This window comes from Barbus barbus (assembly GCF_936440315.1).
Source record: "Barbus barbus genome assembly, chromosome: 28".
Taxonomy (NCBI): Eukaryota; Metazoa; Chordata; class Actinopteri; order Cypriniformes; family Cyprinidae; genus Barbus; species Barbus barbus.
The window spans coordinates 7,063,777-7,135,865 of NC_136756.1; the positions used below are offsets into that span (position 1 = coordinate 7,063,777).

Genomic DNA, 72,089 nt, shown 5'->3' on the forward strand with positions numbered 1-72,089 from the left:
CCACAGTTCTTCTGGGTTTAGTCTCTCTCAGTTTGTTCTGTTTCTTCATGTCATTCAGACAGACTGGATGATGATCAGATCAGATCTCTGTGTGTCAGACTCCTTGTGCAAACAAAAATCTCACTGCATTATTACAATTAATGGCAAAATTAATGTTTGGAAATGTAAACTGATATTTCCTACTGACACACTACAACAAAAGATAGAAATAACTGACTGAAAACCACTTTTAGCTGGTGAAAATACTACTATTCTAATAATTTTGGCCACCACTGTATCTTAAATACTTAATTTTCCCAAACCTGCTTCCCAAAGAGTTCACACGTCTTCTCAAATAATCACAGTCGCTCTCTTCAAATCCACCTGCTTCCTGGATTCAGATCAGTGTGTCCGGAGCAAACTGTGATCCAGTCCACCACAGCACACCTCCACAGACCCCCACGATCAGGACCACCAGAGCGGCTTTGAGCACGGCCCTGGGAGGACGGGTAAAGTCGCCGGGTCCCATCATGGCCAGCAGCGCGGTTGTGATGGTGAGCGTGAAGGTGATGGAAATGGCCGTGTTGATGGCCACAATCTGACCGAATTTGGCGAAAGGCACAATGACACAAAAAAAGAGCGGAATGGTTGAAATCACTGTCGTCACGGCACTGGAAACTATAGCAACGCCCACGTGATTGGCTGCTTCAAGGGTCCGTGTCTGCCGTTTGATGGAGGACTCCTGTAAGCCGAAGCAGAGGGAATGACACGCGTGAAAACTCATATTAACATTCGCCTCACATGAGAAAAAAAAACACTCTGACTTTGCCTTTTTTCTGCTTCGCTACTCTCACTTTGGTGGCTTGTTTTCAAATTCCTTGTCTGGTAGATCTACTAAATGAAAAAGTGTGAATTGCCTCTCATGTTTACAGTTCGTCTGTGGTGAGTTTTGACAACTCTGTCAGCGATTATATTCACAATAGCAGAGAGATATGCTCTGCATTCTGCTTCCTCTCCTCCAGCTTCATGAGGATCAGACTTGTTTATCTCATCGGTATGCTGATATTTCTCCTCGTCACTGGGTCTGTGCTCAGAAGCAGCAGGTTTTCTCCATAACGCTGCAGTCAGAGAGGATTACTGTTCATGTTTACACAGTTTCCTGTTTTAGTCATACTTTTTCTCTACTAATGAAAATATTATTTATAATTTAGTCGGTATTTAATTTTTTATAGTCATTCATTTGTCAAATTTTCTCAAGCTGAAAATATTTAGTTAATGAGTAAGTTGAAAGTATAAAATCAGACCAAATTCATAAATGTATCAATATTTAAAGCTACAGTCCATAACTTTTTTGGGGGTTAAAAATGATCCAAAATCAATATTTGAGCTAGGACATAATCAGCCAGTGTTCAAAACTATCACCTTACTTTAGCTTGATTCACAACGGTTAGGTTATAATAATGTTCCCTTTCGATACTTCACTCGTACTGCGTCGCTAGACGCTTATGGGGAAAAACATATTTTTCTCAGAGGACTGAAGACTTTTTTAATCACGCAGTGTGACTGCACGGCCATTGGTTCGTGCAGTAAATAAAAACGAACCAATGGCTCATCAGCGCCGCTGCACGAGCCTATGGCAGCAAAGCCCGCCAAAAGGGGCGGGGCCAGCTTCACCATAGGAAATCAGATCAATTCTCCTTCAGCGACGACTTCTTCCCTTCGCTGATCTCAGGACTAAAGATGCTCGCCGTTGACATGCCTCGCTGCAGATGAAGCTGCCTTTTCTTCTGCGCCTTCTCGCTGTTTCTAGCCCGCTCTCCGAACTGCTTTAGCGATTGACGCAGATGCCAGCTCGTTCCCTGCAGCCATCCGGCAAGCCTAAAAAAGCAAATTTCTCTAAAAGAGCTTGCAGCCTTGTTGCAAATGCCGCACCGTCATTGCGCGTCGTGCAGAATCGCTCTGCACGATGGTGACGGCCACTCAGAGTGCGTTTCCTACTTGAGTAAACCTCACGCGGAAGCCGCTCTGACCGAGATGGAATGTTCAAATTGCGTGAACATGAGTCTCGCCACTCTGTGCGCTCGGATCGCTTTCTTTTCAGAGAGCGAAGCCGCTACTCACACCCTCCCGTTTTCTTCCTCCCAGGGACCTGTGAGGAAAAAACAGCAGGGAAATGGGATTAAGCGCTCAGCAGCGAGTGAGCTCACACCGGCTCAGATCCCGTGTGCCTTGCCCCCGCCAAGCAGAGAGGATTCTCCTGTTCTCTTCGAGCACGCGAACCAACATCATTCGGCTGGTGGGAGTGACATGGTCTTGTTTGGTGCTGTCGAGGACGAGCTATTAGATGACAGCATGTCTCTAATAGCATCAGACGTGGAGGAGATGTCGTGCTCTAATGTTGACCCCACCCCTTCATCGTCTGCCGAGCCCACTCGTAGTCGTCTGGAAGAATGGCTCCTGCCGGGGTGTCGTTCGGCCCCTCGTCAGCGAGCCTCTCCATTTTTCCCGGAGGTCCATGACGGGCTGACAAAGTTGTGGCGCGATCCGTACTCGGCTCGCCTTTGCTTTAACTCTTCTTCTGCTCTCTCCTCAGTGGACGGCGCCAAAGAGAAGGGCTACGAGAGAATGCCCCCTCTGGACGAGGCAGTGGCTGCGCACCTTTGCCCGCCCTCCACTATTGAATGGAAAGTGAAGGTCGCTCACCCCTCCAAGCCCTGCAGGACGACTTCTGCCCTCGCTGAACGAGCGTATTCCTCCGCCGGCAGGCCGCCTCAGCGCTTCATTCCATGGCTGTGCTCCAGGTCTTTCAGGCCAAACTCCTCCAGACCATGGATAAGTCAGGACATGATGCCGCGGCTTTCAGGGAGCTGCGCAGCGCTACTGACCTGGCTCTTAGGGCCACTAAAGCCACAGCGCAGGCCATATGGAGGTCAATGACCAACCTAGTGGTGTTGGAGCGCCACTTATGGCTAAACCTCACAGAGATTAAGGAGGCAGGCAAGGTCCCTTTCCTCGACTCCCCAGTCTCCCTTACGGGGCTCTTTGGACCTGCTGTCGAGGGGTTTGTGGAGCGAATCACCGCGGCTCAAAAGTCTTCCCAGGTCATGCGACACTTTCTGACAAAGCAGTCCAGCTTTGCAACGGCCACTAGTCGCCCCAAGCCTGCTCCAGCACAGCAGCCAGCTGAACCTGCGCTGTCGCCCGCTCAGCCTGCTCAAAAGCCTGAGCCTCGACAGCGCTGCCGCTCTGCCAAGCGCTACCTGCGTCAAGGACCTATGGTGGTTCGAGCAGGGCATGACGATGGGTTTGGTTTACAGAAGAAAGGTCATCACGACATATGCCTCCAACACAGATTGGGGGGGCTCTGTGTGATGGCAGACCGACCTTCGGCTCCTGGACGAACGTGGAACGCCAGCTGCTTGCATCCTTGAAATGACGGCAGTATGTCGAGCTCTTCGGATCTTCCTGCCAGTCTTGAAGGGACACCACGTGCTAGTTCGTTCAGACAGCATGACGGTGGTGTCATATATAAATTGCCAGGGCGGGCTCACCTTGAAATGCCTTTTCGAGATAGTAAAGCAGCTCTTGGAATGGACACATCTCAACCTGCGTTCATGGAGAGCAGCTCATGTGCCTGGCGTACTGAACCAAGGAGCAGATATGCTCTCTCGGAAAACAACGTCCCCTCAGAGGAGTGGATGCTCCACCCACAGACGGTTCAGAAAATCTGGCAGATCTTTGGCAGGGTAGAGGTCGACCTCTTCGCCTCCAAAGACAACTCTCACTGCCAAACTTACTTTTCAAAGGACAAGGACACGTTGGCCCACGAATGGCCCAACCTCCTCCTGTATGCCTTTCCCCTGATCACTCTGATTCCTCAGGTAATCAGGAAAATCAGGGAGCACAAGCACAGAGTGCTCCTGGTGGCCCCACTCTGGAAGAACCATCATTGGATCTCAGAGCTATCTCAGCTGCTAATAGCAGCTCCATGGCCCATTCCCCTGAGGTGGGACCTCCTCTCTCAGGCGAACAGAATGATCTGGCACCCCCAGCCCGAGCTGTGGGCCCTGCATCTCTGCGCTCTCGACGGGAATCAATAGATCTCCCTGAGAATGTCCTAAATACCATCTCACAGGCTAGAGCCCCGTCTACGAGACGCCTCTACGCCCTTAAGTGGTCGGTTTTCTCCGCCTGGTGTAAGGCCCACGGCGAGGAATCAACAACATGTGACACATCAGTGATATTATCCTATTTACAGGATCTGTTGGATAAGGGCAGCTCCCCTTCCAGGCTCAAAGTCTATGTGGCAGCTATAGCAGCTTCTCATGCTCCTATAGCCGGACAGTCGGTGGGCTGGAACAACCTGGTTGTCCGTTTCCTGAAGGGTTCTAGGAGGCTTCATCCGCCCCAACCCCTCACAGTCCCTACATGGGACCTGCCCACGGTCCTGAGAGCCCTCAAAGGCGCCCCCTTTGAGCCACTACAATCTGCAAGCTTAAAATCACTGTCGCTCAAAACCGCTCTGCTGCTGGCGCTAGCATTGCTGAAGTGAGTAGGTGACTTGCAGGCCCTTTCGGTAAGCCCTGCCTGTCTTGAGTTTGGGCCTAACGACTCTAAGGTCGTCCTAAAACCAAGACATGGTTATGTCCCTAAGGTGCTCTACACTCCATTTAGAGCCCAAGTTATTACACTCTCTGCACTTCTCCCTTCTGAGGAGGACCAGGAGTTTAACCTTCTCTGCCCGGTCAGGGCATTGAGAACTTAAATTGAGCGTTCCGCGCCCTTTAGGCAATCAGAACAACTCTTTGTCTGCTTTGGCGGTTGCAGCAAAGGGTCTACGGTCACATAGCAGAGGATATCTCGATGGTTAGTTGACGCTATTGCACTAGCATACTCCTGCCTGGGCCTCCAGAGCCCCATTGGAGTGAGAGCCCATTCCACTAGAGGTGTGGCCTCTTCCTGGGCGTAGTCTTGTGGTGTGTCCATGGCAGACATTTGAGCGGTGGCCGGCTGAGCCTCGCCGTCCACATTTGCCAGGTTCTATAACTTGGATGTTTCGGCCTTACAGGCCCGGGTTCTATCTGTTTAAGTGGCACACGCCTATCTAAGCGGTCTATTTTCTTGCATTGCCTGATTCTTCAAGAAGGCTCTTGGCCCTATTTCTAGTGCTGAGGCTGTACTTATGACCGTTGGAACGATTATCTAGGCCGGACTGACCTCTATGATTTCAGCCCTCTTGCCTCCTGCAGGATTCTTCCTGCTCATAATTGGTCCCTTTGAGCCTTTATTGCTCAGGGCCAGTTTATATCAGTCATTCCTCTTCAGGGCATGGCGGGATTGTATTTGTTCCCCATAAGCATCTAGCGACGCAGTACGAGTGAATTATCGAAAGGGAACGTACTTTGTTACTTACGTAACCTCGGTTCCCTGAGATACGGGAACGAGTACTGCGTACTAGAGGCTGACATTTTTTCGGGAATCCCGCGGGTCATGGGAATCCAACAATGGGAAACAAAATCGCTACGAATCACGTGATTAGGACGGGACAGGAAAAAATGCCAGCGGGAGTGGGCGGAACCGGGAATAGTAATGATATACCCAACTTTATACTCAAATATATACAAATATACCGTTTATATAAATAAACTATAAACTGTATATTTTAATTCTGAACACAATTCTAGTTGCCCTGTCTCTTTATGTTCTCCTCCTGTTTGCTTTGGTGTGGCTGGTTAAGTGAATGACGCAGTGTGTGACGGACAGATTGTTAACGGCTGGTCTATGTGGTAACTGGTAATACACGGTAATGTCGGGCGGGACATCCAAACGCTCATCTATCATTCATCGACCTCAAATATGGCTTTTCATCTGAAAGATGTATGTAGTAGCAACTTTACATGGCCACTCAATATGATGTTAACCTAGAGAAATGTGTGCTATTGAAGTGTTTGTGTGGAGAGTGGAAGCTGAATAGCGCGCTCGCTGCAGGACAGGCGCCGCTGAGCTCACTTGCTCTTAAAATATCTGTATAATTTTTGGTCATACAGATAAAAGTAGCCTAATACATCTTTCGAATCTGTAAAGACTCTACGTTTATTTGCGTGCACTCAGAATAACAATGAAACGTTGCGCTTTAAAGCAAACAGGATGCGCTTTAGGTCTCTGTGAACTTGAGTGAGAAACTTTGAAACTCCTTCTTTGAAAAATATATCTATAGAGAGTGAAATGTCTACTTTCACTACTTTAAAAAAAAATTCCAAATAGAAAACGTGTGTGTTAGCATGGATGATTTACATGAAATGTAATGTGTGCATGAGCTGGCTTTCAGTTCAATATAATAACAAAAAACTACATTTTGGGTTTTTATTCAACTAAGGTGGGCACGCTGTGATCTGTACTATATTTTTACTGTAACTGACAGATTTCGGCAAAAAAAAAAAAACACGGGAGTGGGAGGGAATGGGAGTCATTCTTCCAGGAGTGGAACGGGACGGGATTTTCCCCCAGTTTTTTCGTGGGATTGGGACGGGACGAGATTTGTTTTTGTGGGAGTGGGACAGGAAAAGTTTGAAAATCCACTCCCATGTCACCCTCTACTGCGTACTGTGCCATGCCATTCTGCTGCACAACTCAGGTCGTCGCTTCAGTCGAATTGGCCTGATTTCCAATGGCGAAGCGCCCGCTTTTATAGCCAAATGGCCCCGCCCCTTCTGGCGGGCTCTGGCGGGCTTTACCGCCATAGGCTAGTGCAGCGCCGCTGACGAGCCATTGGTTCGTTCGAACCAATGGCCATGCAGTCACACTGCGTGATTGAAAAAGTATTCAGTCCCCGGAGAAAAAGTCGTTTTTCCCCATAAGCATCTAGCGATGCAGTACTCGTCCCCGTATCTCAGGGAACCGAGGTTACGTAAGTAACTGAGTACATTTTATAATTTGAGTGATACGGTTTTGAGGGAAATTCGAGCATGGCACTGCGTCATTACGTGACGTCTATAAACATAAAGAAGTTTTCCCGGCTACTGGGCTATTGCATGTGAGGATACTGCAGGTGGCGGATAGTTTAGCCTTTTCTCACAGCAGCTGTAATAATTAAATGTATCATTTTGATGGCGGATTGTAATCCAGAAAGGATTATGTGTTTATGAAACACATGTGAATGAAATTAAATTATATTCCAATTTTTTTTATTTTTTTTTGTTATCAACATTTTTTATTTTTATTTTTCATACATAACACAACATAAATTACATTCCAATTTTAAATGTGCTTCTGATTACTGATAGCCTGGGATTACACAAGATTTGTATTTAAAAAAAACAGTTTGAAGGGAGCATAGTTTGCTTTTTGGGTTAAAATAATTTCTTAATATGAAATTCGAAAGACATGACGATTAGATTAGATTGTACAGAAATTGAAATCTACACGATAATACACACTATACTCATTGTCACGCAATGCTGATGTTGTTGACATTAATAATTTGAGAATAAAGTATAACAATAATAAAAATTTAATGTGATATGAACTGATCGTTAGATTTAATCCCTATTGGTTGCGCGATTTATTGTAATGCTTTTTGGTCAGAAAAAAGTGGCACACTTGTTACTTGTTCAGATGGCAATATACGGTGAAAATTCTTATTTGGGTCATATACTCCAAGACGGAGGCTAGAATCTGTGATTCCTAAGTACAGTATCCACACAGTGCGGTGACTGACAGATTGAAACACATACTCCTCAAAACATTAGATTCATCGCGCTGCAGCCGTGCCGACACACAACCCCACCACAGAGCTGCAATTCCAGGTTTTCAAACAGAGATGGAGACAAAGAGGCAAAACTTACGAACTGCAGCTTTAACGGCAAATATGAAAATTGTTGTTGATATGAAAGACCTGGGGCCTCGTATATAAAATGTTGCGCAGAAACCATTCATAATTTGATTTTACGATCATCTCTCAAATATGAGTGCGTGTGATTCATAGAATGAATTTACGCACAGAAAACACACATACGTGCCTCTTTCAGATGTGAAATCTATGAATCGCAAATAATCTTGAACTTGCACCAACTGAATGGCTTCAGCTCTCTGCCTTGTAAACGACTCCTAATTTCATTAACATATTAAAGATCACCTGCCATTGTCCAAATCCTGTTTAGCTACAGCTCACGCAGCTCAAGTGTTTCAATCCACCACATTATTAACAATTGTTGGTTTATCGGCAACTATCATTTTTATAGATTTTTCTTTAAAACATTGTTAATGAACTGGGTGCATCCATGCCATATCAGAATGACAGTTATTCTGACTTACATAAGATAAATGTAAATATATATAAAATGAATTGATAATAATGAATAAAAATAAACTAAACATATAGTATGTAACTAACATAATATATTATAATATATAATATAAAATTAAACATAAAAATAAAATAATGACTATTACTTAAGTTTTGGTTTTGTCTATTATAGTTGTATCGATAATGTCTAATGTCCTGCTAACTAAGATAAATAAATGTAAATATAAATATAAATAAATATATAATGACAGAAATAATCTAATAAAAATATGTTATATATTAAATAATATATTGACATTTAATAAATATAAAAATATTATTAATGCATCAAGAACACCATTATAATTAATTATTAAACGCATCTTAAGTTAGTATCTAGCTGTGATATTCATGTTTCCTTCAACAGTTTTAATCAAAATCTTTTAACTACATGTACATTTAAACATTTAGCAGAAGTTTTATCCAATGGAAGCAATCAAAATCAACAAAGGAGCAATGATATGTCTCAGTTAGCTTAACGTTATGTTACGTAGCAAAGTTTTTATATATTTTTTATTATATAATAAATAAAAAGAAAACAGATGGAACAGAGAAATTATTACTGGCATGAATTGCATTCCTTACCTTGTCTTCATTATCATTATAATTTACAAAATAATAATAGAAATAAAATCCCTTCAATAACATCCATTGTTGATGGATTAACAGTGGAGTGTATGTTTTAAACACACACAGCTCACACACGTGAGCAACACTTAGAGCTATAGATCTAATGATTACAAATTATTCATTAATAATGTGTTATAATATACTGCATCAAGAATACCATTATTAAACAGGCCTTAAGTTAATATCTCATAACATATGTCCTTCAACGGTTTTAATTAAAATAATTTAATTACAGCCATGAATCGCATTATTTGAATGTATTATTAATGTGTTATAATACAATGCATCAGGAAAACCATTATAATCCATTATTTATACAGGGCTTCATTGCCATATGAACTTGAACTTGTTTTTGTTTTTTATTTAGGAGATGCTGTTTCATCCAGGGCAGTTTACAGTCGGCCGGTTTAAATGAGTTCCCTGCAGCGTCCCAGCGTTCCGTGTCTCGCTCTAGGGCACAATGCTGGAAGAAAACCCCAGCGGCTGAACAGCTTAAATGACGTCCCTACCTGGGATCCAACAAATCTTCAGTGTTACAAACCCAAAACTCAACCAATGAAGTAGGATGTGAACACATCATGAAAACAGTGAGGAACTATCTTTTCATTTCAACATCACGGGAGATTTCGACACTAATGGATAAATGTAAATCATACCGAACTGTGATCAGCCAGTCCTGAGGTGTCAGTGTCCCCCGCCAGTAAATATCCCTCCACTAGATGAAGGCAATAGTCCACCGAAGAGCCCACCAATATGGAGAGAGAGATGGCTTCAACTGCACCCATCTCCCATCCCAGCCAATACATCACCGCCACCACCAGACACACCATACCTGCCAACACACATCATGCCAAGAGTTCATGCTTTTTAAAAACACTCCAGTGTCCCGTTTCAGGGTCCTACTGTTTAAAAACGCTCAGTTTTTTCCATTATTATTATTCCTTCCCCTACTTGAATTCAAGCATCATTGCACATTTTTTAAATCTATTTCCTTGTTTAGTTGGACACGTAGGAGTGGGGATGATTTCCCCAGTCTCTTTTCATTTCGCATAATTTGTAAATTCGTTCAGTCTGAGTAATCACTTGTAGTGATAATGTTCCCGGTTGAAAGCGAGTTAAATTACGATCATGTCTGGCATATTGTATTAACATATAAATGAGATGGGAATAGAGGCAATGATTTTCACCGTCAGTACATATTACACGAGTCAATTAAATTCAACAGAATGGCTGAAGCAGGCATTTGATGGCACCGTCCAAACGGAGACACTGATGAAAATTAGTTGGCCGTAATAAATGGTGGTAAAATATTTCAAGGGGTTACATTAAATTACAGAGTCAGTCTCACATAAGCATATCCAGGTCACATTTAATGCAAAAATAAAATGACATTATAAACTTAAGAATCAACCATTTTAAGACAGTTTTACATTTTTTTCATTATGAGTAACTGCCCATTTGACCTCTAAATTTGTATTGCTGTAATGTATTTTTTTTCTGTAATTCTCATTATTCTCAATGCTGATTCTCACTAGACTGTCATATACTGTAATCAGCATTTATTTTGTATTATGTATACACTAGTACAGTTTTTATTAATATTTTGAATTAGTTTTTATTTTTTCTATTTAGCTTTAATTTATTTCTGTTTTGCTTTTAGTAATTTTAGTACTTAAATTAATTTATTTGCGAAGACAAGGTCTGTAATTTTAGTTTTTATTGTTTTGTAATGTTTGTAATTAGTGATGGCAAACGATTAATCGCGATTAATCACATCCAAAATAAAAGTTTTTGTTTACACAATATGTGCGTGTGCTGTGTATATTTATTTTGTATATATAAAGACGCACACATAAACTATATATTTTGAAAATACCTGTATTTACATTTATATTTATATTCATATAAAAATATATTTTAAAAAATTTCTTAAATATATACATAAATATGTTTGTATTTATATATACATAATAAATATACACTGTGACACACACATATAATATGTAAACAAAAATTAATCGTTTGACAGCATTATATTTAAAAAATAATACATTTTTGGCACCACAATAATGTTAATTTTGGGACAAAATAAATTATTTTAATTTAAAATAATATCACTATGCAAACAAATTTAAATGACTGTAAAAAAAATAGGCTTAATATTAATTGTGCATAATAACATTTTCTTTGCAGACTGGTTTTTTTGTTTGTTTTTTGTTCTTGTGATTTTTATGCTGAAATTAACAGCGGAGGTTCACAACAAAAAAAATTACACCAATAGTTAATATTGTGTACAGTCACTCAGTATTTGGACAGGAATGACATACCCAGAATGCTCAGCAGGATTGGCAGCAGCAGCAGCAGATGAGCAGTAAACACAGCTACTGATGCAATGCAAATGGCAAGTGACAGCAGCAGACTGTAGAGGGCGCTCTCTACACCTACAGTCACAGGGCAGTGCATAAAGAGCAGTTCAAAGACGTTAATGCAATATAAATAGAACATCTGACTGCAGATTCGTTATTGTCAGTTGTTGAGAGTGAAGTTAATGAGCACTCATGTTAATGATGTCTGCACCTCAGACTAATCGCTCTTAAATTGCTCATTTATTCAAGCAGGGCCATTTTTATCAAAGCTCCTTTCTGTCTTTGCCACGTTCTATTTTTGCTCTCTTGCCTATGATTTCCATGAAGATCTGTTTCCAGTGTTGGCAGGTCTGGAAGCCTCGTCTCAGAGCCGAGGATGCTGGGAGTGATGCGAGCTGCTTCTGCAGGAAGCTTTCCCATTGGAGGAAATCAGAGTGAGTCTGAAACGAAGACTTTCCCTTGTAGGTGGTCTGAAACACAGAGATGAAGAACCCTTATATAAAAATTAGGGCTGTCAAGCGAATAATTAATACATGATCAGTTAATTTAGCTGAGAACCATCACCAAAAAAATTATATTACGCAACGCCTGAAATAGTTACCTAGCTGGGGACTACTTTCAGGCGCTGTGTAATATCATTGCGTCCGCTGCGCCCATGGTACAGCAGCAAAGTTCCTTGATTATTACGCCAGAATGAGAGTATAGTTCCTAGCCATATCGGCCTAGAAAATCACAACTTTTAATTTTCCATCAGTCTTAGTACACGGTGTAACCACAGAAGAGTCAAGTTTTAAATAGGAAAAATATCGAGACTCTTTGGTCATTTTTGAGCGAGACGCTAACGGTCTAATCCGATTCAATGATCTATGCTAAGCTACGCTAAAAGTGCTACCGCCAAACCCGGAGATCGGCTGAATGGATTCGAAAACAGTAAAACTCAACTGTTTAACTCTTGGAGAGTTGTAAAATGAGCCTATTTTCAAAAAAAGAAAAGAAAAAGTGGAGTGTTACAATGCTACATAAGGGGATACAAGATCTATGTGTTGCGTTTGAACCAAGAAAACCTTCTCTAAATAAATATATGTGATCTACTATGGTTTAATATTTGTTTGGTGAAGCTATACCAAAACCTAAAATCTGCATGTGTATATACTGTTTACATGTATTACTATTGTTTAGTCAGTAACACTTTACAATAAGGTGCCAATTGTTAACATTATTTAATTTATTATTAATATATTATGAGGTTTTAAACTTTTAAACTTATTAATTGCCATAAATGTTTTGTTTTTTCATTTCATTTTTCATTTTTTTTTTTTTTATCTGAAATTTTTTTTTTTACGTTATATTTATGGGCTTTTATGCCTTTAATGTGAGAGGGCAGTGGTTTTGTTCAGAGCCATTTAGAAATTTTTTGTGTCTAAAACACAATATTAAAATCTTGTTTATTGTACTGTTCTACAAAATCAATATCATATTTGCAATTGTGCAGATATTTGGGGAAAAACAGCACTCTTGCTTGTGTGATATTGCTAAACACAAAGTCAAAAACTAATTTTTGTCATCATATTTTTAATTTTAGGGGCAAATATGTAACTGCATTCATAGGCTTAAACATGCAGTCTGTCGTCCTGCATCATGTTCATCAGCAACCATATGCAACGTAAGATGATGTACAGGCCAGTGCGGGTGCTTTAAATGCATTAATAATTTTAACATGTTTTTTTCAGAATTAATCGCAGCAAATTAATCCATTAAATTGACAGCCCTAATAAAAATGCTTAACAATCTTGTGTAAGAAGTAAAGTAATGAAGCTATTTTTGGTGCTGTCACACTCGCACAAAGGGTGAAAAAGCACCATAAATGTATTTAATATGACTCAAAGACACTTTTGTGCGAACCATTGAAATGCAGCAATGAACTCACTGATTCAAAAGCCATAGAGATCCAGTGCACTCTACCGCCCTGCATGCCCACTGCACCATGGGATAGCTGGCCAGGCAAGAGATTGGGCTCCGGAAGAGAGTGACACTCAGGATGGAGTAACGGCAGGATGGATGTGAGGCTGTTACCTGCAGGAGAGAAAAACATGACGTGACCGAATTTAAGCCAAGTCATATTTATATAACGCTTTATACAATACAGATAATTTCTAAGCAGCTTCACATTAAGAAAACAGTTTTAATGTTAAATCATCAGTTCATCAGTTGTATTCATCACAGGAGTGTTGATGTAAAGTTAGTGTCATTATCCAGCTCAATTCAGTTCAAATTTTCTTCTCAATCAATAATATAGCCTAATAATAGTTGCATTTAAAAGGGTTAAGCAAGCATTTCAGATTATTCCTCCTCACCTGATGGCAAACACTGAGCTCCACCAGGCTTTACCAGATTGGTATTGGCACTGATGGTTTTGCACAGCTTGCACAAGTGCCCGATCTCATTGAAAACATCAAAGTCTGGATCATAGATCACACTACCCTTTGAGGGAGAGGAACGTCAATAATCATTAAATTAATAATTCATAAAACAGCTTCAAAGGAAAACAATCAATATACAGTGTAAAGACTGAGACCACATCAATAGTCATGTGTTTTTTGAAAAAAACTGAAAAGATGGACGTAAAATTATTACCCTTTAAAGTCTGACATATGAAACAATAGTCTGAAAAATCTTTTCTTGAGCAGCACATTTGATTGTATGGCTCGTATAGTAAGATATAAGAGAATATGGAACTCATACTTAGAGGACAAAACACCTCAGATTTATTCAAAGTGTCAAAGTGAGCAAAAATGCAATTTGCTGCAGATGCTGATGTTTACATGGCAAATTAAATTCTGATACCTTGTAATATAAATCAGTGAGATCTTTATAACAGTGCAACAGACTAATTACATAAAATGCATATAAATTTCAGTTGTCACTCTATATCTCGCAATAATATGTGTTAGGAAGTTAATATTTAAGTGCTTAGTTTTATGATTAAAGCTCTGTAGTCCCAAACATGCAATGCAATACAGTGAGGATTGAAAGATTAACAAATAAACGTCCCACAAAAGCCTGATGATCATATTTGACACTCATGATTAACATGATTTAAAAATAAAACATTTACATTTATTTTATTAAACTCAGCAAGGATTTCATGGCAAAAAGACATGTAAACCACAAGCTAAAATGTATTTTACTTGCTAAGACGTGTAAACTATAAATCAAATGATAAAAGGCATGTAGTAGATCGTGTTCAACAGGCTTTTCAGCAAAGTTTTCAGCAAGTTTTCAGCAAAATGTGTGTATAAAATCATGCAGTAGGCTTTATAGGGTTGAGGTTCAAGGTCATGAGTTATAGACATGAGGAAATTAGTTTCTTTCAAAACACAATAAAATTATTCGCAGCAGTTTTATTTTTTTGGGGTGCCTGGCATTTTTTGTTGTTAATACTAGTGGGAGTTGTGGAAAAAGTTTCAAAGCCTGCAGGGCTTCATACTTTGAAAATCCACCAGAGACAGTTAACTATCCAGCTTTGTCTTGCTACTTTTAAAATGACTTGGGACAAATTAATTCTAATCTCTAACTATTTATGAATCACAGTATGCCAAATGGGATTTGATTCTATGATTCTCCCCCTAAAGGCATAATTGAAAAAAAAGAAAAAAAAATTGCTTTTAATTTAAATGCAAGTCAATGTCACTTCGAGAGTCAAAAAAACAACACGAAATTAATACCTGTGGCTCCTGACGATATACTGAGGTCTACATTATTTTCACTCAATATACCATAAGGAGCCACAGGTATTAATTTTGTGTTGCTTTTTTGACTCTCGAAGTGACAATAACAATTGGCTTGTTTTCATTTTGTGAACTGTCCTTTTAAGTTACAAGCCATTGTTGGATGTTGACTATGATTAATCCATTATCATGAAGAGACTTTATATTCATAATTCCCTTCTGCACGCAGTGGAAAGAGTTGTATTTTGTCTTACCAGGTCTCCAATAACATGGTTGTCTGAGTGCTGAGTGCGGTTGACGCCCAGTATGCCGAACACCACGAACACCATGGCTCCAGTGTCCACTAGAGGACGCACTGCTGGTTTCCCACACTGACCTCCACTGCAGGGGTTAAAGCCGGAGGTCCTGGAGATCTTAACTTGGGTAGGAGCTGATCAGATATACAAGATGTAGCTGACACTTACGAAATAATTAAACAATAACTGACAGAAAATTAACCATTTAGTGTTTAAATGAGAACAATTGCACATGGGTATGTTTCAGAAGCAACATGTTGTTGAATCGCTTTCGTTTTGGGATAGCCCAAACTAAATTTTGTGCTTTATATGTTATATGTATGTATATGGGAAAGCCGATTAGTCACCAGAAGAGACGGACGACAGCTCGCGTAAGTGTTTTGAATAACTTGGTCGCAGTTCTATTGTTTAAAATATTTACTTGCTACTAGGAAGGAATAGTTCGTTTCCTACCTATTTCTACTCTGCATTTTCGTTGTTTTTCTGTTTGATTGCACTTACTGGTAATTAGAATAATTTGCGCCTCAGCTGAGAACGAGCCTGTGTGATTGTGCAAAGTGTTAGTTTCGTCTTGAGCTATTAGCAGTCCTACCTTATTGGCTGGGCTGATCAGAAACCGGCAACAGCTGTTTTCACTCTAGTTTCTTAGACTGTATTTATTTGATGTCAGAGCGCTGACGCGGAAGCGTTCAGCCTCCTCGTGTGAAGACCAACGAGTGTAAAGACAGACAACTTACTCCGCGACTTTGACCGAGCAACGACACAGAGCACACACTTAAGTATCGTTTTATCTTCCCTCATGCTTTCCTATCCTCTATCCTCTATCATGTGTTTCCAAACCATTCCGGTTCTCTCTCTACCTCGCTCTAAAAATACACGCAGAAGGTTACGTAACCCTGCTAACCTGCGCAATCTCCACATCTTCCACTGCACCTCTTTCTTTCTTTGTAGGTCTTTGGAATTGCCAGTCAGCTGTCAACAAAGCCGACTTCATTTCTGCATTTTCCTTACATTCCACACTCAGCATCCTGGGCTTGACTGAGACCTGGATTCGTCCAGAAGACACGGCAACCCCAGCTGCTCTCTAACACAATTTATCTTTCTCTCACACCCCTAGGCAAGTTGGCCGGGGTGGGGGCACTGGTTTGCTCATTTCTAACAATTGGAAATACTCTACCCACTCTCCCTTAGGCAATCTCAACTCATTTGAATCGCATGCCGTTACTGTGACAGCTCCTATAAGACTCCAGATTGTGGTAATCTACCGTCCCCCTGGCCAAATACCACCAACCTTCCTAGATGAGCTGGACAGACTGCTGTCCTCTTTCATGGAGGATGGTACTCCACTCTTAGTCTTCTGCGATTTCAACATTCACCTAGACAGGCCTTATGCTACAGACTTCCAGTCACTCCTAGCTTCATTTGATCTCAAACGCCTCACCACTACTAGCACGCCCAAATCAGGCAACCGACTCGACTTAATTTACACACGCAATTGTTCTACAGATAACATTCTGGTACAACCACTACATATCTCTGACCATTTCTTCATTACATTTACTTTACATTTTGCTACCCAGGTGCCACCATCTCCCTTACCGGTTACTTTCAGACGCAACCTACACTCCCTTTCCCCCTCCCTTCTTTCCTCTGTAGTATCCTCCTCTCTTCCCTCGCCTACCCATTTCTCTTCTCTGGATGTAAATGCAGCCACTGACACTTTATGCTCTACCTTAACCTCTTGTCTAGACGACATCTGTCCTCTCTCCTCTAGGCCAGCACAGGCTGCTCCTTCTAACCCCTGGTTATTCGATGTTCTTCGTGAGAATCGGACCAAACTCAGAGTGGCTCAAATGGCGCAAATCAAACGATCCGTCGGACCTGAGTAGGTATCAGTCTTTGCTTTCATCTTTCTCTACTGAAGTCCATACTTCCAAATCCTCACATTTCCACAACAAGATCACCAGCGCTCCAGACATGCGTAATCTCTTCAGAACATTTAATTCTCTCCTCTGTCCCCCTCCTCCACCTCCCACCACTTTGATAACCACTGATGACTTTGCCTCTTTTTTCACAGACAAAACTAGAACAATCAGTAACCAGTTCTCAACTCCACAGGACCTCCAATTAACCACATCCACTGCTCTAACTCCCATCTTCTCCTTCTGTCCCCTCACCAAGGCAGAAGTATCCAAACTTCTCCTCTCCAGCCATCCTACAACATGTCCTCTCGACCCAATCCCCTCACACCTTCTCCAAACAATCTCTCCCACACTCTTACCGGCACTCACACACATTATCAACACATCTCTCCTCACAGGCATCTTCCCCACAGCATTCAAGCAGGCTCAGGTAACCTCACTGATCAAAAAAAACCTACATTAAACGTTTCTCTTTTAGAAAACTACAGACCTTTCTCTCTCCTTCCATTCGTAGGGAAAACACTCGAACGAGTTGTCTTCAACCAGCTCTCACGGTTTCTTTCACAGTACAACAAACTGGATGCTAAACAGTCAGGTTTCAGGAGTGGCCATTCAACAGAGACTGCGCTACTCTCAGTCACTGAAGCCCTGCGAACTGCAAAGGCTGATTCCAAATCGTCAGTCCTCATTCTGCTGGATCTTTCTGCTGCTTTTGACACTGTCAATCATCAGATTCTCCTGTCTACCCTCTCATCACTGGGCATCACTGGGATTCCACTTCGCTGGTTTGAATCCTATCTCACCGGTAGATCCTTCAGGGTGGCCTGGGGAGGGGAGGTATCCAAACCACATCAACTGGTCACTGGAGTTCCTCGGGGATCAGTTCTTGGACCCCTCCTCTTCTCCACATACACTACATCGCTGGGTCCCATCATACATGCACATGGCTTCTCCTATCACTGCTACACTGATGACACACAGTTCTATCTCTCTTTTCAACCAGATGACCCAACGGTAGCTGCACGGATCTCAGGCTGCCTGGCGGACATCTCGGCGTGGATGAAAGAACATCACCTACAGCTCAACCTGGTAAAGACGGAACTTCTTGTCTTCCCTGCCACTCCGACTCTACAGCATGACTTCAAGATTCAGTTAGGCTCATCAATGATTAACCCATCAACTTCGGGCAGAAATCTTGGTGTAATCTTTGATGACCAGCTGACCTTCAAAGAGCACATTGCAAAGACTGCTCGATCCTGCAGGTTTGCACTACACAACATCAGAAAGATCAGGCCCTTTCTGACAGAGCATGCTGCACAACTTCTTGTCCAGGCCCTTGTTGTTTCTAGACTGGACTACTGCAATGCTCTTCTGGCTGGTCTGCCATCAAACACAATCAAACCTCTACAAATGATTCAGAATGCAGCGGCACGACTGATCTTCAACGAACCCAAAAGAGTGCATGTAACATCTCTCTTCATCTCCTTGCACTGGCTACCAGTGGCAGCTCGTATCCAGTTCAAGACACTGATGCTTGCGGACAGAACTACCACAGGCTCAGCACCCTCCTACTTCCACTCACTATTACGAACCTACATCCCCTCCAGAAGTTTGAGATCTGCTAGTGAGCGACGCCTTGTGGTACCATCGCAGAGAGGCTCAAAATCACTCTCCAGAACATTCTCGTTCACCATTCCTGGCTGGTGGAATAATCTTCCCACCCTTATCCGGAATGCCGGATCCCTGGCAATCTTCAAGCAACAACTGAAAACTCATCTCTTTCGGCAGTGCTTGACTTCATGCTAAACTCAAAAAAAAAAAAAAAAAAAAAAAACTTTCCCTCTATCTTTCTCTCCACTTACTAGCTTGTACTTATTTGAACAATGACTGAGACTTGGTGTTATGAGCACTTCCTCTGTCTGATTGCCTCTTCAAGATTAATCGCTTTTGTATTCCCCAATTGTAAGTCGCTTTGGATAAAAGCGTCTGCCAAATGACTAAATGTATATGTTAATAATAGGCATGCTAATAAGCAACTAGTTAATTGGGAAGTCGTGGCCTAATGGTTAGAGAGTCGGACTCGTCATCCGAAGGTTGCGGGTTCGAGTCCCCGGCCGGCAGGGATTGTAGGTGGGGGGAGTGAATGTCCAGCGCTCTCTCCACCCTCAATACCACGACTGAGGTGCCCTTGAGCAAGGCACCGAACCCCCAACTGCTCCCCGGGCGCCGCAGCATGGCTGCCCACTGCTCCGGGTGTGTGTTCACGGTGTGTGTGTGTGTGTGTGCATTTGTTCACTACTCACTGCTGTGTGTGTGCACTTGGATGGGTTAAACGCAGAGCACCAATTTCGAGTATGGGTCACCATACTTGACAATACGTCACGACTTAATATTGAGAATTGGTTCCTATACTAAAGTTTTACAGAGACTTCTTTTAAAAACATTAACAAATCTGACCCCATACTTCTTATTAATGGTAATATAATTTTTAGGAGTAGATTAGCAGGCTTCAAAACTAATAGACTTGGACTAAAGCCACAGAACTCTAATTTTAATTTCATGGGGTCTTTGAAAATTGATTGTTCTCACCACAGGACTGCAAATGAACTGCAAAAAAGTGAAAACCTGAACACCTAGAATCATTATTTCATTCTACATGCATATACAGTTCAGTCTAAAATCTTGATGTTTCTCAGCTAGCCATTGCCCACACTGCATAACCAGATCTCTAAAGAAAAACTCCAGTTGTAGATACGTTTAGGTCACTTAAAAGGTCACTCATGTGTAGACCTGTGTGAAAAATGAGCACACTTTAGCATACTTATTGCAGTATAATGCACTTTAAAAGCATATACTTAAGTGTGAACTGAATGTAATGATTTTAGACACTGTGTGATAGTTAAAATTAATTGAAAATGTATTATAGATAAATGTAATTTCATAATTACTTCTTTTGTCTTTGAAATATGGTTAAAGTGTAACTGCTGAATGTAGTTTGTAGAATGTAGAACAAACTATAATTTCTTTCAGTTTTTAATGTATTTGTAATTACACATATATTAACATTAAATGTAATACTGAATATCACACTACAGTTATAATCAAGTACTTGACATGTGCTTTAGTATGTTAGTCAATGCATCAAAATAAATGCACTTCTTTAAAGCAATACCAAAATTGTATTAAATTTATTAAAGTAAAACTTTTAATTTGACATATACAAAGTGTGCTTTTTAAAAGTGTAATTAAGTGAGTTAAGTAACATAGTCATGAATGTGAACTGTCTTTTAAGGACACAGTAAGTGGTCTATTATTTCATTAATACTACTGTATATTATCTGCAAGTACAGTTTTTAAAAGTATACTTTTGAGGTATGTTTTTTTTTTTTTCTTTTTTTCACAACAGTTCTACCACAAACCTTAAAGGGATAGTTTAGTCACACTTTATTTTAAGGTCCAATTCTTGCTATTAACAAATCATTAACTACAACTTTTGCCTCAGCAAACTCCTAATTTGTTCTTATGTTTAGGTATTGGGTAGGATAAGGGATGTAGAATATGGTCATGCTGAATATGTGCTTTATAAGTGCTAATAAACAGCAAATGGGTTAATAATAGGCATGCTAATAAGAAACTAGTTAATAGTGAGAATTGGTCCCTATACTAAAAATGCTACCAATAATGTTTGTCATCATTTACCCTCAAGTCGTTCCAAATCTGTGTGAGTTTCTTTCTTTCTTTTTTTCATATTTAAAGGTTAATGGCTACCATTGCTGGTTGTTTGGTTACCAACATACTGGATTATTTTCTGTTCTGTTCAAGAAACACATACAGGTTTAGAACAACATGAGGGTGACTTTAGAATTGAAATTTTGGGTGAACTGTCCCTTTAAATTAAATGCGCAGCTTCAAATACATTAAAACCCCGGCCTGTACCTGCAGGTAGAGGTGCATAGAAGCTGCCCTGAGTGGGTCCATCCGGTCCAGAGCTGAACACACACCCTGGTGGGCCCTCACACACACGACTGGGGTACGGGCTGATCCTGTGCTGGGCGAAATACAGCTTCCTGCCCAAAATACAGACCAGATTCCTATCATCCCAGCTCACTTCCAGAAACTTTGATATGCTGAAATGGGGCACTGAGTCACACAAGGTTAAATGTTGCACAATGGAGGAGCAATAAAAAATGATTTCATCACATGTTTTTCACACTCGCCTGCTGTGCTGCTGCTCGACCGACGCCACGTAGAAGTCAAACTCTGATCTCCAGCGCCGGCTGGCGTCACACGAGCGCAGAGTCAGCATCCAGCGCGGCCGCGGGTGATACGCGTGAGACACGCACACACTCATCCGCGTGCTGAAGTTGCTATGGGCACTGCTGTAGGCCTGTTACCGTGACAACACATCCATCAGTGTTTGTCAGCTCAGATGGAAAGGGCTGTAAGGGCAATTGACGCGCACTGAGGTGATACGACATTACGCTGCACAAACTCCTCCGAGGATGATGGAATTCTGAGGGCTCCCTATAGATTGTGTGCATGGAAAGCTTTGTTTTTTCACTCAGGCATTAGCAGACGGGCGGTAATGGCTTTTGTTTGTGTACTGAAGGTATTTAAGCGATGTGAAAAACACATTTGCTAGCCATAATTATGTTTTCAAGAAAATGGCTTATCACAGCTGTCTCTCGACACGAATGTTTGTGCTCGCCATTGTTTCTTTTCTTTGCTTAATGGAGAACATTCAACTGGCAGCCGTGTGTGTGTGTGTGTGTGTGTGTGTGTTTATGTGGTTTATGAGGACACAAATTTGTATAATGACATGGGTATGACAGAGGTATTACAATATGAAGGTGGTTTATGAGGACACAAATTTGTATAATGACATGGGTATGACAGAGGTATTACAATATGAAGGTGGTTTATGAGGACACAAATTTGTATAATGACATGGGTATGACAGAGGTATTACAATATGAAGGTGGTTTATGAGGACACTGCCTATGTCCCCGTAATTCAAAAGGCTTAAAAAACATGCTAAATGGTGTTTTTTTGAAAATCTAAAAATGCACAAAGTCTCCTGTGAGGGCTAAGTTTAGGTGTAGGGTTGGTGTAGGGCAATAGCACACACAGTTTGTTCAGTATAAAAACCATTACGCCTATGGAGAGTCCCCATAAACCACAAAAACCAACATGTGTGTGTTTTTCTGGGTCAGGCAATCTGAATTGAACTGACCATGGCTCACAGGATGTTGAACTGGAATGACAGAAAGAGGAATTGAATTTGAATTTGAATTTAGAGTTGAATTTATTTCAACACTAGACAGAATATGAACACCGTCATTATTAATTTCACCACTTATTTGCCTGTAAAATATATTTGAGTATTGACATATTTCAATCCTGTCAAAATATTTAATAAAGCCATAAAACAGGTTTTGTTTTTGCTGTAGTCCCACAAATGTTCACCACATTTGTTTTCAAATAAAAATGTAAATTTAAATAAATGTTAATGTAAACTTAAATACAAAAATATTAATAATATCAAAATTTGTATCTGTGTAATTATGTAAATTAGAGCATTATAGGAAATTAATTGTGTTTCCTGTGTGGTCAATAAAAATAAAGGTATCATTAAATATGATATAAAATAAATAGGTTAATTTAAACAGGTGGCTAGCTTAAAACATTGGATATTTATAATAAATAAGTTTTAACATTGGTCCTTATGTTGTGTGTATGATACAGTGTTTTTGATAAGTAAAACTAATTGAAATTAATTGAAATAAACCTGACATAAAAATATAAATAATTACAAAAACTAAAAAAATAGAAAATAGAAAATGTTGGCAAATGAGTTGAAGTACTACAATTATTTAAACTAAAACCGAAATAAAATAAATTAAAGCTGAAAGTAAATGTGTAAAAAAAAAAAAAAAAAAAAGGACAAAGGACATAACAAAATTACTAAAACGTAAAAATGAAACTGAAAACATAAAAATAAAAGTGCATTCAAAATATGAATAAATACTTTAATAGTAAAAATAAATAATACTAAAAAAAACAGTTTGATGTTTAAATTTATAGCAAAGACTATAGAACACCCAAGACGTGTCACTCGTATAGTTTTGAATGGGAAAAAATGCAACGCTCAATATGGCTGCTCAATCGCAGGAAGCCCCGCCTTCTGAATGAAAGAGCCAATCGCTAATCGGTAAAGTCAGCGTTCTGAGACGTGTGCCTAGGACTGCGCATGCGCACTGGCTGATCTCGCCTGAGAAATAAGCTTTTTATAACGCTATTTCAGCAAAAGAAACAAAATTTATGATGCAGTTGTTGTCAGATTTCATTGGTGATTTCAAATATGAAACTGAATCGTAAGCTTAGTGAACAGTTTGGGAGAATTTGATGTTTCCCCATACAAAGTGATAGGAGCTGCACTTGCATGCCCGAGAGGCGTTTCAAAGATGTTATGACTTGCCTTAAAGGGACTTTGTTTATAGTGAAAATGAACAATATACTTCAAAGCCATACAGTAATATGAATTTCTTTGAATCTCATTACATTTTAACTTTGCTCCCTTAAATCCAAAATACAATTTCATATTTGCCTCCTTAATTCAAGTTCATCCCATAGCATAACTAGATTTTAAAGGCATTCTCAATTCATGTCAATATATTGCACACAATCTTGGTGTTTATGTGTGTGTTTGTGTGAATGTGTGGCCAAACAGACCTGAAAGAAGGGCACATCCCCATGTGTAGACGATGATGCCTGCCAGGGTGCAGGTACACTGGCACTTAGTGAATAACGATATAGAGGAACAGCAGAGCCCAGCTCCAGTTTAAACACATAGACAGTAAGGAGACCACCTGCAGAAATTCATAGAAACAGTGCTTTACTAGATCAAGGCAGCAGACATCAGATACCATTCAAAAGATTGGGGTCTTTATTATTTATGTATGCATTTATTTATTCATGAATTAAAGAAATGACTACTTTTATTCAGCAAGGGCACATTAATATGATCAAAAGTGACAGTACAGACATTTATAATATTACAAATGATTTCTATTTCAAACAAACTTAGAATACTAATATATATACTGTACATACAGTATATCTACATATATATATAATCATTATTGTAAATTGTAAAACTATTTCACAATATTACTGTATTATCTATTTTTAATAAAATAAAAGCACCCTTGGTGAACATAAGTCTTCTTTCAAAAAAAAAAGGGGGGGAAAAAGTATAAATATAGCAGCAAGCAGTGATTACCAGGGTTCAAGCACTTTAAGGCAAAAAAAAGAATACATGACATATTATTTAGCAAGCCTGTAACCACCTAAAGCAATGATTAAAACAAGCATGTTTGGCAATTCCAGGTAATTTACCATATAAATATTATGTTTTTAAAATTTATAGCTGTTTGCACCTAGTCAGATCTCCATACAATTTGGAATGCTTCTTTGGAATCATATGCTGCATGTGCTCACCTAATTTAGTGAAGTTCTGAGTTTTTGATCAATAATTATATGTTTTTGGGTATATTTGGCCACACCCATTTTCTAAATGACCCTGTTATAGCTAACCAAAGTGAAAAGTTCAATATTTATTTGATAATTATTGACCTAGAGAGGACAGAGAATTGTACTGCAGTGGTTTTCTTGAAATCAAGCAAAAAACCTAGGACTAGTTCACAAAAGTTTTTTTTTTTTTTTTATAATCTTGAATACTTAACAAACGATTTGATTGACAGCAGTGGTTTTTGAGGCAGTTGTTCAGAATGAGGAGATCTATAATATGATATGAATAATGTGAGCATGTATGAAAAGCTGCACAATCGTGTACACATTTGGAAATTGCAATATCACCCCCCAGCAGCTGATTTCTTTCAAATTTCTCACAGTCCTTTATGGCGAAGAGTCAAACAAGCCCACCCAGTTTCGTTCCGATTGGCCTCCATTAATAGGTACTCAAAATTCATTGACCAAAGGCAGCCATGTTTTTCGTGATACACAAATGTGCTCAAAGACTTTGGACGCAGGCAATGCATGTGAATTTTCCAGTCACTCAGACTAACAGATGCGTAGTTATAGCCATTATGTTTTGTCATATTATAGCGCCACACAGTGGCCAGACTCAGATTTTTCTCATGTGATCTCAGACTGAGTTCTTAATATGCGTATCGTGTTTGATGTAAATATCTCATTCCGTTAATAAATTATAGCTGTTTTAGAAAAAGTGTCCATGCCCCTTTCAAAAGTTTTGGCGTCCCTTTGCAACAGTGAATTTTATTTATTTTATTATCTTTTGGTTTGGTTCTGATTGGGCGAAAACCCTAGGACTAGTTTGCAAAACTAGGTTTAAAAAAAATCCAAAATAGCCGAAAATTTTCATCATGTGTTTTGTTCATCTTGACCCAAGGATTCCAGTGATATAAGACACTTGAGTCTGCAATAAACGCTTTAGGTATTATGAGCAATTTCATACTTTTGGTCACTGTAGCGCCCCCGTCAGGCTGATCGGGGCGAGCTTTGGTGACGTTGTAGACAGGATGGGTACTACCATCCCTCAAAGTTTCAGGTTTCTATTCCCTACGATTTGGTCTGCCCGATCACTTTTAGGTCAGAATCTTAACAATTACAATAAAGGGTTTCAGCATACTTGATCCTCTAAATATTACCAACCCTACCCTGTTCAGCTGAGAATTTTTGACTCTTTAATGTCAGGTAATATAAGGTATTAGGATGAACATGAGTCTTCATTATTTTTGAATATATTATGTTTATGCTAAAACATATTTCTCTCAACCCCTAAAAGTGCAATCCATTTATGACCTCACAGCTAATAGACATGAAATAAAAGCAACAGAACATTAATTTGGATTTAAGGGGGGATTTAAAAAACCAAATAACATTGCAAGCATGTCAGTGAATGTATATCAATAATGGGGTGCATTTGTTCACATTTTATTTTGTGATTTCACAGGAGCAGAGTTCAGGAGAGCGGTGTGTGTGAAAGCTGTGTGTGCCACATAAAATAGTGATGATCTACATGAACATGTTGCTCATAAAAGGATCCTATCTCTTTCTCTCTTTTTTTTTTACAGCTGGTAAGGGGTGGATTCAGAGAAAAATATTCTCAGTTAGCTACTGCAGGCAGGAGAGACTGCATAATAGCATAAAAAACGTCAAAAAGCCACTGCAGTTTAGAGAACATCCAAAAGTATGTTTTCACAGCACATTAAGTTTATTAGGTTAATTAACTGTGGGAGTTTAGTCAGAGTTTTATTTAAATGCACTTTGTAATTGTTAAGCAGACAGTTTATAAATACACTGTCAAACTAAAGCCAGATTAAAACTGGATTTTCATGGTGTCTAGTTAGACATTAGCTGTTATACAATTACTGTAGATAAGCTGTAGTATAGTAGCCAAATAATGACACTTTAGTCTTCTGTAGAGCTCCTTTCTGAATCAAATTTGTTTCATAACTGATGAAAACTGATATTGATGATAGTGCTAGGTAGTAAATGATTACATGTGTTCTGGATTACATAATAAATTCCAAAAATTAAGTACTTCTAATTAGATTATATTACATTTTAAAATACTCGTAATCAGATTACAGTTACTTTTTATAGATTACATGATTATATAATATGGCAATAAATGGTTCATAATTAGATTTTTTCTTTAAAAATTATTCTTTCTAAAATTCTACCGCTTTTTTTACATTTAGAAAGTCTTCCTGCTTTTCATCAACTCCAAACCCCATGTAGTTCCAGTTTGCAAAACCCTGGCATAATGTAATGTTTAATACACTGAATGATGTTGATAAAGAATGGTCAAAAGTAATCTAAAAGTAATCAAAAGATAGTGAGAATGCATTACCTAATTTGTGTAATCCAATGGATTACATTACAAACTATGATTTCCATTTGTAATCAGTAACAAACTACAATTTGTAAGTAATCTACCTGGCACTGTATGTAAATACATTAATAATATACATTGCCGGTCAAAAGTTTGGAATAATTAAGATTATTCAGTGTTTTGATATGCTATTATGCTTAATGTATTGCATTTATTTGATCAAAAATACAGTAAAAACATATTATAATAAATAATAAAGCGACTGGGTTGTTTTGACCCAGCGGTTGGGTTACTGCCCAGAAGGTTGGTTTAAACATTTAACCCACCTGTTGGTTGAAAACAATCCAAATCGCTGGGTTTTTCCACATTTTACTCAGCACTGGGTTGTATTTAACCCAGCATTTTTTAGAGTGGACAATATAACATATGTTAAACATGTTTTCTATTTGAATATATATATATATATACATATATATATATATAAAACACAATCTTCAGTGATAAAGGGATAGAAATGAAGAAGAGAACCTGTGTGGTCGACCATCTCAACCAACCTGGTTAGAGCAAGTTAGAGCACCTCAGTTAAGCTGGTTGAGGCCTGGTGAGCTGATTAACCGTGCTCTTAAACCAGTTTAAAAGCCTGAAAACCTTCTGCTGCTATGACCTGTTTTTTTCCAGCAGGGACTGCATCAAAGACTGATTAAGTTTTGATAAAACAGGTGTCAGTGTTTTTCCACCCTTTCCTCCCAGCGGAGCAGAGAAACAAACCTGCGAGCGTCTGTGTGCTGTTGTTGGATGCTGGTTTGGTCTGGTTTGAGGGAATTGTGGGATGATTCCCTGAGGTAGAGCTTGTGAAGTCAGCAGTGCTGTGCAGATTATGAGGTCGCTCCATAAAAACACCTGTGAGACACAAAGAGGTGGGACACATCAGTCTCTAACACTTCAGGCAACACTTTATTTTAAGGTCCAATTCTCACTATTAGCTAGTTGTGTTAACATGAATATTACTAGCATATTGGCTGTTTAGTAGTACTGCATGGCTTATTCTGCATGACCATTAAATTGTATGATCTATTAAATGTAATTTATTCTTGTAATCAAAGCAGAATTTTCAGCATCATTACTCCAGTCTTCAGTAATCTAAAAGTAATCAAACTTTACTTCATGATCCTTTAAGTACAATACGCTCATTTGATACTCAAGAAACATTTCAGATTATTATCAATGAAAGCAGTTATCTTTAATATAATGGTGATACATTATTTTTCAGGATTCTTTGATGAAAAGAGTGTTCAAAAGAAAAACATCTGTCTGAAATATATTTTTGTAAGAGGCTCTTTTTCGGTAATGTTGATCAATTTAATGCATCCTTGTAATCAAAGCATTAATTTCTTTCAAAAACAAATTACTTACCTCAAACTTTTCAATGGTAGTGTACATTCAAATAGGATTGAAAAGTATAGTATGGTATAGTTGATATTTTTGGCCTTTTTGCCATTTTATTTGTGATGTTTATTTGTCAGGATATAAAGAGATATGATAGAAAATTATGAGGGGATCAAGGAATAAGCTTCATTATTTTTCATATTTTGAATACCAGATTTTAAATCTGTTCTCAAACACTTATACAGTATGTATTCATATATTATGATTGAATAAATAACCACTGCTCTGTTAAGCATTATATAACGTTTGTTATGGCACATACTCAGATACTTGATTCCGATTCAATTGTGGCATTTCATGGTTAAATAAAACAATGTAACTGATAATGAATAATGTACCGATGTAGCTGATGAAAAAAATAAAAAGTAAAAATAAATCCCTTCAGGGTGACACTAGACATTATCCCTTATGTAATGGCTTATTGATGAAATTTGCCTGACACCCAAAAATTGGCACTACTCAAAAGCAAATGTTTCGGCTCATTGCCTGCTGCCTTCATCTACTGTATCTTTACCTAAGCAGAAAATCTGTAAGCTAATTAAATAAGGCAGTGCAAATGAGTCAAGCAATTGTTTTCAATGAGCCACTAGAGTATATACTCCAGCAGCGATATTTAGAAGACCTACCCGAGCACATATGGCAGGCGATGCCCTGGGCGCTGAGGTTGCTGCGCAGGTCCAGCAGTCTCTGCAGGTTGGTGTCTCTGTGGAAGAGCACAGGCGCGTGACTGGCCGGCCGCAGGAGACAACAGCACCACACCGAGCCCAGCAGAACCAGAACATACACACCTGCAACACCAGACAGGATGGATGTGAGAGGGTTGTAGTATGGAACAAGTGGACGGGGGAAAGATGTTTATCACAAAAAGCTAATGCTGGGATTTAACACTCATGTTGTGTTCTGGTCATTTTGATCCAAAATGCTAATATTAATGGACCGGACTAAATCTAAGACTTTGCTAAAACAGGATATTACAAATACTTTTGTCCATATAGTGTAAGCTCAGATCAATAAGGCCTACCATCGATCACCTCCAAAACGTAATACAAAACCCTTGCTGTTTGAAAGAAAACAAGTTCAGAAAAGGCTGAATCCGGTATTTGGTGATGACATAGCATATTGTGAGATTTACAAGCAATTTCCAAAAGACCAGTCATTTTTGCACAGCATAAGGGTTAAATGCATCCTGCTACATTATGCACGACTGTTTTGTTACTGTTTCTAAGTCTATAATTATAGCACCGTTGTATCAACACTGCTCAGGCTGCTCACCTAATAAGAGGAAAGAGCAGTGGTGGCCTGGGAGAAACCTGGCTCGAATTTAACGTATTGACATGCATTCAGCTGCATAAATATGCATTTACACAATAGCTGTTTGTGGAAAATTCTTGCTACGCTCCAACATGCTAATACAAGTTTAATTGCATTGTTGCAGACACATAAGGGATGCGGCTCATAGCTCCTTTGTTTGAACTGTGAATAGACTGACCTTGAGACTAAGAACAAAATACAGAGAGTCTGAAACAAAACAGCCAGGAAATTTTCATCTTACTTAAATTGTGTGTACATTTGCAGAAAAATCTGAATCTGACTTGCATGAGTTCACTATTGTACTCATTTTCAGATAATCATTTTTCAGACCTTTATACTTTTGTAAGCATTCTTTTATCAACCATTCTTTAGATCTTATGAAGGTATAAAGGTATATTTTTTTAAATGAATTTCAGTGCAATTATTAAGACACAATCCTGATTAAGCTACTATTATTTATAGCATTTATGAATTTTATAAATAATAATGCATCAGATTTGATTAGATTTTATTTTTATATTTTCATTGATTTTGTCATTTTATATTATTATTATTATTATTACTATTACAGTTAGTTACCTAGGTAACATTTCTATGTTTCAGATATTCATTTAAATAGTAAGCAACTCAGTATAGGCAATATTCTATATAAACATGCCAAATATCACACAACATTGTTGACATGCTACCTCATCGCATTGCAGTTTTAATTCAGTGAGTGCTGTCCAGATATTTTGCACTAATTTTGTGTAAAAATTTTACCACACTTGGCAGTCTTATCAAATACTGAGTGAAGAAAGAGATTGTGGCTGATATTACTGGTTCATCAATCACGCTGGAAATGGAAGGCCATGTCAAGAGCATTAGATTGTGGGATACACTATCTCATGCAGTAGATCTATTGTGCACTGCACACTTTGGCAAGTATAGTATATCCAGTCATTCAATGCATACAGAAAATTTGTATAATACTATACTTGTCACGAATCCTGGCCATGCTCTTCCGCTAACTCGCCACCAGATGTCACTCACTCACCACATGGACTCTTACACCACACAGCACACTGGACTGCACTTCCCACAACCCATTGCACTGACACACAGCTGATTACACGGATCACACAGCTGATTTCACTGATCACCCTATCACACACACTATTTAAGCCATGGACTTCCTCAGCATCAGGGCCGAGTATTGTATAACACTTATCACTCTCCCAGGGATAGCTACTTTATTGAGCCTTAGTCATAGTCTTAGTCTTGCCTTGTTTTTCTTGCCGTGTCTGACCCTGCCCGTGTTTCCTGGATTTACCCTTCGCCTCTGCCGTTTGGACTCTGTTCGACCCCCCTTTGGATACTGTTCGCCGATCGTCGACCCACGCTTGCTCCACGGACTGCTGCGTCTTGCCCTTGCCACACCTGTTTGCCACTGTCTGACCCTGCCTGTTTTCTGACCATGTTTTATAATAAAGCTTTGCATATGGATCCGCACGTCTCACGTCTCGTCAGCCCCGTAACAGAATACTCGGCCTCACAAGGATCCAGCGGCTTTTCAAGTGGACATTGGCCAGGTATGGAGTCTGCACGACTGTTATTAACCCTCGAGCAGGGCTCGCGACCGCTCGAGGATTATATTCAGGAGTACTTAGACCTCGCCTATTTTTCTGATCTGCCGGACTTTGCACTCATATATTTTTTTTGTGAGGGCATTAATCAGCCGCTCCGGTCACAGTTAATCCACGAGGGTCCCCGTTCATCTCTCAGTCAATTCATGGACTATGCTTTGCTGTGTGTGGGCTCTTCTTTTACTGTGGGTGTCGCGGAGGAACACGACACCGCATTCACTCGGAAAATGGCGGACACAACAGCATCCCGTTCTGTCACAGCTGCCAACCAAGAGTCTCTTCACGCCTCAGCTCCTCAGTCAGAGTCTCTTCACGCCTCAGCTACTCAGCCAGAGTCTCTTCACGCCTCAGCTACTCAGCCAGAGTCTCTTCACGCCTCAGCTACTCAGCCAGAGTCTCTTCACGCCTCAGCTCCTCAGCCAGAGTCTCTTCACGCCTCCGCCGAGCTACCAGAGGCTGTCACCAGAGATTTAAGGTTAGTCCTTCGAGTTCCCTGTCTGATATCCAGTGTGATGGACCCACCACTGATGTCGGTGCGAGAAGCTGGCATTCCCAGGGCCTCAACCCTGGCTGTTACAGAGACTGTTCCCTTGACCTCAGTGCTTCCCGTTATGGCGGTTGCCATTTTGAGTGTGTGGGCTGCACGCTGTGCTGCTGAGGCCTCTCCTGTTCACGAGTCTGCTCCTGAGGCCTCTTCTGTTCACGAGTTTGCTCCAGTGCCTCCAGAGGTGGCGGCTTCCGCTGCAGAACCTCCCGAAGTGGTGGCGCCCACTCTTGAACTCCCTGTCTACCCTGTCATGGCCATGGAGGCCGTTCCTGAACTCACTGTCTGTCCTGTCACGGCCACGGAGGCCATCCCTGTACTCACTGTCTGCCCTGTCATGGCCACAGAGGCCACTCCAGAACTTCCTGTAGCTCAAGTCACGGCTAAAGAGGCCATCAGTGAATCCACGTCCTGCCCTGTCACGGCTATGGAGGCTGTCTGAATCCACGTCCTGCCTTGTTACGGCTATGGAGGCCGTCTGTGAATCCTTGTCCTGCCCAGTCACGGCTATGGAGGCCGTCTGTGAATCCTTGTCCTGCCCAGTCACGGCTATGGAGACCGTCTGTAAATCCTTGTCCTGCCCAGTCACGGCTCTTGAGACCATGGATTCTCTCCCTGTGGTGTCTGTCTCTGTTCTCCCAGATCCCTGTTCCTGCCATGGTTTCCTGACCAGTCTGCCCTACCGTGGAGATCCTCTGCCTTGCCGTGGTGGTCTGGTGGTCGTCTGCCCCGCCATGGTGGTCTTCTGCTCGGGTCTGGTGGTCGTCTGCTCCGCCGTGGTGGTCTTCTGCTCGGGTCTGGTGGTCGTCTGCTCCGCCGTGGTGGTCTTCTACTCCAGTCTGGTGGTCATCTACTCTGCCCTGGTGGGCTCCTGGTCCGTCTGCTCCGCCCTGGTGGGCTCTTGCTCTGTCCTGGTCTCCGTTTCCGCCGGGGTGTCCTGCTCTGCCAGTTCTGCCTCAGTCCCCGGTCTTCCCACTTCCTCATGGACCTGGCCCTCCGTCCCTCCCCCTGTTCCGCCTCCGCTCCACCACCCTCCTGGACTATATAGGAGCGTCTGGAAGCCGCTGCTTGGGGGGGGGGCTATGTCACGAATCCTGGCCATGCTCTTCCGCTAACTCGCCACCAGATGTCACTCACTCACCACATGGACTCTTACACCACACAGCACACTGGACTGCACTTCCCACAACCCATTGCACTGACACACAGCTGATTACACGGATCACACAGCTGATTTCACTGATCACCCTATCACACACACTATTTAAGCCATGGACTTCCTCAGCATCAGGGCCGAGTATTGTATAGCACTTATCACTCTCCCAGGGATGGCAACTTTACGGAGCCTTAGTCATAGTCTTAGTCTTGCCTTGTTTTTCTTGCCGTGTCTGACCCTGCCCGTGTTTCCTGGATTTACCCTTCGCCTCTGCCGTTTGGACTCTGTTCGCTCCCCGTTTTTGGATTATTGCTCTCGTTTCTGGATTATCTCTCTGCCTTGCCCCTTTGGATACTGTTCGCCGATCGTCGACCCACGCTTGCTCCACGGATTGCTGCGTCTTGCTCTTGCCATACCTGTTTGCTACTGTCTGACCCTGCCTGTTTTCTGACCATGTTTTATAATAAAGCTTTGCATATGGATCCGCACGTCTCATGTCTCGTCAGCCCCGTAACAATACTATACATACATGCATATACAGTTAGATCCATATATATATATAATTTAGACACAGGCACAGTTTTTATTATTTTAGCTGCTAACCAAAACATATTCAAGTTACAGTTATGTGTGCTTAAAGTGTATGGCGCTTATAATATGACAAAACTATTTGAATTTGAATTGTGTAAATTTGAATTATTGACAAGTGTCATTTAACAAAACCGAACATTATGTGGCATTTAACATAGTTCTGAATTAGATTTTTTTAAAACTTGAATAATGAACATTTGAAATTTAACACAATTGAATTTTTTTTATGCCAGTTTTTTTAATAGACATTTATTTTCAAACAGCGGATTCTTTGTTCTGAATTCTTTGACTGCAAATATCCAGTTTTAAAATATATATATATATAGGCTATTTTTGTTCTGGCCACAACATATTAACTTGTGGGAGTGTGATAATATGTCGTGGCCACCATATATATATATATATATATATATAGGTGGCCACGCATGTAGATGCGGCCGTTCCAAGATGGCAGCAGCATCTACATGCCTGGATCGGTCGAATAGGGCATCTATCTATGTCTATGGGAACAACATCCATTTCTCGTGGCCACGAGTTTAATGTGCACAATGTGGTCAGAAGTTACCATGATAATTTCTTAAATTCAAGTTTTAAAAAATTCAAATTCAGAACTATGTTAAATGCCACATAATATTCAGTGTTGTTAAATGACACTTGTCAATAATTCAAATTTAAATAGTTTTGTCATATTATAAGCTCCATAAAAGTGCACACTCTGAGCTTTAATTTGAGGGTATACTCATCAAAATTGGAGGAAAGGTTAAGGAATTACAGCACTTTAATATGCCCCCACACCATAAGTATTTGGACAATTGACTCAAAAGCTTTCATGGACAGATGTGGGCTATTCCTTCATTATTTCTACATCAGTTAAGCAGGTGAAAGGTCTGGAGTTGATTTTAAGTGTTCCATTTGCATTTGGAAGCTGTTGCTGTGAACCCACATCATTCTGTCAAAGGAGCTCTTCATGCAAGTTAAACAGACAATTGTTATGCTTCAAAAACAAAACAAATCCATCAGAGAGATAGCAGAAACATTAGGAGTGGCCAAATCAACAGTTTGGTACATTCTGAGAAAAAAAGAATGCACTAGTGAGCTCAGCAACATAAAAAGGCCTGGACGTCCACGGAGGACACCAGTGGTGGATGATCAGAGAATCCTCTCTATGGTAAAGAAAAACCCTTTGAAAGAAGGGTCAAAGTACGCACATCCAAAAATGATAGAAAAATAATAGAAAAAAGATCTGCACACTGTTAATCTCCCTTTAGTCAAAAAAGTTTAAAAGTGGCAAAGTTTCGGTCAAAGAACTTCGTCAGAAAAAACATCTAAAAAACCACTTCTGCAAAATCATTTTTTGGACGGCTGAAATTAAGATTAACCTGTAACAGAATGACGGGTAGAAAAAAAAGAAGAAGGCTCGGAACAGCTCATGATCCAAAGCATACAACATCATCTGTGAAACATGGTGGAGCAGTGTGATGCATGACCTTCCAGTGGCACTGGGTTACTGGTGTTTTGTGATAATGATAAAGGACAGAAGCAGCAAAACAAAACAAAGACAAAACTAAAAGCAGAAAGACCCACAAACAAACAACAACTGAAGTCAGCTACGGTAAAGGCCTGGCAAAGGATCTCAAAGGAGGAAACTCAGTCTCTGGTGATGTCCACGAGTTCCAGACTTAAGCCAGTCATTGCCTGCAAAGGATTCTCAACAATTTTATGATTTTATTTATGATTATATTTATTTGTCCAATTACATTTGAGTGCCTGGGGTTATGTTATGTTTTTTTTTCAACTCCTTAATTAAAGCTTAAAATCTGCTCTTCAATTTCATCTTGATTGTTTTATTTTTAATTCTGTTCTGGTGGCATACAGAGTCGAAATTATGAAAAGTGTGTCAGTGTCCAAATGTATGGACCTAACTCTATATATACCCTATATAGAGTATACATGTTGCAGCAAAGAGAGTCATGATAGTATATTTAGTATATATTTATAACAATCATACTCTGGTTCACATTGCAGCTAATTTTGTCCACTTTCTATGAAATGTGCACTTACACTGTACTTCAAACACACTTTTAAAGTGCCCTTTGTAATTATGTAAAATTAAAAGTTTTACCTTGATGTATATTTAAAATATTTTAAATAATTGGTAACACTTTAGGGTCTCTTAACTAGTTGCTTATTAGCATGCATATTACTAGAATATTAGCCATGTATTAGTAGTTATTAAGCACATATTAATGCCTTATTCAACATGACCTTATTCTACATCCCTAATCCTACCCAATACAACTACCTTATTAACTATTAATAAGCAGCAAATTAGGGGTTTGTTGAGGGAAAGTGTTCTAAAGTGTTACCAAATAATTAATAATTAATTATTTTTTGTAGTGCTTTAAATAAGTACATTTATTTTGATACGTTGACTAACTTTTAATAAAGTATACTAAAGTGTACTTCCTTTTCACAAGGGCAAACTAACAAAGCTAAGTAAATCTGAAATTGGACATGCTGTACTTTAGCTACTGTAGGCACACAAACCCCCGGTTTCACAGACAAGGCTTAAAAATAGTCCCAGACTAAAATGTAATTCTGAGCTATTTCAACTGAAATAAACTTACACTGACTGATCTTAAAAATATCAGTGCCTTTGTTTTGTCTCAAGATGCACACCAGTAATGTTTACTTAAATGTCCTAATTGAACTATGGCCTAATCCTAAATCTAAATCTAAAACCAGGCCAAAGTGCTCAAATATAGCCAGTTTACATGCTACTAAATGACTGAAATTCAGCTCTTACATGATATTTCAGATTTTAAACTCACAAACACTGGCAAATCACCTTAAATAACTTTGGGTCCAGACAAAGTGATAAAAATCTGTGCACAACTCCAGAAAGTAAGTTAGAAGCCAATGAATCAGAGTGAAAGGTTTCAGCCGGCTCTTGGTAGCTTTGTGCGTGACATACATCAGACAGTAAGCCAATGCTCTGTGGGCGGGCCTGTGCAGGAGCGGATCTAGAAAATAATTTTTAGGGTGGCAAAGGGGTGGCATGGGGTCTATGAGGGGTGGGAACACTTTGGGGGATTTGTTGTCTGACATGCACAATTGTGTTCACAAATATTGCCTTACCATTAAGTTATCATCTATACTGTTTAAAATGAAAAATAAATAACAACATTTCAATATCCATCATGGCACCACGTCAATACACAATATAAAAAACTTAAACAGGTTATAAATGTTTCTGAGCTTGTATCATTAAAGAAGACATGCGGTTCTATTAATATTACATAACTACTTAGATGGTCTAAATCACGTTTTAGTGCAAGTTTAAGAGTAACACTTTTGAATTTCCTAACATTAGAAAGAAATACAATAATATTAAAGCATTGGAACTGGATCAGTTATGAAAACAATGTTTGATTTTCTGTTATTACCAGAATTGGGAATGTCTGTAATAACCCAGAACACATTATCAATAGTCTAGCAACACCCCAGCAACTGCATAGCAAGAGCCTAGCAACTACTCAGCATACCCTAGCAACCAACTAGCAACACTTTAGCAAACATCTAGAACATCTAACTGACCAAACTATTTATGTTTCTTAAACAAGACTTTAAGACAAGCCAGCATAAATTTGTTTTTCACACTTTTCAATCTAGCATAAAAAAATGGTTATAAATAAAATTTGACAGTCACACGTTTGAAGGTGTACAACATGTGCTACAGCTTACTGTACATATAGAATAATGCAGTTTCCATCATCTAATGTACTGGTAGCCTACTGTACTGTAATTATACTGAATGTGTATAAAACCCATGTATATTATTCATTCAGCTCTCTCCTCTCTCAGCTGTTAGGATGCCATCAGTTTTGCTACCTAATGTTTAACTTACTCATTGTTTTTTTTTTTTTTTTTTTTTTTTTTTTTTTTTTTTTTTTGGCCTGTCAGTAACACAGATAACACATGACAGTACGTATGTGTAGTTATGCTATCATCATTCACAGCCTTAACTTACTCATTGTTAAACTTTGTGAGAAATGTGTCTTTGTTTTGAGAACTGAATTAATGGTTTGGGACAATGGGCCGACTAAAATCAGTTATATTATGTTAACAATCGAGAAAACTGCAATACAAGATTATTACCTAACTCTGCTATTAGTTTTGGTGATCGGCATCTTCTTGTTGATTTCATTTTATTGTTTCGTCCGATATGGCAGAAAGGCCTATATCCATGATAGAAGTGGAGCGAGCGGTCGGAGAATCGGATCACCAAACAATTACGGGATGAATCTCAGACATATCGAGATGGGATTAGATTTCTCAGAGGATTTCAGAATAAGCCGAGAAGCAGTATCTGATTCACGAACAAATGTAAAAACAATTTGTTAGTGAATGGGGAAAAAGAACCGGTTCATAAGAGTCGTTTGTTAATGAAGCCGACTACACTGGCCGCGCTGCGTGCGCGTGCAACCATCGTGCACAGTTTAGTGAAATACTTTTTTTGCCATTATTTTCCATTGCGCTGTCATCGCCGCGGCTTAAAAGTAGCATATGAAACACTGCTTACATTTATATTTTATCTGTGATAATCCTGGGGTGGCACAGCTTTTTCTTAGGGTGGCAGTTGCCCCCCCGTGCCACCCCGGTTGATCCGCCCCTGGGCCTGTGAGAGCATTGTCTGTGGCTGAGAGCAAAGCGTTACTCACCTATAATGGTTTTCCATTTCTCCACTACAGGCTCTGCCACCCAGTGTCTCAGGAGCCTCTGAAGGTGAGCGCTGACCACCCCTACACTGCCCTCAGTGGACACGGCCAAAGGAGCTTCAGCTGAAAGCGACAGCAGCACCGCATCTGATTCAGAGTCATACACACCTGCACAGAAATCAACAATACAAGGAGTGACTCAGCAACCTGGACAGAAATCAACAACACAAGGTGTGATTCAGAAGCTGAATGTGATGATCTGAGATAATGCAGCATGGTTTTTATTTTCAAATCAACGTGAAATCAAAATAGACCCTGTTTACTTGCTTAGTTCATATTCGTCAGGTCTTATCATGATTGAGTCATCAGTGCACAGTATTCCAAATGTTCCAAAATTCCAAACTGTCTCTGTAATCTTTTGTAATCCAAACAGAAATAGCGTTTGTGGTGGTGGTAATCATTACCTGGTTCCATTTCTACCGTTATTAGAGCAACATCATCTTCATCTGAGAGCGGACTGGGGCTGGTGGACAGTTTAGTTAGAGTGGTCCACCTGTTAGGGTTAACAGTCTCAGGGTTAAAGGGAAAATACACACAAAAAAGCAAGTAATTGTATGTAAATGTCAGTGTAATTGCTTGGAAAAGAGTGATCAGCAATCAATTCATTAAAAAGATACAACTCAAAATAAGGATTCATGAATCAGATATCACTATTTCTCTCATGGGTCATATCTGGACTGCTTCTATGATACATTTATGGTCCCTTGCAACATTTTTGAGTCTTGAAAGGTTCCATCTGTATTCAATGAAACTGCAAAAGAGTGACCAGCATGTTGAAAGGGAAAAAAGAAAGTCTTACAGGGTTAGAACAACATGATATTATTGATGACAGAATTTATTTGTCAAAATAAAAGCTCTTTCACCATTTACTCACTTTCATGTCATTTCAAACCTGTATGACTTTATGTCTTCTGTAGAGCACAAGAGAAGATATTTTGAATGCTGTGCTTGTCAGTCTTTTCTATTCTATTACAATGAATGGTGACTGAAGCTTTCAAGCTTCAAAAGCAACGCAAAAGAACCATAAAAGTGGTCTATCTGACTTGTGCAATAGCTTAAAGTGAGAAACAGACAACTTTGGCACATTATTCACTAATAACTGTCCCCCAGCAATCAGCTGATAACTTTAAAACGACTGTAAATGGATCACTTAGTCAGTGAATTTAAATCGAGATCTGGATCAAGATTCAGCTTAAAATAACATTCATTCATTCATGAACTGATTTTATGATACATGGTCCCTTTGTATATATATATTGTTTTTTTTAATCTTAAAAGGTTTTGTTTAAATTAAATGTAACTGCAAAGAAAAGAGTGACCAGCACATTGAAAGAAAAAAAAAAGTCTTAAATTTGTTGTTCTGGGCGAACTATAACTTTGAACAGATCATTTACCCAAAAATTATCACAAAAGAAGATATTTTGAAGACTGTGCTTGTCTCGCTTTTCCACGCAATTACAATGAATGTGGAATTAAGCTTCAAAAACAATCAAAAGTACCATAAAATTGGTCCATCTGACTTGTGCAATTATGGAAGTTTTATGGAAGCGGCCATGCATTATTATTTTTTTCCTTCTTGTTTTCTCGTGATCACGACTTCATTTTCTTGTGATCACGCGCACACTGCAAAGAGACTGGTGCTGATGTTGACGTCACGGCCGCACTTTTAGCCAATCACTAGGGATCAGCAGACAGACTTGATGATTCATGAGCGATGGGTTTTTAGCGCGATAACGGATCTGATTTTGAATGTATAACTGTAAGTGACCATAATCTCTATATATAAAGAGTGGATAGTGTTTTAACTCTCAAAACGTGAATTACACCTGTTGATATGACATGAAGGCTATCACTGCAACTCTGAAATCAGAGCAAAGTTAAATTATTTAATCAAAATCTATTTATATCTATACGATCCTGTCTTTTATCTTTTAAACGGTCCAGATGCTGGACTTGTTAGTTTTGACTGTGAAAAATTTGATATTATGTTCAATATGAACCTCACGAAAGACTTAGTTCTGCGTGAAATTATAGAGCGACACGAAGGCAAGAGCATTATTGTTGTAAATTTTTTTAATTGTCGGATTATCATACAGAATGACAGTTTTAACTGTCATGGTGTGTGCAGGAACGAGTGTGAAATACCTATAATTACATAGCTTATTCTGATCACTTATATTGGGCACTTTTTTGCATTTAAATTCTGACTGTTGACACTGAAAATGATGCATGTGTTTCTCGAGGGTATCGGTTAATTTCTTGATCGTTTTGACAGTGTCTGCTTGCATATTTTAATCATATTTTGTAGTCCATGTGAAATTTATCTAGCATTATATTTATATTATTTTTTCATCGTTATTTCATAATAAGGAGTTAAAAATGGCTCTTATCAACCTTGACTTACATTATATCACCTTATTTTGACAGTTAAAATTTTGGGCGGGTTTTGTGAGCTTTTGGACTGGAAATCGTCCATCCAATCTGGCAACATTGCTCGTGATCTCTACATTGCGAAAGTTGTTTTCTCGTGATCACGACTTAATTTTCTCATGATCTCGACATAACGAAAGTTATTTTCTCGTGATCACGACTTAATTTTCTCGTGATCTCCACATAACGAAAGTTGTTTTCTCGTGATCACGACTTAATTTTCTCGTGATCTCCACATAACGAAAGTTGTTTTCTCGTGATCACGACTTAATTTTCTCGTGATCTCCACATAACGAAAGTCGTTTTCTTGTGATCACGACTTAATTTTCTCGTGATCTCGACATTACAAAAGTTGTTTTCTTGTGATCACGACTTAATTTTCTCATGATCTCGACATAACGAAAGTTGTTTTCTCGTGATCACGACTTAATTTTCTCGTGATCTCCACATTACAAAAGTTGCTTTCTCGTGATCACGACTTAATTTTCTCATGATCTCAACATAATGAAAGTTGTTTTCTCGTGATCACGACTTAATTTTCTCGTGATCTCGACATAACGAAAGTTGTTTTCTCGTGATCACGACTTAATTTTCTCATGATCTCAACATAACGAAAGTCGTTTTCTTGTGATCACGACTTAATTTTCTCGTGATCTCGACATAATGAAAGTTGTTTTCTCGTGATCACGACTTAATTTTCTCATGATCTCGACATTACGAAAGTTGTTTTCTCGTGATCACGACTTAATTTTCTCATGATCTCGACATAATGAAAGTTGTTTTCTCGTGATCACGACTTAATTTTCTCATGATCTCAACATAATGAAAGTTGTTTTCTTTTGATCACGACTTAATTTTCTCGTGATCTCAACATAACGGAAGTTGTTTTCTTTTGATCACGACTTAATTTTCTCGTGATCTCAACATAACGAAAGTTGTTTTCTCGTGATCACGACTTAATTTTCTCATGATCTCGACATAACGAAAGTCGTTTTCTTGTGATCACGACTTAATTTTCTCATGATCTCGACATAACGAAAGTTGTTTTCTCGTGATCACGACTTAATTTTCTCATGATCTCGACATAACGAAAGTTGTTTTCTTGTGATCACGACTTAATTTTCTCATGATCTCGACATAACGAAAGTTGTTTTCTTGTGATCACGACTTAATTTTCTCATGATCTCGACATAACGAAAGTTGTTTTCTTGTGATCACGACTTAATTTTCTCATGATCTCGACATAACGAAAGTTGTTTTCTCGTGATCACGACTTAATTTTCTCATGATCTCGACATAACGAAAGTTGTTTTCTTGTGATCACGACTTAATTTTCTCATGATCTCGACATAATGAAAGTTGTTTTCTCGTGATCACGACTTAATTTTCTCATGATCTCGACATAATGAAAGTTGTTTTCTCGTGATCACGACTTAATTTTCTCGTGATCTCGACATAATGAAAGTTGTTTTCTCGTGATCACGACTTAATTTTCTCGTGATCTCGACATAACGAAAGTTGTTTTCTCGTGATCACGACTTAATTTTCTCATGATCTCGACATAACGAAAGTCGTTTTCTTGTGATCACGACTTAATTTTCTCATGATCTCGACATAACGAAAGTCGTTTTCTTGTGATCACGACTTAATTTTCTCATGATCTCGACATAACGAAAGTTGTTTTCTCGTGATCACGACTTAATTTTCTCCTGATCTCGACATAATGAAAGTTGTTTTCTCGTGATCACGACTTAATTTTCTCATGATCTCGACTTTACGAAAGTTGTTTTCTCGTGATCACGACTTAATTTTCTCATGATCTCGACATAATGAAAGTTGTTTTCTCGTGATCACGACTTAATTTTCTCATGATCTCAACATAATGAAAGTTGTTTTCTTGTGATCACGACTTAATTTTCTCATGATCTCGACATAATGAAAGTTGTTTTCTCGTGATCACGACTTAATTTTCTCATGATCTCGACATAACGAAAGTTGTTTTCTTTTGATCACGACTTAATTTTCTCATGATCTCGACATAATGAAAGTTGTTTTCTCGTGATCACGACTTAATTTTCTCATGATCTCGACATAATGAAAGTTGTTTTCTCGTGATCACGACTTAATTTTCTCGTGATCTCGACATAATGAAAGTTGTTTTCTCGTGATCACGACTTAATTTTCTCATGATCTCGACATAACGAAAGTCGTTTTCTCGTGATCACGACTTAATTTTCTCATGATCTCGACATAATGAAAGTTGTTTTCTCGTGATCACGACTTAATTTTCTCGTGATCTCGACATAATGAAAGTTGTTTTCTCGTGATCACGACTTAATTTTCTCATGATCTCGACATAATGAAAGTTGTTTTCTCGTGATCACGACTTAATTTTCTCATGATCTCGACATAACGAAAGTTGTTTTCTTTTGATCACGACTTAATTTTCTCATGATCTCGACATAACGAAAGTTGTTTTCTTTTGATCACGACTTAATTTTCTCATGATCTCGACATAATGAAAGTTGTTTTCTCGTGATCACGACTTAATTTTCTCATGATCTCGACATAATGAAAGTTGTTTTCTCGTGATCACGACTTAATTTTCTCGTGATCTCGACATAATGAAAGTTGTTTTCTCGTGATCACGACTTAATTTTCTCATGATCTCGACATAATGAAAGTTGTTTTCTCGTGATCACGACTTAATTTTCTCATGATCTCGACATAACGAAAGTTGTTTTCTTTTGATCACGATTTAATTTTCTCATGATCTCGACATAATGAAAGTTGTTTTCTCGTGATCACGACTTAATTTTCTCATGATCTCGACATAATGAAAGTTGTTTTCTCGTGATCACGACTTAATTTTCTCATGATCTCGACATAATGAAAGTTGTTTTCTCGTGATCACGACTTAATTTTCTCATGATCTCGACATAATGAAAGTTGTTTTCTCGTGATCACGAGTATTAGTACTTATAAAGCACATATTAATGCCTTATTCTGCATGACACAACTACCTTACCAACTATTAATAAGCAACAAACGAGGAGTTAATTCAGGGAAAACGCTTAGTTAATAGTGAATATGTGTTCCCTACTCTAAAGAGTTACCATTTAACACATTATTCACCAATAATCTTCCCCTCCAATGAGCTGTTAACTCAAAAACTGCTGTGAATGGATCACTCAGTCAGTGAATTTAACTTGAGAACTGGATCAGTCATGAACATCATTAAGACCAGTTATACAAACTGGATCAGCTGATTCATTATCAAGATTCAACTCAATATAATGATTCATTAAACAGACATCGCTACTTCTCTCAAGAGTCATATCTGGACTGTTTTTATGATACATTTATGATTCTTTCACACCGTTTTTTGAATCTTGAAAGATTCCATCTTCATTCAATGTAATTGCATGGAAAAGAGTGACCGGCATGTTGAACTTTCTCTTTTTGTGTCCCATTAAAGAAAGAAAGATGTCCAGGTTTAGAACAGCATGACATTAATGATGGCAGAATTTGAATTTCTTGGCAAAATATTACTTTAAAGGATAGTTTACCCAAAAAATGACAATTCTGTCATCTCTCTCATGTTGTTATAAAAAGCTGTATGACTTTTCTTCTTCTGTGAAACACAAAAGATATTCAACACAATTTCACAATTGTACAATTACACACAATCAACACAAACACAATTCATAACTGAATTGGTGGCTAGTTCGTCTGAATTCATTTGTATGTTTTTGTACAATCTGCCTATGCCTCTCTAATGTTTAAGGGTGGACCTTCATACTTACATTTTCCCTAAAAACCATATGTTTCACATGATTGACATCATACAAATTCATAAAAAATTGCCACCTTGTAAAGTAGTTCAGTTTTCCCATGAGAACAGGTTGAGATATTTTGAAAGAAAATGTTGGTAAACAAACAGTTTTGGTGGCTTTTGTATTCCACAGATGAAAACAAGTAATTCAGAAAGAACATTCACATTTGTCAAAAGATGTTTTGGAAGAAATAAAACAATCTACCATTTGGGACAGGTGTTGGCATGGGCAACTCCGCACTGGCTCCAGATGCAAAGGGCAGCAGGCATGAGAATGGACACCCAAAGCCAGCAGCAGCTCACAATGAGAGACATGAACAGACCGAAGTCATGAACCGCTGGGATCTAATGACGCATGCAAAACAGATAAAGGTCACGCGTCAGGTGTTGTCAGAATTTTTTCACTCCTTTGCATGTTTTAAAATAAATGAACCGGTGGGATTCTCATTATGCCAGTATACGCTACTGAATAAACATGAGTCTGTGACAGAAACATAAAAGCCCCATGGGTACAAAAGCTACCGTGAATAAAATAAGACCCCTCTTTAAAGATAAAGCAATGTTTGACTGTCTATTCTACATGTTCTTGCGGCTTATTTCATCATTTGTGCTCATGGTGTTTATTTTTTGATTGATGTTAGATCCTGAGCTTCAAAGTAGGAGGTCACATACAAATCTCCAAGTTCTCGCAGACCTTTAGCTCGTTTTATCACACCACTTAAAGCGTTGATGACAGGAAAGTTACAGAATGTACAGGTCACAGATATTTATAAGATATTTCACATAAAAGATGTTTACATAGAGAAAATAATAGTTGAATTCATAAAAATTACCCCGTTCAAAAGTTTACATACACTTTACATACACTTCTTAACGCTGTGTTGTTACCTGAATTATCCACAGCTGTGTTTTTTTGTTTAGTGATAGTTGTTCATGAGTCCCTTGTTTGTCCTGAACAGTTAAACTGCCTGCTGTTCTTCATAAAAATCCTCCAGGCTCCACAAATTCTTTGTTTTTGCAGCATTTTTGTGTATTTGAACCCTTTCCAACAATGACTGTATGATTTTGAAATCCATCTTTTCACACTGAGGACAACTAAGTGACTCATATGCAACTATTACAGAAGGTTCAAACACTCACTGATGCTCCAGAAGGAAAAACTATGCAACTAGCCGGGGGGTGAAACCTTTTGAACAGAATGGAGATGTGTACATTTTTCTTATTTTGCCTAAATATCATATTTTTTCATTTACTATTGCCCTGTAGAAGCTAGAGAAGATGCTTACATGTTTCCCAGAAGACAAAATAAGTTAAATTTACCCAGATTTTTCAAATTAAAAAAGTTTTCTAACCCTCTGGTTGTGTTCGGACTCCTGTCACACTTGTGGTGTTCCCGGTCAAAACCCGGACTCCAAACAACTGCTTATAAATGTGTCATTATGCTATATTATCACTAAATATTGGATTCAATCTTTTTGTCAACTTGTTTTGGACTAGTTTTGTGTTTCTGTTTGCATCTGATTAATCGTAAGCCTCATTTATCTGAGAGCAGGCGCCTCATTTTTTGAGTGAAAAAATAATTTTTTTATGAATAATATTCACATATTTAAACAAAAAATTATAAAAATTTGCACTGTTTCTCACACTAGTGTGCTTTAATGTTTAATCAGGAAGTTTGCTTTTAAATGCTTTTATTTTGTACAAAATTGCAAAAAGTCACACTTGTGGTGTTCCCGGTCAAAAATGACCGGACTCCGATCAATTGCTTATAAATCTTTCATTTTGCTATATTATCACCAAATATTGGATTCAATCTTTTTGTCAATTGCATTTTGATTTTTTGCACCCTCAGATTTTCAAATAGCTGTATCTCGACCAAATATTGTCCTATCCTAACAAACCTAACTGACCCTTATGACTGGTTTTGTGGTGCAGGGTCACATATCATATGTGAGGCTTTACAGGCTTAAAGTTACAGCAGCAAAAACAGCCTGTGCAAAATAGTTCAGAAAAACTAAAATACAACTGTTGTAAAATACAACTTGGTGCAAGAAACCTTGACTAGCATTGTAAGTGAACCCAACAAAATCCTCCCTAAGAGTAGGTTTTAGCCTGAGTACTCTACTTAGAACACACTCTTCAAAATGGTCAAAATGTTAGCACATCTCTGTTTGGAGAATTGATTTTCTGGACATGTTTATTCTGCTCAGCTGACTGCACCTGTGAGAAGGTGTTTGCAGCATATGCTGCTGCTGTTGTGAAGGACGTGAGGAACGTGGCTCGGCCTGCTGTCTTTACTGTGTAAATCATACGCTGCATTGAACAAGTCAGGTGGGCTGACTGTCTGAACGTACTGATGAACACAAACACGTCATCCACACCTGAAAGGAAAGAAAGAGGAAGATTCAACTTAAGATGGTAGCACCAATCTATACGTTCATTTACAATGCTCACAGGTTGATGTTTTATTATTCTCACCAATGCCTATGATGACGAAAGCTGCCACTCCATTGAGAATGCCGAGATATTTCACTCCAAACACCACATGATACATGAAGAGCGCCACGAGACAGCTCAGACCAATACTGGCCAAGCCAAAGAATGTCAGAAACACTGCAGAGAAATGAAATGGATATTGTATGAAGCATAATGTCAAATCAAGAAATTGCTGTACTTTCAGTGCTGGAAAAACTATTTTGAGAGGATATCTTGGCAAGTTATAAGCTACTCAGTTCAACCACAGTAAAGGTCATCTTTAGTTAGCTATTCCCTCCAAGAAACTGCCTATTGAAAAGGGCAGTTTCTTTTAATTATATTGCTGCAATTTGATAATTGCACATGCAATCGGAACAGTAATTATCAGCCACTGAAATAATATAGATATCAACTTTTACACTAAGTATAATTTACTTCTATTAGTTCTAAATTTACACTAAAATAATTCATATAACTAGAAAGCATCTATATTATATGCACTACTATTCAAAAGTTTGGCGTCAGTAAGATTTCAATGTTTCTGAAATGTTCACCAAGGTTGCATTTATTTAATCAAAAATACAGTAGAAACAGTAATAATTGTGAAATATTATTACCATTTAAAATCACACTTTTCTATTTGAATATACAGTACATTTAAATGTAATTTATTCCTGTGATGCAAAGCTGAATTTTCAGCATTATTACTCCAGTCTTCCGTGTCACATGATCCTTCAAAAGTCATTCTAATTCAACAGCATTTATTTGAAACATAATGCTTTTGTGGCAATATAAAAGTCTTTGCTGTCACTTTTAATTATTGTAATGTGTCCTCACTGAATAAAAGTAAATCTTTCTGACACCAAACCTCTCAATGGTAGTGTAACTCAGTCAAAAACAGCAATAAACAGCGCAATTAAGCAAAATATTTAGCTATTTTGCACAGGGACTCAGTGAACATTTCTGTTTTAAACTAGTTCTTATCCAAATTGAGCGATTCACTAAAATGAATGGCTGCACGCACAATAAACTGCTAGCAAAAGTAGAACTAAAAAATTAGCCTTTTTACTATAAGAACTACATTATTTAGATGGCTGAGCTACAGTAATGCTATTTAAAAATTTACGTTTCCGTCAATACATCAAGCTAATTGCTCCAACACTGAGTTCACCAAGGCCTTACTGTCAAGTTTGAAATACGTCACCATTACAAACTGCAGTTTTCAATTAAGCATTATCCAAGATATTTTTGACCCTCATGCTTTACAGCACAAGAAGATGTTTTCTGTGCTTTCACGCTTTTATCCCTGAATTGACCGAAAGTGCTGTGGCGAACAGAGAGTGCTAACGGTTTCGTAACAAACATTTTTAAATTGGTTCACAAGCTGAGTGGAACAACAGAGTTTGAAAGCTCTCTATTGTTTCTCTAACAAGGTGGCACATAGCAAATGCAGCTGACGTAAATTAATTCTGAAGGTTCACGGAAGGTTATATGATATTCAGATAAAGCACAGAGGTCAAGTTACGTAATGTGAAAAAGCGTCGTTGAGTTTTTTGTAAAAACGTCAAATGGAAAAGTGGTGCTCCATTTTGCATTATCCAGACGCTTGTTGATGCAGCAGCTGTGAGAAAATAAGCCTCATTTTAGCAATGTTCTGACAAAAATAGTATAATGACCTGAATATACCAAGAAAACCAGCTGTGGAGCTAAGAGACGGCCAAATCAATAAGATTTACTTGATGAATTGCACAACAACCAAAGTCACAGTTCGTACACCTTCAAGTCTGTATCATCTTGTGCTTTTAATAGAGTCGTAGCTGATTACATGTTTACTGCTGTGCCTAATTAAGTCATACTGCAAAGTTGTAAACTCCTGCTGCTGCACGTGTGGCTAGTCTGTGCAGGTTCAAGACATCAGTCAGATTTCATTTCAGAAATCATTTGCAGCTTATCTGATGGCACATATGTTGACTCAAAACATACTGAGGCCTTTCTGTAGACGAGAAAATGAAATTCAGTTGCAATTTCAATGAAAAACAAATCATAAAAACATTGAATCATATCTGCTACAATATTTTAGCAAGGCTGAAACCATGTATTGATCAGTCAGTATCCATCTGATCGATGAAATAAGCATTTTGGTTTTTTAGAAATAGGTAGCCACTTTATAATAAAAAACAACACAAATTGTTAACTGTCACAAATCTGGTCTGTGGACTTCCGTTTACTCACCACCAGAGGTCACTCCTCCATCACATTGACTCTCACACCACACTACTGTTGCACTTCACCCACGAACTACAATTCCCATCATCCATTGCACTGACGACACACAGCTGTCACCAATCTCACATTGCTCTGATCACACAGCTGATTGCACTGATTACACACGCTTTATAAGCCTTGAACTTCCTCTCTGTCTTTGTTGAGTATTGTTTCTAAATATATTATTGTTCATTAATGATTACTTTTTTTCATAATACATTAGCTACTCTTAATTTAGATTACTTGAAATTAACCAAGAAAAATTAATAGTATGTAGCAGTTTTGTGCATTTTTAGTTTGTGATTCCTAAAATAAAATAAATAAAATAGACAGCATGCACTCATCAATAAAATTCTACATTCAAGAAATCAATCACACAAGCTACTGCTTTTATAATGTTTTAAATAGTTAGATATAAAGACACAGAATTGGCAGTTATGTTATCTGTGTTTGCTCTTCCAACAAATATAGTCCAATATGAAATCAAAGGTAGAACCAACAGTTCATTTCAGAGCAACACAAAGTGGTGTTTCCCTGCTGAATGAATTGGTGCATTTATATGAATTGTTGAGTGAATAATTGAATGACTCCTTCATACAGTGGTGTTGTCTAAAACCGCATACTCTCTGACTGAGTACTTCTAAGCAATAAGTAATTGCATTGTGACTGTTAAAAAAGTATGTTCTATATAGTATAAATGTGGGTAGAATGAATTAAATGGGCAGTCGTGGCCTAATGGATAGAGAGTTGGACTTGTAACCTGAAGGTCGTGGGTTTGAGTCTCAGGTCCGGCAGGGATTGTAGGTGGGGGGAGTGAATAACCAACACTCTCTCCACCCTCAATACCACGACTGAGGTACCTTTCCTAAATCTTGATGTATTCACCATGTGGTCATTTTCATGTAACCTACCAGTGTCAATTGAGTCATTTCACTCTCATTTACAAATCCTCTCACGTGGCTTCATGGGATAGTAAAGTGTCCATTGTATGCACATTTCAGAATCTCGCCAAAAATAATAGGTCATCCAGGTACAGTCGCCTACTGTTTTATGAATACTATGAATTCAGACCCACTCTGTTCACATACTGTCGTTCACATACCTTGCCTGCTGTACAGTGGGAACGTATACACAAATGCAGCCAGTCACTTGTTGCCATTAATTGATGCATCCAACTTTTTTAACATGTAAGTGAATGTGTGAGACTTCAGATGCATCAGCCACTAAATATAATGGTAACAATAACAAGGTTTCAGATGTTAACATTAGTCAACTACATTAGTTGAACTAACAAAAAAAAGCACATATCTACACAACCATTTATTAATCTTAGTTCCTGTTAATTTCAGCATCTACTAAAACATTATTAAAATCAAATATTCATTAAAAGTATCTGTTAATAATATTATTTAATGGACCTGAGCTGATATTATCTGATAATGATGATAATGAAGGATTAGTTCACCCAAAAATGAAAATCAAGTCATTAATTGAGCACGCTGTCTACTGAACGTAAACAATGCTGATTATGTTCTGGGGCACACTCCAAAATGGCAGAAGACAGTAACTCGGAGAGAAGAATTGCTGAATAAATTATGTTATTATTGTTTTCTTTGCACACAAAATGTATTCACGTCGCTTCATAAAATTACGGTTTTGATGGCCTATTTTACCGATGCCCGTTTCTGGTCTATGGAGGGTCAGAGAGCTCTCAGATTTCATCAAAAATATCTTAATTTGTGTTCCAAAGATGAACGAAGGTCTTACGGATTTGGAACGACATGAGGGTGAGTAATTAATGACAGAATTTTCATTTTTGGGTGAACTAACCCTTTCACTTTAACAAACGTTGACAAAGATTAATAAATGCTGTATTAACTGCTCAGTGCTAATTAATTTTAATGAACACATTAACTAGCGTTGTCTAACGGGACCTTATTTTGCAATGTGTTACCTTAATAACAAAGTACAATAAAACTATTTGTGCTACAAACCAGTGTGTTCCTGCTTTTATTCAATTATAATGAATTTAAAAGTGATGAATTTAAAGTGACTATGATAGTAAATTAAAATAATATGATGACAAATACCAGTCTGCAACATCAACCATCATAAAGGACTGTTTTTATATTATATAATATACTGTACAAAAAACAATCGGTAGAAAAACTGATAGAAAATGACCGGTACATTTTTCATGACCTTTTCTTTAAACTTAAAATGCAATTCAATGCTATTTGTAATTCAAAATATGGGCAAAACATGACAAATCAATTATAAAAAAAAATAAAATACATTCATATTAAAACATAAGCCATGTATTATGGAGTGCACATCTAAAATAACTGCAAGCAGCTTAAAAGCCCTGTACATTCAGGTTAAAAATGGCTGCACCAGCTCTTGCGATAAAAATAAGGTTGATAGATATAACCTGCAGAAAGACTCGCTGAAAAATCCCTACCACCACTGCACAGACTGACAGCAAACACAGACAAACAAATACAACTAAATGCAATAAATACCAATGAATTAAACTATGCACCAAGCATACTAAATGTAACCAATATACAGTTAATTAACTAATTACTTGAAACAACTGTAAACATAATTATATATTGAACACTGGCATCTCTACTTTGTGGTGACTGTACAACAACAGCCTTAACTGTGTTAAAATCACCGTGGTGTCTGCAGGTTTATTTGATTAGAATGCTTGGGGAATGTCTTACCAGAAAATGAGGTGAGAACGTACACAAGGACAGTAATGCATCCCCCACTGAACAAAGCCAGCAACATGTCACTGTGGAAGGTCTTCCGCACCTCATCGTCAAATAACTCCGTACCCCCGTACAACACCTTCACTTTACTGAGAGAGATTCAAAAACAAGGGATGAGAGAGAAGCATTGTCAAGATGGGTTATGGTTGACATCAGATGATACGTTACAATAGAAGGACCAGATGAGGGGGATGAGAGACAAAATGGAGATGGGCACACATTAGGAGATGGAAAAAGATTATCTTAATTACATCGGTGGGCTCTTAAAGGAGTTATTACAGTATCAGAGCTTCAATGAGTGCCTATTCTGCGTCTGGCCACTGGCTCATTTCTAGGCCTCCTACCATTGTTATCCTGTGGTAATGACTGTCATTTGAAGAGCATCTGCTTACATTCACTGTCTTGACAGCAGTAAGTGTATTAGGGGTGTTTTGCAGATGTAATAAAGCTTTGAGTCATTGTCTCTGATTCATGGCAGGTTTTGTTTCGTTTCAAAGTCTGTGATCATCCTTCTGGGGTTTCATTTGCAAAGACGACTACAGCCAAAATCAAAGCATTTGACTTTTGTCACTGACACTATAAGGAACACTTTGTGACTTAATAGTCTCCCATTGTGTGTTTAATCATTTATATATAACTCGTTAGTTTTGTGTTTTTTAAGCGAACAGTATCTCCAGCTGCTTCGCAGATGAGGAGGACTGGGCCATGATTCATCACCCCTGTGCCATTGAGATTGTCCTCGTAAGTTCATGGTGCCGTTATGGATGTCAAATTTATGAAAGCAAATTCTGCCTTATGACAATTTTCACACACACTTTAATTTTCATTTAATACAGTACATCACGTTTAGAATAAAAAAATGCCATAAATGGAGTTGAGCACTGAAAGGAGTTCATTCATTTTACAAAATTGATTGCTTTTGGAAGACATTTTCCATGGCAGGGAAGCTTCATGTTTTATTAATTTATGTATTTATTCTGAATTGCGTGAATTTATTTGACAAAGAACAACATTATACAGAAAAATGGGTTAGCAGTCACACTGAACTGTAGCCCTGACTGCAAGTAAAACACCATTCTCTGAAAGGTAACATTTACCTTCTTCATTTGGTGAAGTATATTTAGTGTATTTATTGTGTTTCCAGAAGAAGAAAAAAAATCCTTAATACGATAAATTGCCCTGCATAAGTTATATTTGATTTATAGTATAAACAAGTAGGAATTTCCCAGTGGGGTGGAAAAAGAATATTCAAAATATATTCTCTGATATCTTTAAGGATGCTTAGAAATGTTTAGACATTTAAATATATATATATATATATATATATAGCAGTGTGATATCTCACTTATCAACTCGGAAACATGCATATGGACATTATAGGCAGATATATACAAGGTGGGGAATAAAGCTTCCACAAACTGGGATCTAAGTCAGTTTCGCACATGTTTCTATTCAATATGGACTACATTCTAATCTTCAGTAAATTTTGAAAGATAGCATCATTTATAAAATCAACAGGCCCACTTTATATTAGGTGGCCTTACCTACTATGTACTTACATTTAAACTAATCATTTGGAACAATGCACTTATTGTGTGCATACGTTATACATTTTACTTATATTTAAAAAAAATACCTGCATGTAACTACATCTGTAATTAATTTCTGTTATAACATTTATAATTACATTGTTACACCAAAACTGTCCCTAACCTTACCCGTATCCTACCTCAATAGCAGAAAAAGGTGTTTTGCAATACAGAATGAACACAATAAGTACAATGTACTTATTTTTGATGTAAGTACAGTACATAGTAGTTAAGGCCACTTAATATAAAGTGGGACCCAAAGGATAAATGTTTGGTTCATGGCCCCACGAGCAGTCATGAATCTCATGCTGAATTCCCTGGTTTGTATGTTTGTTAAATCGATTCTGCTTTTACTAACCATTCATGGTATTAGACCAGACAAATAAACAATAAGCCTTCTTGTTTAAGTGATCCCAACACCAGCTGTGATCTGAACACCCACCTGGTGGATTGTTGTGACAGGATGTCCGCATACTGCACCACAAAGTCTCTGAAGAGACGTCTCTGTTCTAGAGGTCTGTCTTGAAGAGAGTAGAAGGAGGGGAGAGGAGCTCCAAAATGGATCTCACTGCGAAGAAGAGAGGACTGAAGCTGGTCCGGTGTGAGTGTCTCATCAACGTACCAGTAAAATTGCGGATGAGTGATGGCCAAGCTCAGGGCACCTAAGAACAGAGGATATTACAGTCAAAAAATATTTCAGTTTTCATTTGATCAAAATTGTGAAGGGGGCCTTGAACATTAAAAAAGCCACCATTTGTGGTTACTCTTTACAATATATATAGAGGGGTGTCCAGTCCTGCTTCAAAAGGGACTCTTTCCTGGAAAGTTTAACTCCAACCCTAACTGACCCTTCACAGGAAGTTTTATTGGCAGGCGATCTGACCAATCATAATGCAGAATCTGCCATTTTTTTTCGGAGAGTAGATTAACGTCGGTGGACTTGAACTTGAAAAATACTTGAATTCTTGAAAATACTTACTACTACTACCTCTAATGTTCATTCATGTTTATTACATGCTATAAAAGTAAAGAGGAAGAGATGATTGGTTCACATGTCACTTGAACTGAGGCATTCCAGTGATCTGGCATGACACATTAAAGCCACAAAATGATATATATTGTTTTAATTTCTTTAAAAAAAATAATAATAATGCTGGGACTTTGTTGCATACCTAAAGTAACCTGCTCTGTCTTGTCTGTCAGCGTGTTGTCAGTGTCCTCTTTGCTCTACAATGTTTTTTGCACTGCGTGAGAACATGATTTTTGGTGTGAGAGCGCCATGGCTTGTCGGACATAGCAACAGTAACGAAGGGGGGTGGGTCTTTGTGAAGGGTCAATTGGACACACCTGAACCAATTAATCAAGGTCTTCAGGATCAATGGAGACTTCTAGGTAACTGTGTTGGAGCTCTATAGTATATTGGCCCACCAGCAGCAGGATTGGACACCCCGATATATGTTAACCAAGGCTAACCCTACTGGCAAACCAGGCCATTCCAGTTTAACCTGGTCCAGCTGGTGTGTTTCTGCTCCAAGGTGGTCTTATAGGTCAACAAAGTCTCCACCGACTGGGAGTCCAACTTGTCAACCATCTAAACCAACTTGGACTAGCCAGAAACCGTGAAGAACCAGCTGCAGCTTATTTGCTGTAATTAAGCTTTGTTTTACTCAAAATGCTGTACAGCATTCAAAAGTATTGAAGTTAAAAATAAATGAGGATTACTCAATTATTAATGGAGAGTGGGATAATTTGGCCCCAATGACTCACCATGTATATCGGCTAGATCAGGTCCCATTCCATCATAGTAGATCTTCCCCCCACGCTCACTGGGAAAGAGGTAGGACAGGAGGGAGCTTGGAGGGGAGCAGAAGGAAGGTCCCAAAGGCAAGTCTCGCAACGTCTCCAGTGGCTTCCAGCAGAACTGTTGAAACTGAGGGTGCTGCATTAGAAGTCTCTCTACATGGTGTATGGTGTGCAGGCGTTCGGGGGTGAAGATGTTGTTATCCTTGTCGCCCTCAGCCACGAACACTAGCTCTATCCTCCACAGAGCCTGGGTCTGGAGGTAGGAGTAACCCGCAAATCTTCGCTTCCTCATTAAGGGTGAGTCTGGTTTCCTGTGATCTCCAGCATCACTTGAATTGAGGCTTACTGCTATGTTAGGTTTTACAGATTCTGTCTTTTCCTCTTTAGTCTTGTTGTTTTTCTCATTTCCAAACTGTATGTTGTCATTATGTGCCACCGTCTCAGTCTGTCCCAAGATCCCTGCAGGTTCAGTGATATTCACCATTGTAGAGACGTCCTTCCCTTTTCTGTTTACCATGAGCAAAAAAAGGTCCCTTAGAGCATTGGCTTCAAGGTCAAATCCCTCAGCGTCACGCCTGTGCCTGTCCCAAGACCCCAACTGACTTTTCAGGGCAATGGTGAGAGCGTCAAACCGTTCTGCTGAGGCATGACTCCTGACCTCGAATGCGCTGTAAGAAAGGTCAATATCTAGCGGTTCACAGCGAAGGAACATATAAGCCGAGAGGGCGAAGGGTAACAGAAATCCCACGGCCAGAACCAGTCCACTCGCCCAGGGTTGCGTGTACACCCAGCCGAAAGCCCACCACAACCCTTTACAGACCTGCTCATTTCCATTTGGTTGTTCTATTCCTCGTTCTCCCTCCCCCTCCTCCTCCTCCTCCTCTTCCTCCTCCCCTTGCTCTTCAAAGTCACTTAGGTTCCAGGTACCTTGGAGCAACAAGGGTTCATCTTCCGAATCCATGGCAGCCACTACAACAAAGAAACAAAACACTTACATTAGCGCCTTTTGGCCTTCTGGGTACTCCCGTTTGTGTCTGGACAGGTGAATACAATGATAAAGTGCATTTGATTTACGGAGCATCCTTAAAAGAGTGGCAGGTTATACTCAGCTGGCCGCGGCTAAGACAAGGACACAGCCATTAAGTCTGTCATTCTGTAAATGTAATCGTGGAAGGTTTTGGCCTCTGGGTAGTGAGTGGTGAAAAGAAATGAACCGAGTCTCACAGGCCAGCAATCAGGCTGGCAGATGGTTTGGCCTCTGGTATGAGATGCTGAACCCAGAGGAAGTACGTGCGTGTGTGCGATAATATATTCTTCTCACCGAACTGTGAGGAGATTTCATAGTAGGGGACCATTGTGAATACTATATGGCCATATCTGCAGGAATCATTTTGGGAGCATTACTATTTTTCTGCATTGTGAAATTATTTTCATCATAATTTAGCACATTTAAACCATCCTCCCATAATTATCAGTATCAACATATCTAATTTGCATTCCTCTAAAAAATACCATCCAATATGAATCACCTTGAAACAAGACATTTATTGCACAAAGTAAAGACGGTTGTTTAGATCTAGCAGCATTTGAGTACAGATGCCTTGCTGATATTTGTCATCTAATGCAGTGGACTCAAATGCTCCTAACTGTCAAACAAAATATTCAACTTTTCCCACCATACAACACAAACTATGAACAGTTTTCTTAAAAAAAACATCAGTTGACAAAACATAAAAATAGATTTATAAAACTTCTCTAAAGCTTTTACTAATCTTAATTGCCAATTAATCTGTTAAATGCTTACAAAATAGTATATAAAAAACCTCTGCAAGTTTAATTCAGTATTCAAGAATCACAGAATATGTTGCTATTATTATTATGCAATCAAAAAGGAAAATCAGTGCTACTGGTCTTCAATCATCAGTGATAATTGCAAGCTATTTTTAATGCATTTACACTACAAAGTGATATGGATTTATGCTGATACTGTCGAAAAGCCCACTTTGCTCAGAGCATTTCTAAACTTATTCACACACAAGAGAGAGAGCGTACTAGTGAGAGAGAGAGCAGGGACAGAGAGCCAGAGATAACATGCTATCAGCAGCTGACACACAGTTGGCAGCGTCACTGAAAATTAAATCATTCAACTCGTCTAAGCCTGCCTAATTGCTCACAGAGAGACAGCAGTCCAATGTAAGACCTGCCTAATGTACAATACAGCCCGAGGCAGCATGAAACTGAGCTTGTACCATTTCATATTCAACAAAGATTGCCTCCAGAGCCCTGTGTGCAAGCACAAGGATAGGAAGTCATTGAGTTTCAGCAGAGTGTAGAGCCCAGGGGCCGAGAGAGACAGAGAGAGAAAGAGGGGAGGCAGACAGGTACGGATGCTTCATCCCCGTATCTCTGGCCCACAGAGATTCTGAAGATTTTCCTCCTGAGATCAGATGGTCTGTGGTGGATCGATGCTTGATTTAGGCGTTAAATAAACCCTCCTGGAAAACTGATAAGCTGTTGAGGTAGTAATTAGCATTCTGAGACAGGAGCCATTTAAAAGTCACCTTTCAATGCAAACACCGTAGGCTAAGCTCAGGTGTTCGTCTAGTGTAAGCTCTATGGGCTCTCGTGAGATGGAAGCTTCATCTGAAGTATTTGTTTGTTGTCTTAAAAGACTTTTACAGCTCATTTTCAACAAAGTATCATAGTTCACCCCAAAAATTAAATCCTGTCATCATTTACTCTCACCTGTGTCGTTCAGCAAAATTACACATATCAAAGCTGATTGATTGATTGATTGATTGATTGATTGACTGGTTGGTAGGTGGTGCTGGAAAAAGATGGGAAGTAATGTGAAGAGACTGAATGACAGCAGACCTTCATTTCCTTTATCATGGCTAAAACATCTAAATGCAATCTGTAATTCATTCTGAATGTGAAATACTCTTCTGGTGATTGCTAGTCTGTCAATAATCACTTGCTTATGCTCAGCTGATCAATTTTCTCTGTATGGAAAATAAATCTTTCAATACCATCAAAAATCCACCACTAAATCAACAAAGAACTATGATGACAGGATCAGGATATAATTAAACATATTCATCAGTGATATGATTGCATTTGATTTGTTTTGCATTCATCAAAGTAAAACCATTCAAGAAGTTTTAATTGGTTTTTGTCTTAGTAAAGCTTTCAATTCAGTCATGATGACAGCATATTGTGTTTCTCCACAGGAGAAGATGGTTGTTTTGAGCAGGATATTTGGTTGGTGGCATCTCAAGAGGATGAGAACCAACATCTGTTTTCACAGTATGTAAAGAGCTCAACATCTGCCTCAGCAGAGGACAAATTCATTAGGCTGAGAATAATTTTTTGGAAAAAGCGAAAGAGACAGACAGAGGAAGAGAGAGAATCTAAAGCTTCATTCACACAGTCAATGAACCTTGAAGTTGTAAAATATATGTTAAGATATATCTTTTTATTATAAAATAAATGCTCCGGGTGTGTGTTCACAGTGTGTGTGTGTGTGTGTGTGTTCACTACTCACTGCTGTGTGTGTGCACTTGGATGGGTTAAATGCAGAGCACAAATTCTGAGTATGGGTTACCATTCTTGGCCACATGTCCCGTCACATTACGTCACCTCACTTTACATAAATAATTATTATTAAATAATAACATAAGCATATTATTTAAAATATTGTATAATATAAATTCTCTACGAGGACTGTTTTTATTGTTTTGTTTTGTTCTCTGTTGTGTTTTTTCCCCTGTTCTTTGTTCTGTGTTTAATTCTGTGTTTTGTTTTTTGTTTTTCTTTTGTGTTTTGTTCTGTGTTCTGTTTTGTTCTTTGTTTTTGTTTGTTTTGTTGTTTTTGCTTTGCTTTGTGTTTTGTTCTGTATTTTCTTCTGCTCTTTGTTCTGTTTGTTTTTTTCATTCCTTTTGTTTTGTTTTTGTTCTGTGATTTGCATGTAGGCTGGACCACATGATCATTCCATAATTTCTCCCAAAGAATATCTTAAGTAGTTTATGTGTAATCTTATTATTAATATTATTATTACCACTTAATATGTTATTTTCAAGAATTAACTTCTTTTATGTTTTATTTTGTACTCTTCTTCATTATGATATAACGACAGTTGTATCACCCTGACATGTTTATGCTCAAAATAATATTAATTCAATTTAAATTAAATTAAATAAATTTTAATTCATTAATTAAAAACTTGCTGATCATAGAAGTGGTGTATTCAAGAAACTGCATAAATTTCATTTTCATGCATTTTTTAATAAATTAATAGTTTGATTTAATTGTTGATCTCTCACATAATCAAACCGTGTGTGAACAAAAGCATATTTATATAACTCCAAACTGGACTGACAGTTATATTCTTCAACTACTGTGAACATATCCAGTATGTTGAGTTGTTACTCTGCATTCAAATTAATGGCCACATGATATAACTGCTATTTTCAACATAAGGCTGTGCTGTACACCAGGTGATTACAGGTGGCTTCACACAGCAAAATCGTCCTCAAAGCTAATGATGGTCATGGTTTCCTAGTCTCTCACTGTCAAACTACAGACTAATACTGTTTATTACACCAATACAGAGCAGTATGACCTTCTACACCACGAAAAAATGAGCAACTGCAAATCTTTGTGCTTTATGTAAGTGCCACAAACCCTGTCCTGCTTTGAAAATCCCACTTCCTATTCCAGATCTGTCACAAAATGATTTGTGAATCTTTCTCGCTGTGTAAAATGTGGTTGCACCATTTTCTGAGATATATAGCTGTAGGTTGTTGAGGGAATCCTAGAGACTGAGAGTAGTCATGATTAATTCAGTGCTCCCTGATGACCTGCAAACCATTTGTTGTATCAGCCATGATACTAAACAGCTTAAGAAACAATGTAAGATGTTGCATTCTGACACCTCAGGTAATGAGGCCCATTATTTACAGCACAGCACCATTATGCATGCTTTGCACATTTGCTATATCTTTTAAAAAAAGTCCCCAGATCAGAGGGGGATAATACCTCTTACGACATCAAATTCACCAATTTATCATTCGCACCAAATACACATCCCTGGTGCTAACCACAGCAGCTTTACGCAATTCGGGTTAATGTCTGTTTTGACAGCTTAGAGTCATGATGCTTCACTAGGGCTGTATTTTGATGCTGAGAAGACAGAAAATATTCTGAAATGTCAACATGCCAGTTCTAATATGTGCTTATTCAGTATGTTCCCAAATAATCTGGTGCGATTTCATAAGAGGTCAGAAATATTCTCTTGTACCATCTCTTAAAGATGCAATATGTATTTTCCAATTTAAATAACATTTCACATCTAAAGAAATGAATAGTACTTTTGTCAGGTTTTTTCAATTACATACCAAAAACTGTTTTGTGCTCCATAACCCTTGTGAAAAAGACGTGCTTAACTGTATTGAATTTGCACTATTATTGTACTTCAATTTACATTTACATTACATTTAAAGTTTAATTTAAAGTAATTTATTGATTATAATCTTAAGTGTAGTGTGTTATTTAATGTATTATGTACAGTGTTGGGGGTAACGCATTATGAAGTAACGCAAGTTACGTAATCAGATTACTTTTTTCAAGTAACTAGTAAAGTAACGCATTACTTTTTAATTTATAAGAAAATATATTTTTTCCAAAAAGTAACGCCAGTTACTTTGGTTTTCCATTTATTGACTGACAAGTCTCCTGTTCTGTCCCCATACGGAGTGTCTATTTGCCCGCCTTGTTGGCAAAGGCTATTTACACTAACTCCGCCCACTAACGTGTGATTGGGTTAGTCAACACTAAAAAAAGACGCAAATTAGCATCAGTTTCTGTGGCGTAGAGGGTAGATGCATGCTTTTTGACGCGATCGAAAGTTCGAGCCCGCCTTTTGCCAAACTTTTTTTCTCCCTTTTCACATCTCATATTACATCAGAAAGGCATTTATTTTCAATAAAAATTAAGGAAATAATCAAAAAGTTGAAAATAAAAGTATCGGGTAGGGTTAGGGTAAGTGTAGGCTTTATTGTCCCAATAAGGTGGCATCCATTTAATAATTTGAATTAAAACTATAATTTACACTCAATATGTTATTATTGCGTACTGTTTTATAATGCACTACTATACTGAGGAGCAGATAATTGCCACTATTTGCAATAAGTAGTAAATAGCGAAAATCTTGCTATTTTAACATAGTGTAAATAGAATCTATAGCTATTTACACTTAGTGTACATAGCATATCGTAAAACAATACTGCTATTTTCACTTGGTGTACATAGCATCCATCGCTATTTGCACTTAGTTTAAATAGTATCGATTGCTAAGAAAATATGCTATTTGCACTTAGTGTAAATAGCATCTAATTGCTATTTACACTGACTGTAAATAACATCTATTGCTATTTGCACTGAGTGTAAATAACATCTATTGCTATTTGCACTGAGTGTAAATAACATCTATTGCTATTTGCACTGAGTGTAAATAACATCTATCGCTATTTTCACTGAGTGTAAATAGCCGCTGCCATCCCCATATTGGGAGAAATCGGATGTACAGAGGCGTTGTGTGTGCTGTGTGAACATGATGTTACTGTAGTTCTACACTAACTGTGAATGTGCATTAATTCATCCCACTCACATAAAAAAAAAAAAAAACAGATTTAGTATTCATCAAAATGAATTAAAACTAAATGAAATGCAAACTCAGAATATGATGCAAACTGCAATAATTAAATGTTAAATAACACAAATGTATCTAATCCCATTTTATTAACCAATGTCTTGGCTACTGACCTTTGATGATCCAGTTCAACCATACTAATAAGCAAAACTGATTTTAGATAAACTAACAATTGTGCTTCATTGTTTTTGTTTTTTTTATTGTTGAAGAGTGTTGAACCTTCTTCTCCTGCGTTCTACTTTACAGACGTGAATTTACTTTTCCTTCAGCCTGAGGTTTATTCATTACACCTTTTGGTTTGAAAGGGCTTTTACATTTGCTATATTTACAATTTCTTATATTAAAAACAATCAAGCCCTGCTCATATTTAAAAAGTAAGGCAAAAGTAACGTAACACATTACTTTCCATAAAAAGTAACTAAGTAATGTAATTAGTTACTTTTTTAGGGAGTAACGCAATATTGTAATGCATTACTTTTAAAAGTAACTATCCCTAACACTAATTATGTATGTATTATAATGTATTATACTGCCACCTCATCATTACAGATGTGTAATTATGACATATATCATATATACTTGTCAGTACATTCAGCAGTTCACTTTAACCATACAAGTAATTAGGAAATTAGAAAATGTACTAAGTACTAATTTAATAATTCAGAAAGCACTCTTAAATTTAAAGAATCGCAATTAATATAAATGTAAACTATTTTCATTTAACTGCAAATAACATGCAAGTAAGCATCTGAAACTCAGTTCACACTCAGTTCACACTAAGTATAATAAATACTCTTTTTAAAAGTATGCTAAAGTGCCATTTTGAGATCACATAACAAGCTAACAATTTTTTATTTTATTACGGTAACCCACACTATTATTGGACACATTTGGGCACTTATTAATAATGGGTGACAAATATGTTATATTTTTATAATGGCATCAACCCCCCCCCCCCCCCCCCCCACACACACAAAAAAAATCTGCTTCCACAATATTAGATGTCAGTATAACGCACCAGAATTGACCAGGATAACAGTAATTCTTAGATCATCTACTGTATTTTATATTCTTTACACTATTCCTCCAGTACTTGAAGTTGTTTTGTTAGTCACTATGAAAGGTTTTTCCATTTTACTTTCATTGTGTGACATATTCCAGACTATAAAATATAGAATTCTTAAAAATAATGATTCCAAAAGGTTGTTGTTTTTTTTCTCACTGATGCCAAAGAATCAGTTTTGATTCCATAAAGAACCTTTCAGTGAGCAGTTCTTTAAAGAACCTTTTTTATTTGAAGAATAAGGAACCCCTTTCAGACCATCACTGACTACAAGCCCCCGCCACAGGCCTGTGATGAGGACACATCCCTCCCCGATGCACTCAACCACTTTTATTCACGGTTTGAAATGCAGAATGACACACCTGCACAAAAACTGCCTACACCTCCCAACGACCGGGCGCTCTGTCTGTCTCCAGCCGACGTAAGGAAGACCCTATCTAGGATTAACCCACGCAAGGCTGCGGGTCCTGACAACATACCTGGCCGTGTTCTGAGAGACTGTGCTGCACAGCTGACAGATGTCCTAACAGATATCTTCAACACCTCGCTGAGTCAGGCAGTCGTCCACACGTGTTTCAAATCCACAACAATCATACCGGTACCAAAGAAATCACCTGTGTCCTGTCTCAATGACTACCGTCCCATAGCACTGACTCCAATCATGATGAAGTGCTTTGAGAGGCTAGTCATGCATAACATCAAAACCAGCCTCCCCAACACACTCGACCCGCTCCAGTTTGCATACCGTCCAAACCGCTCTACGGACGATGCAATTTCCTCCACCCTCCACCTGGCTCTTACCCACCTAGAAAATAAAGACTCCTATGTTAGAATGCTGTTCATTGACTTCAGCTCGGCATTCAACACAATAATCCCACAACAGCTCATAAATAAGCTAAACCTGCTGGGCCTTAACAATTCCCTCTGTAACTGGATCCTGGACTTTCTAACTGGAAGACCTCAGTCAGTCCGTGTCGGCAACAACACCTCGAGCACTACAACACTGAGCACAGGTGCTCCACAAGGCTGTGTGCTCAGCCCGCTGCTCTTCACACTGCGGACCCACGACTGCACTGCCAAGTTCAGCTCCAACCACATCATCAAGTTTGCTGATGACACAACAGTGGTAGGTCTCATCAGCAACAACGATGAAACGCACTACAGAGAGGAAGTGGCACAGCTGGCTGAATGGTGTGGCACAAACAATCTGTCCCTCAATGTGGAGAAGACAAAGGAGGTTGTGATGGACTTCAGGAGAAACTCCGTTGACCACCCCCCACTGACCATCGACAGCTCGACTGTGGAGAGAGTCAGCAGCACTAAATTCCTGGGGGTGCACATCACAGAGGATCTCACCTGGACCATCAACACCATGTCACTCTCCAAAAAGGCACAACAGCGCCAACACTTTCTCCGCCGGCTGAAAAGAGCAAGTCTCCCTCCACCCATCCTCACCACATTCTACAGAGGCACCATTGAGAGTGTGCTGACCAGCTGCATCACTGTCTGGTACGGGAACTGCAGTGCTGCTGACCGCAAGACCCTCCAGCGGACAGTGAACACAGCTGCAAAGATCATCGGTGCCCCTCTCCCCTCCATCCTGGACATCTTCCTTACACGATGCTCCAGCAAAACCAACAGCATCGTGAAGGACTCCACCCATCCCTCCCACAGTCTCTTCCAGCTCCTACCATCAGGAAGACGGTACCGGAGCATCAGAGCCCACTCCGCCAGACTGCTCAACAGCTTTTTCCCCCAGGCTGTGAGAGCCCTGAACTCAAACCACCCCGCCCCCCTCTGAAACCCCATGCAAACCCCTACCTCCTGAACATGGACCACCCCCCACCCCAAACCTTACCACACCAAAGAAAAACTGTATGGAACTTTAATAATTTTTTTTTTTTTTTTAATTCTTATTTTTCTTTACACTATGGACACTCTCCTCTATGTGCACTATGGACACTTTACACTATGGACACTCACACTCTACACTATGTGCACTATGGACACTTACACACACTGCTGCGTGTGCACAATCTCACAAAAGACTCAGCAATATATGTATGTTTACATGCTCATGCACTACAAATCATCCTGCACTGTTCCCCAACCAGCTGCTGACTCAAATGTCTCTCTTTGCACATGTACAGTATTTGTGAAGCATTCGTATAGTTTGTATTTTTTATCTTCTATTTTTTAGTTTGTATAGGGTAATATTTATGTGAAGCATTCGTATAGTTGTATTTTTTATCCTTTTAGTTTGTATAGGGTAAATACTTATATATAGTATACTTATAGTTAAATCTGTTAGTAGTGTATAGGTTTATAGTGTTTTTTTTTTACTTCATTGTTGTAATGTCTGTATTTATGTAGCACCGTGGTCCTGCGAGACACGACATTTCGTTCCACTGCATGTAGCGGAATGACAATAAAGCTCAACTTGAACTTGTGGAATGGAAAGCTTCCATGGATGTTAAAGGTTCTTCATGGAACCATTAATGCCAATAAAGAACCTTTATATTTAGGAGTGTAGAACAAAAGAGACCTGACCATGAATGTGTATAAAGACAGCTAAATATGTGACTGAAGCCAATTACTTCATTCAGAATACCACAGATAATGACTTCAAAACGAATTAACAATTTTATCGAATAATAGAAAAAAAAAATAATCAGAATCCTTGTTCTTGCTGGTTAACAGAGTCAGAAGATAGCCTGTTATTGTAGATACATTTCTGAGTGTTACGAGAATGGGTGTAAACTCTATGAATGACAATGAGTGCATTGCAGTTTCTCTATATTGTGCATCTTTCAGAAATCAGAGCTTGTCAAGAGTGACATCAAATAAGATACCACATCATACACATTCTATTTGAAATGTGTATTTAAATATACAAAACCCTCCAAGATTGAAATACATTGCAATGCTTTTCTGTTTTACTTGCTCCCCGAGCCGGTGAGCAGACGTGTGATGTAACCCTATGTCTACATCGAGTGCGTCACAACAGCTCGAGGCTGTCTGTACTGGACGCATCTGAGGAATAGAACGGGAAATCACTTTCCTGGCTCGTCGCGCTGCGCCGCATTCACTGTAGACAGTTTCACTGATTATAATGCTCTTTATTGGTTTTTGTAGTTTCTGACCAATTGGAGTGATTTCTTATTAAAGCAGAATTGGTGAAGAGGGAGAGCAATCCATGGGAAAACAGGCAAAAATACTCTACTGAATGTTACTTTTATTTAACATGTAGTATTATTGTTTCAATAAAAAAAATTATATACAAGGCATATTTGCTACAAGTAAACTATAAAGTGAACAAATTGACATTTAAAATGGGCTTTTCATTTTTAGTTTAGACAGTCTGCATTAGGCCACAGCCACGTACAAATAATTTTGCCATTGTTACATATACACACCGCTAGATACCATGCAGGGTCTATTTTGATTTGATGTTGTTTTTAAAACTCCCTTGCTGTGAGTGTGGCTAGTTAAAAGGGTTAATAACTTAATTCTTCTCCCTGAAGCAAGTGGAAAACATTCCCCAATAAACTCCCGCTGAATGTCGCCTGAGACTTCATCCATTTACTGTAAGCATGCATGCTTGGAGAATTGAAACAGTGGCAGATATAGCATATCATGAGCACATTAATTATGGCTGCTCTTGTGCTGTTGCTGTGCTGTCATTGCTGGTCCCCATGCGTGAAAGACACTGGGATTCTGTACTCGCAGGTACAGAAATGGGCCAGACCTGTTCGGGTTTTTCTCTCTCCCTCCCAACTCGTGAAAAGGAAACTGGGAAGAAAAAACAACAAAACGGAAGGCTGTCTAAAGCTTTTTTTCCTTCTTTTTCCAAATTTGCTTGTAGTTTAATACTATTTTTGAGTTGAATTAAAATGTCAGTTTAGTTAGTGTTACTTTAAGCAATGTTAATATAGGTTTAATTTCAAACACAGATATCTGTTACATGTTTGAGCCACACGATAGTTAATTTTGTTAATTGTTAATTTTAGGCTCTTTTCAGTTGAATCTTTTCAATGAATCTTTGGTTGATTTATATCATAATACCAGTCAGGCGTTCATTTCCCAAAAGCATCTTTAGCCAACTATGGTTGAAAGTTGCATCATTATCAACCTAGTTCAACGATACTATGTTTCCCGAAACCATAGTTCTGCTGAACATTCGCAATCAGCATTGCAAGGCTATATGTTTGGAACTACAGATCTCGACCTGTGGTTGGAAACTTCTTATTAGTATGATATGTGGACTTACTTAAATCATGCACTTGAGCAAAATAAGCAAGCACTGTATAACTATATAGTACATTTCATTCTATATATTTTAGCATGTCAGCAATCAGTGCCATTTTTAAGAGTGTGCATGCACATAAATGCATACAGGAACCCTGGAGTATGACGTAAGAGGGAACCCACGATAAATCAAACATCAAATAAAGCAAAATGACGGGGAAATAGTGAAGTAGTCCTCAGATGTCATGTTCATTACAGCAGCATTTCAGAGAAATTACATTATTGAGAAAGACTGCTTAAAATGCATGTATACGGGAGTAAGTCAGTTACAGTCTATGTGTTTATAATAAAAACAATTAAAGAAATTAATGTCTTTCTGTTTAGTTTGTGTATAACTATAATAATATGTCATTAACTGCAATCTCAGATAATTTAATTAGCAGAAGTTATTACTCCACCACTGGTGTGAAGTCATTAACAAAAGTTCTACAGGTATTTATATCGTTGTGTCAATGTGGTTCAAATGACAGAGGTGCGACGAAGTTACTACAGATCTGGGAAACAGTTATGATTATCTAGAGAAAGTTCACCAAAAAATTCAAATTTTGAAAAAATTACTAATTTACTATTGTCAACTGTTTGGTTACCAACATTCTTCAAAATGTATTCTTTTGTGTTCTGGAGAAGAAGAAAAAAAACTTGTACAGATTTGACTTGAGGGTGGGTAAACATTTTTGGGTGATTTGTCTTTTTAATTATGACATGATGCATCAGATGGTGGATTGGCAGTGAGTTACATCATTGTTTGGGAAATGGACCCCTGATTGATTAGTTCAGAGAACATTCAATAATAACATACCCATGTTTGCAAAATTATAAAATGGAATGTTCCCTTAAAGGGATAGTTCACCCAAAAATAAAAAAATAAAAATTACCCTGAAAAAATTTAAATTTACTCACCCTCAAGCCATGCTATGTGTATATGACCAGATGAATGTAATCATTGTTATGTTAAAATTTCCTGGCTCTTCCAAGCTTTATAATGGTAGTGAATGCGGGTTGAGATTTTGAAGCCCAAAAAAGTGCATCCATCCATCATAAAATGTGCTCCACACAGCTCTGGGGGGTTAATAAAGACCATTTTGCATTTGTGTAAGAAAATTATCCATATTTAAAACTTTATAAACTGTAATTTTTAGCTTCCGCTAACTGTCGTTCACGAGAGAGTGGCATCCAGCAGATGACGTAGTACGTAGGCATAACATAAGGCCCTTTCGTACCACAGGAACCTTTTCAGAGTACCTGAACTAATTGGGGAACTACCCACTTTTTGGCGTGTTCGCACCGCAGGAACTAGGTACGGTTTTAGTTCCAGCAACTCCGTTTGAAGGAACTAAATTAGCTCCTACTTCAGAGTAGGGACTAAAACAGTTCCATAGGAACTATCGTGATGTAAGTGTACACTGATTGGCTAAACGCGTACCAAAACGCCCTCACCTGCCATGATTTAAATCACAGTGTAAACACATACTGTGTAAACATTCCATGTCCATTATTGTGAAACCCACGAACACAACAAAAACACAGCTCCGATCACAGCGTCCTCCGTCTTCCTGTTGTTAACGTCGTTGTTTTTTGTTTTCGTTGTTGAACGCCGTGCACAAAGGACGTTGCTGTCAACCGGCTTACGTCACTTCTTAGTACCCACTGTCGGTGCGAATGCAACCCTTTAAATGGTACTGGGAAATAGTTTGCGCAAAATCGTCCCAGTACTTTAGTACTGTACTTTTAGTTCTGGAACTAAAGCGGTGCGAAAGGGGCTATAAGCTCACCCCATTTTTGGGTGAACTATCCCTTTAACAGTTGCACAACCATGAAAAAAAAGCATCTCTAAAACATTTTAAAAACTGGACAGTTTTTAGAACTTGGAATGTTTTGAATGGTTTTGTCTTTGGTGTAGTATAAAATAATAACCTTGGCCTGGTGTAAATTAAACCTAGCAAGCGGTTCACTTTTCTGCTTCAGTTCCATGGTTTGCGATTTCAACAGTGAAGATTCAAAGCCACTGTTCAATTTTACGCTATTTGCCTTGACGCTGCAGTCGTGATCCACTTTATTGAGCTATGAAAATACTCAGCTGACCTAAATTGACCCAAAAGAGCTGTTGCCAAACTATTACGAGAATGTGCAGACTCTGTTATTTGCACTGTCCGTGGTTTCATCCAGAACTCTTTAATGTGTGTTTTAATATCCTTCTCTATCTATGAGAAATAAAGGGAATGTAATATTTATGGTGCAGAGGCTTACAGCTGTAGTTCAATACAGTGATAAAAAGCCTTCATACTAAGCGTGGTGGGATTCTAGTCATTTCTTTTTCCCTGGGAGCCGTGAAAGTGGTGATATCTAAATAGATTCAGCTGTTGATTGACAGCGCGGGGATGAGCTGTTATCGGCTGGACCACAGTGTTGTGTTTGCCAAGGTTGGGAGTTACAATCTCCCGTGGTATTGTGTTTTTTGCTACACCGTGGAAGCCCAGCATGCTCTCTGCCTGTCACAGAACTACATTAGCATTCATGATTGACAGAAAAGGAAAGAAACTTGGCAGATTTCGAGATGGTTTTGTAACATAATGAACCTAGATATTTTAAGGTAACAGCCGCTCCCTAAAAGTGTGAAGTAAGCAGTCCTACATTTCTGTCATATTTTGTTGCATATTTTAGTATTCTGTGTGGTATAGTAGTATATCTTAACCGGCCATCGGTCACAAAAGTGGTCACATGTCTGTTCTAATTACAAATAGTAAAAGAAACAATGCTAAATGCAATCAATAAAATACTAAAGAGTTCATCCATGTGCTTTTTTTTTGTCATTTTGTGAAACAAGGCAATTGTTTTGTTTTAACAATGCTGACTTTTGACAATCAGCATTTAAGGGGCTGTTCACATAGAATGCTTTCTTTCATTTAAATACAAGACACATTTTTTAAAAGTTTAACTTCTTTTACTTTAACAGGGTATCTTAAAGTGCCCCCATTATGCCACTTTTAAGGTCCCTAATATTGTTTTGGGAGTCTCCTACAATATGTTTACAGGCATGGATGGTTAAAAATCACTTTAATTTTCTCAAAACATACATTTAATATAGCCTCATTTTCCAATGATTAGTTCAAAGCAGTTCTAAGATTCAGTCTCTCTAAACCCCTGCTTTCTGTGAGCCTACTCTGCTCTAATTGGTCACATGGCCAGGTCAGTTGTGATTGGTCTACCACGTACAGCACGTGTCGGAAAGATACGTCCATTAACATAGAAAATTACCATAGAAAATATGGTCCCAGTTTATATTAGGTGGCCTTAACTACTATGCACTTTCATTTAAATTAATAATTTGATACAATGCATTTATTGTGTACATACATGTTCTTACATTGTACTTATATTTTTAAAAATACCAATATGTAGTTACATCTGTAATTAATTTCTGTAATTACATTTATAATTACACTGTTGACCCATCCCTTACACCTTAGCCCACCCTTAAACCTACTCATACCGCCAAACCTGTCCCTAACCTTACCCATATCCCACCTCAATAGCAGCAAAAGTGTGTTGCAATACAATTTGACCACAATAAGTAAATTGTACTTATTTTTTGATGTAAGTACATAGTAGCTCAGGCCACCTAATATAAAGTGTGACATCTATTATTTATTATACATATAGGTTGTGATTCAGCGAAGCCGGCTGGTCCACATTAACTAAGTACTGAGCCACTTTCAAAAGCAAGTGTTTTGTGAATCCTGTGTTGAACTCTTAGAGAAGTCGTCATTAAAATTACGAGAACACAAAAAAAGACGGGGGTTGTACTGCTGCGGTACAATGGAAAAAATGTATGTTAACCACTGATTATTTGCAGCCTCATCTTTCGGAAGTGAAAATAAAACAAATTTACTTTCACAGTGTAGGACAAGATATCTTTTTGACATGATGTTTACCACACTAACAAGCTACAGTGCAGTTTACATTCACATAGCTACATTACACACTGCATAAAAGGCAATATTCGAAATTGCATAATGGGGCACTTTAAAAAATGCGTCAAATACATATTTCTAAATTTGAAAATATAACTCTCTTGTCCACATTCAACTGACAAACACACTTTTCTAGTCCTGATTTGCTGAAAGCCCATGTGACATAATTTCCATTATTATATCGCTCACTGGAATACTTGATTCTGATTGGTCGGTCGTGATTGGTCAGTAGCTTGAATAAAGCTGTGTTATTTACCGATAACGACTG

The 72,089-nt window shown here is 38.5% G+C and overlaps 1 protein-coding gene across 1 annotated transcript; it reads right to left on the reverse strand.

The window, feature by feature from the left end:
- Positions 1-376: 376 nt before the first annotated feature.
- Positions 377-56,731, reverse strand: disp3 (dispatched RND transporter family member 3; the record flags this gene model as incomplete). Its single annotated transcript, XM_079383490.1, has 20 exons — positions 377-721; positions 9,610-9,785; positions 11,281-11,394; positions 11,630-11,789; positions 13,247-13,392; positions 13,674-13,800; positions 15,302-15,477; positions 21,202-21,328; positions 21,479-21,652; positions 23,998-24,134; positions 27,914-28,045; positions 29,218-29,379; positions 38,540-38,704; positions 39,001-39,089; positions 45,067-45,206; positions 47,082-47,242; positions 47,340-47,474; positions 52,331-52,467; positions 54,410-54,629; positions 55,735-56,731. The coding sequence occupies 20 exons, from the start codon at positions 56,729-56,731 to the stop codon at positions 377-379; spliced, it is 4,020 nt and encodes a 1,339-aa protein (XP_079239616.1).
- Positions 56,732-72,089: the final 15,358 nt, after the last annotated feature.